General features: G+C 38.8%; 2 protein-coding genes and 1 non-coding gene across 10 annotated transcripts; all 3 read right to left on the reverse strand.

Annotated features, from left to right (window-relative positions):
- Positions 1-2,039: 2,039 nt before the first annotated feature.
- Positions 2,040-2,513, reverse strand: LOC109133771 (uncharacterized). The gene has a single exon (XM_019247561.1). It carries the CDS (start codon positions 2,511-2,513, stop codon positions 2,040-2,042), a length of 474 nt encoding a protein of 157 aa, XP_019103106.1.
- An 8,963-nt stretch (positions 2,514-11,476) lies between these two features.
- LOC104884291 (hypothetical protein) lies at positions 11,477-44,066 on the reverse strand. Of its 8 annotated transcripts, XM_019247563.3 has the most exons (12): positions 43,637-44,062; positions 42,053-42,169; positions 39,221-39,321; positions 38,952-39,023; positions 38,502-38,583; positions 38,316-38,396; positions 32,474-32,560; positions 21,382-21,420; positions 20,764-20,829; positions 12,800-12,949; positions 12,078-12,206; positions 11,477-11,952 (listed from the first exon to the last, which is right to left on the reverse strand). In XM_019247563.3, exons 1-12 carry the CDS (start codon positions 43,862-43,864, stop codon positions 11,935-11,937), a joined length of 1,170 nt encoding a protein of 389 aa, XP_019103108.1. In that variant the 5' UTR covers positions 43,865-44,062; the 3' UTR covers positions 11,477-11,934. The 8 variants fall into 8 exon arrangements, with proteins under 8 accessions (XP_019103108.1, XP_019103109.1, XP_048493809.1 ...); XM_019247564.3 differs by lacking the exon at positions 42,053-42,169 and having other exon boundaries at positions 43,637-44,064; XM_048637852.2 differs by lacking the exon at positions 38,952-39,023 and having other exon boundaries at positions 39,242-39,321; positions 43,637-44,063.
- Positions 44,067-49,281: 5,215 nt separating this feature from the next.
- On the reverse strand, positions 49,282-49,388 carry LOC125494213 (small nucleolar RNA R71). The gene has a single exon (XR_007270582.2). It is a non-coding gene; the product is annotated as a small nucleolar RNA R71 (small nucleolar RNA).
- Positions 49,389-72,089: the final 22,701 nt, after the last annotated feature.

A 72,089-nucleotide genomic window follows, 5' to 3' on the forward strand; every position in this document is an offset into this window, starting at 1 on the left:
AAGTGTAGACCACAGAAAATGGTGATCTCCCTATGGCCGAATGCACAACACTGTTGTAAGCAAACTCACCTGAGGAAAGCCAAATCCCACTGTTTGGTTTATCTCCACAGACACTACGAATCATATTCCCAACGTCCTGTTAGTGACTTCAGTCTGCCATCTGTTGTGGATGAGCTGTTGAGCTTCTGTTTAGCGTCGTCCCAAACATTTTCCACAGAGTTATCCAAAAATGGCTAAGAAATTTGGTGTCCCTATCCGAAGTGATAGAGGTAGGAACACCATGAAGTCTGACCACCTCCCGAAAGAAAAGGTTAGCCACATTCGAAGCATCAGCTGTCTTTTTACATGCAATGAAATGAGACATCTTCGAAAATCGATCAACTACCACAAAAACTGAATCCACTCCTCGTTGAGTACGAGGCAATCCCAACACAAAATCCATGGCCAGATCTTGCCAAATATCATCAGGAACAGGCAAAGGCATATAAAGACCAGTGTTTTGAGACTGACCTTTGGAGACTTGACACACATAACAGCGACGAACTAAGGTGCCAGCATCCCTTCTCAAGTGACGCCAATAAAACCTCTCTTCTAAATCGGCAATAGTCTTGTCTCGTCCCAAATGTCCCCCAAGGCCACCCCATGAAGATCTCTGATCAACTTCTCTCGTAAGGATGAACAAGGAATGCACAACTGATCACCTCTAAAAAGGTAGCCCTCGCGAATGTGGAAGTCTGCACTAGGCTGCCCTTTGCTACACTTGGCCCATAACTCCTTAAACTCAGCATCATCCTCATACAACTCCTTCAAGCATTCAAAACCCACGATCTCTTGAGCTAACGTGATGAGTAAGGAAGCTCTCGTACTCAATGCATCTGCCACCTCATTCTGCACACAAGATTTATGCTGTATGATGAAAGGGATTTTTTGCAGAAAACTCACCCACCGAGCATGCATTTTGTTGATCACTTTCTGGCTGTGAAGGAACTTTAGGGCCTGATGATCAGTGAAAAGAATAAACTCCCTCTGCACCAGACAGTGCTCCCACTGACGCAGTGCCCTAAACACCGCATAGAACTCCTGATCATACGTACTCCATTTCTGCCTTGCATCACTCAATTTTTCAATGAAAAAGGCCACATGCCTCTTCTCCTGAGACATAACTGCTCCAATACCTACCCCAGTGGCATCACATTCACACTTGAAACACCTTATCAAAATCAGGAAGTGCTAGGACCGGGGTCCGGGGCACTACATAGTTTGGCCTTAATCAAAGAAAAACTCCTATCCTGCTCATCTCCCCACTGGAACTTCCCTTTGTTCAGACACTCAGTTATCGGTGCGGTTATAGTACTGAAATCCCTGATGAATCTCCTGTAGAAAGTTGCTAGGCCATGAAAACTACGAACTTCAGTCACTTATGTGGGTGTAGGCCAATCTCAAATTGCCCTCACCTTCTCTTCATCCACCTGAATTCCTTCGGCAACCACAACAAACCCTAAGAAGAGTAATTTGCTGGTACAGAAAATGCACTTCTTCAGATTAATGTACAACTTATTCTCTTGCAAAACCTGCAGCACCTGAGCCACATGCTCCAGGTGATCTTTCTTGTTCTTGCTGTAAATCAGAATATCATCAAAATAAACTACAAAAGAACCAGTAAAAGGACGAAGGACTTGGTTCGTCAAGCGCATGAAAGTGCTGGGCGCGTTCGACAAACCAAATGGCATGACCAACCACTCATACAACCCCTCCTTACTCTTGAAAGCTGTTTTCCACTCATCTCCCGACCGAATACGAATCTGATGATACCCACTTCGTAGATCCATCTTCGAAAACACCTTAGATCCTGACAATTCATCAAGCATGTCTTCCAATCGAGGGATAAGGAAGCGATACTTGATAGTTATCTTATTAATGGCCCTACTGTCAACACACATCCGCCACTGATTTCCTTTCTTGGGGACCAAAAGGACAAGAACTGCACATGGACTCATACTCTCCCGAATGAACCCTTTCTGCAACAAGTTCTCAATCTGCTATCTCAAAATTTCATTTTCTTTGGGACTCATACGATAGTGGGGAAGGTTTGATAGGCTACAACCAGGAATCAAATCAATGTGGTGTTGTATGTCACGCATGGGTGGTAATTCCTTCGGTAACTCATCAACAATTAACTCTTTGAAACCCTCTAATATCTCTGATACTTCAACAAGAATGGGGTTTTCTTCCTTCTCAGCACCTAACAACCCCTTAAATACTATTAGGCAGAAAAATTCAGTTTCTTTCAAAGCATCATCAAGTTCCTTATCATTGTAAGTCATTACTAAGAAACTGGTTTTCTTCCCCCTCGCCTTATCATCAAAATTCAAAACAGGAGCCATGGCAATTTTATGGGATCCCCAAGTAAACATCATCATATTATCCCTTCCCCGATAAGTAATATCATTATCAAACTGCCAGGGCCTACCAATTGAAATATGACAAACATCCATATCAAGCACATCACACATTATGAAGCATATGCATGTGACCTGATCTCGAAAGTAATCATAAGTTTGTTTAATTTCTGGGTTTGGTTAATATTGAGGATTATTAAGATCTTTAAAGCCTCAATTTGTTCTAATCCAGGTGGTAATGAGAAAGAACAAGCACGGTTTTTCCTAAAACACTTCTTAAGCACCTTAATTAGGCTAATCTTTTGCTAATCCCCCTTTAAGAAAGATTAATTAATACTAATGATATCCTAATCATCATTAGGTATTGTTAATCAAGTTTAGTTGGTGATTAATTAGGTTAATTAGTTAAGCTAATCATGTTTAAAGCTAAGCTGTTTTGTTCTTCCTATGATCCGATTCTTCTAAGGCATTGAGGGAGCTCATTTTTCTGAAAACCCAAGGCCACCTCATGCTTAGAGTGACCTCATGGATGACTAGAAAGGCCATATGATCTTCACATGGGGCTTACAAGTTGTAGCAAATAAGAAAGGAAAGCTTGAAGGTGAAGGATGCTGAACCGCAACTCTAGGCGTTGGAACTAGTGCTACTTGTTCTGCTTTGGGCAGCCACTTTTCGTCATCATATTTGGGCGTGTGACCTATGGTTGGAAAGATCTTCAAGTGTAGGGAATCCTACAATTGGTTTCATGACAAAGTTCGCATCCAATCAAAAGTTATAGCCAAAGGAATGGAGAAAGGTCTTTCTGTCCGAGATTCCAGCAGCTTAATCATCTTTTAGGATATTTTTAATATATTTGTACTTCTTATTTTTCTGTTTTTTTTGGATATGTTGTACTATAAATAGTTTAATAGCAGAGTGTAAAATTTAAGCCTTGTTGAATGAAAATTGAGAGAGTTATCTCTTTTAGAAAACAGTTGTGTTTTCTGCCCAAAACCGGGAAGGTTTTGTTTATCTTCTAAATCTTTGATTGTATGCTCATCTTTCATTTAATTGAGGGCTAAAATTCAAAGTAGGTTGAATAATAAGTTGTTTCACCTTACTATTACCTTTGTTTGGTGGTTATTTTTGGTTGTGGAAGTGGTAGTTGTTCGTTCATTCGAACCGGTTTGATACAATTGTTCTATCCTTTGTTCTTTTCTACTTCGAATGCTCTTGTGTGCTAAATCTTTATGTATCATTTCGTATCAGAGCCAGGTTGTTTAAGAGCATTCAAATCATACTATAAACATCCTAAACTAATTCCCTAAACCTAAACACAAAGCCTTAAACACAAAACTGCCGGAAAACTACCAGAAACTTAACTCTAAAGTTTGAGGCTATATCTGATTCATTTCTTTGAGTTTTTAGATGTATGATAAGTTATTTTGGGGGTTCAGGAAGTGATTTTTATGATGGTAAATTTTGAGGCTCATCGGAGTTGATTTGCTATTAATCTGGGTTGGTTTTTCTTAAGAGGTCCAAAACTGACGATTTTTTTTTTTTTTGAGTTGTTCTAGTTCTTAAGCCATGGGTGCCTTATACCAGAACCATGAAAACACTCTAATTCCTAAATTTGATGGTTCACTTTGTCCATCCAAATTTCAAAAATGGCTTCACCAAGTTGATAAAGTTTATGAATGGTATGATCTTTCCGATTATGCTTTGATTGAACTAATCAAATTTTCTCTTAGAAAACATGCTTTAGAATGTGGGAAGACTTAAAGGCCAAGAGAAGAAGAGATGGAAAACAGAAGATACGCATTTGGAGTAAGTTGAGAAGCGAACTCGTGAAGGAGTTTTTATCATGTTCTTATCAAAGGGGTTGTAAATGTAATTCACGTGGGAGAGAAAAACTCGATCTTTGTGCTCAACAACTTCAAAAGTGTATTTGTCAATTTCAAGCGATAAAAGAAGATTTCCATCAACTTCAACAACCTTTTAGAGGCATTGAATTTGAAGTTACTAAAGAAATCATCCCAAATGAAGAAACAACAATGGAGGCCAAATTCATAGTGGAAGAAAAAGAGGAAGTGGTCTCTTGTGAAACGAAGGAAGCCACAATGATAGTGGAACTAGTAGAAGCACAACAACTCAAAAGTAAGAATTGAAAGAAGATTTCAAAGTTCCTATAATATTGTTTGAAAATTCTTGTTTTGCAGGTTTACCAAGGAAAGTTAAAAAATTTGATACAATTTTTGAACCTCTTCCAAGTTGGTTAATCCACACTTTTGGGGTTGAAGAACATATTGAAGATGAATGGAGACAAGAAGAAGAGATTGTTAGTGAAAGTTCAAGCTTTCGATGTCCAAAAAGCACTTACAAGATTCGAGGACGAATAATTTTTCAAGAAGGGGAGAATGAAGCATATGCATGTGACCTGATCTCGAAATTAATCATAAGTTTGTTTAATTTCTGGGTTTGGTTAATATTGAGGATTATTATGCTATGTTTGGATAGCAAGATTTCATTTCAAATCCTGGATTTGGATGAAATCTATTGTTTGGATAGCATGTGATTTGAAATTATGGAATTTGTCCAAATTCTTATTAAAAGCCTATATTAGTAGAATTTGAAATTCAAGCTATTACCTTGTCATTTGAAATTCTCTCCTCATACATATCCCAACTCCATAAGTAAACCCACACTTTCTAATATTTATTTCTCTCTCCTTTAGTAAACACACACTTTTTCTCTCTCCTCCATTAAACCTCTATTTCTTTATCCTCTATCAAACCCTCTTTACAAAACAGTGATTAGGAATTGAATTACAAACTTTAAATTTCAGATTTCAATTCCATTATTTGAAATGAAATACAAGTTTCCAAACACTACATTAAGATCTTTAAAGGCTCAATTGGTTCTAATCCAGGTGGTAATGAGAAAGAACAAGGACGGTTTTTCCTAAAACACTTCTTAAGCACCTTAATTAGGCTAATCTTTTGCTAATTCCCCTTTAAGCAAGATTAATTAATACTAATGATATCCTAATCATCATTAGGTATTGTTAATCAAGTTTAGTTGGTGATTAATTAGCTTAATTAGGTTAATTAGTTAAGCTAATCATGTTTAAAGCTAAGCTGTTTTGTTCTTCCTATGATCCGATTCTTCTAAGGCATTAAGGGAGCTCCTTTTTTTTATAATCCAAGGCCACCTCATGCTTAGCGTGGCCTCATGGATGACTAGCAAGGGCATATGATCTTCACATGGGGCTTACAAGTTGTAGCAAATAAGAAAGGAGAGCTTGAAGGTGAAGGATGCTGAACCGCAGCTCTAGGCGTTGGAAATGCTGCTACTTGTTCTGCTTTGGGCAGCCACTTTCCGTCATCATATTTGGGCGTGTGATCTATGGTTGGAAAGATCTTCATGTGTAGGAAACCCTCCAATTGGTTTCATGACAAAATTCGCATCCAATCAAAAGTTATAGCCAAAGGAATGGAGAAAGGTCTTTCTGTCCGAGATTCCAGCAGCTTAATCATCTTTTAGGATATTTTTAATATATTTGTACTTCTTATTTTTCTGTTATTTTTGGATATGTTGTACTATAAATAGTTTACTAGTAGAGTGTAAAATTTAAGCCTTGTTAAATGAAAATTGAGAGAGTTATCTCTTTTAGAAAACAACTGTTTTGAGGAACAACAACTCCAAAGCTTGTTGTTCCTCAAAGAAATCTGATGTGAAGTGTTTTAAGTGTCATGGTTATGGTCATTATCAAGCTCAACGCCCAAATAAAAGGGTAATGACTCTACTTGACATAAAAAACATTGAAGAATCACTTGAATATGAAGAAAACAAAGAAGATCCAAGTACACGAGCCTCCATTAAAGAAAGCATAGAATGCCTCCTTGATAAAGCATCTGCAACAATGTTAGAAACTCTAGTTTTATATTTTGAAACAAAATCAAAGGACTGAAGGAATTCCACCCATTTTGCATGTCTTGAATTGAGCTTATGTTGGCCATTGATCTATCCTTTGCTCTTTTCCAATTCGAATGCTCTTGTGAACTAAGTGTTTATGTATCATTTGGTACACAAGAGCATAAAAAACAATGCTCAAATACCAAATGATGCATAAAGATTTAGTACACAAGAGCATTCGAATTGGGAAAGAACAAAGATTAGAACAATGTATCAAACCGGTTCGAATAATTCGAACAACCACCACTTTCCACAAGCCAATGAACCACCAATCAAGACTAAACTATAACAATGAGCTTCTAGTTTAAGTCTACTTTGAGTTTTAATCACCAATTCAACGATTAGATGATCAAAGATACAAAGATTTAGAAGATAAACAAAACCATCCCGGTTTTGGGCAGAAAACACAACTGTTTTCTAAAAGAGATAACTCTCTTAATTTTCATTCAACAAGGCTTAAATGTTCACCTTGAGTCACTTCTCCAACCTTAAGTTCTTCTTCATCTTCGGCCTCCTCTTCGATTTCATCTTCTTTGTTTTCTTCATATTCAAGTGATTCTTCAATGTTTTTTATGCCAAGTAGAGTCATTACCCTTTTATTTGGGCATTGAACTTGATAATGACCATAACCATGACACTTAAAACCCTTCACATCAGATTTCTTTGAGGATTCTTCAACCACTTTCTTCCCTTTGTCCAAGACTTTCGAACTATCCCCTTTTGGAGTGTAAAGAGATGTATAAGGTTGCTTCACATTCGAACCTCCCTTAGTGTAGGAAGTTCCTCTCACAAATGTCTTCTTCTTCTTCTCCTTTAGATGTTTCTCCACTTTTAAGGCAAGCTTGAAGAGTTCATCCAAGGTAGAATAAGGTTGCAACTCCACCTTCCTTCGAATGTCTTTATCCAATCCTCCTAAGAAACGTGACATAGTTTGCTCCTCCCTCTCTTGAACATCTAGTTTCATCAACAATTTTTCATATTCATGAATATAATGTTCAACCCCTTTATGATCTTGAGTTAAATCAGAAAGTTGGTTATATAAATCAATCAAGAGTATAAGTGGAAGGTAAAAACTTCTCTTTCATTTTCTTCTTGAGTTTTATCCAACTCTTGATTTTAGGCTTATGATTCCTTGTTCTAGCTAATACAACATTCTCCCACCAAAGGGATGCATACCCCTTTAGCTTAGCTTCAGCAACTTTGAAAGCCTTAGCATCATCATACTCCTTAAGTTCAAAAATTCGATCACACCTTGAAACCCACTCCAAATAGACATCTGGATTAAGGTTTCCATCAAACTCATGAATTTCTAACTTAATGTCCCTAAAATCATCAATTTTTCGTGGCCTTGTCCTAGTCCCTGAAGTCTCATAGACAACTTCCTCACTACTATCATAAGCCACACCTTCATCCTCCACATTTTCTCTCATCACTTGTCCTCTTAACCCAACATCTCTCAGAACTGTCATCATGTTAGCCATTTGCTGAGATAAGGTGGTTATTTGATTTTCTACTCTAACCAACCTTGCTTCATTCATGTTCATACCTCTTCTAAACTAATTTTCTTCACCTCCACTCATGGTTAATGCAACCACAATGAATTCAACCACAAATTGATGATTTTAGGGACATAAGTTAGAAATTCCTGAGTTTGATGGGAACCTTAATCCAGATGTCTATTTGGAGTGGGCTTCAAGGTGTGATCAAATTTTTGAACTTAAGGAGTATGATGATGCTAAGGCTTTCAAAGTTGCTGTAGCTAAGCTAAAGGGGTATGCATCCCTTTGGTGGGAGAATGTTGTATTAGATAGAACAAGGAAACATAAGCCTAAAATCAAGAGTTGGATAAAACTCAAGAAGAAAATGAAAGAGAAGTCTAAAATAAGTTTGTTTAATTTCTGGGTCTGGTTAATGTTGAGGATTATTAAGATCTTTAAAGGCTCAATTTGTTCTAATCCAGGTGGTAATGAGAAAGAACAAGCACGGTTTTTCCTAAAACACTTCTTAAGCACCTTAATTAGGCTAATTTTTTGCTAATCCCCCTTTAAGCAAGATTAATTAATACTAATGATATCCTAATCATCATTAGGTATTGTTATTCAAGTTTAGTTGGTGATTAATTAGCTTAATTAGGTTAATTAGTTAAGCTAATCATGTTTAAAGCTAAGCTGTTTTGTTCTTCCTATGATCCGATTCTTCTAAGGCATTAAGGGAGCTCATTTTTCTAAAAATCCAAGGCCACCTCATGCTTAGAGTGACCTCATGGATGACTAGCAAGGCCATATGATCTTCACATGGGGCTTACAAGTTGTAGCAAATAAGAAAGGAGAGCTTGAAGGTGAAGGATGCTGAACCGCAACTCTTGGCGTTGGAACTAGTGCTACTTGTTCTGCTTTGGGCAGCCACTTTTCGTCATCATATTTGGGCGTGTGACCTATGGTTGGAAAGATCTTCAAGTGTAGGAAACCTTACAATTGGTTTAATGACAAAATTCGCATCCAATCAAAAGTTATAGCCATAGGAATGGAGAAAGGTCTTTCTGTCCGAGATTCCAGCAGCTTAATCATCTTTTAGGATATTTTTAATATATTTGTACTTCTTATTTTTCTGTTATTTTTGGATATGTTGTACTATAAATAGTTTACTAGTAGAGTGTAAAAACTAAGACTTTTTGAATGAAAATTGAGAGAGTTATCTCTTTTAGAAAACAGTTGTGTTTTCTGCCCAAAATCGGGAAGGTTTTGTTTATCTTCTAAATCTTTGATTGTATGCTCGTCTTTCATTGAATTGAGAGCTAAACTTCAAAGTAGGTTGAATAATAAGTTTCACCTTATTATTACCTTTGTTTGGTGGTTATTTTGGTTGTGGAAGTGGTGGTTGTTCGTTCATTCGAACCGGTTTGATACAATTGTTCTATCCTTTGTTCTTTTCTACTTCGAATGCTCTTGTGTGCTAAATCTTTATGTATCACATTACCTCTTCCTTGTAGTGTTTCCCTATGGAGATGGGAACTCTGCAAGTCATCGTCACCCGAACTTGAGACCCCTTGCTGACCCAGCCCAGGGCGTATGGTTTCTCATGTGGTGTTGTGGGTAGCTTCAAATACTCTACTAGCTTCTGGGACACCAGGTTCTCCGTGCTACCATTATCCACAATCAAGTTACAAACCTTGTTCTTAATAGAATAATGAGTTTTAAATAGGTTCTTGCGCTGGTCCTCCTCCCTAGAGGTTAACAGGACCCTTTGCAGCACAAAGTTAACTCGATCATCAGACTCCTCCTCAGCAAACTCCGCATCCGCATACTCATCATTCTCTCCTTCAAACTCCCCTCCATCTCCTTCTCCTTCTAAGAAAGCAGTGACTCTCCGAGCTGGGTAAACAATGGATCGATGACCCTTACCGTTACAACGATAGCAAGTGTCCCCACTAGGTTTCGCATATGGATTATTTTGCTTCTGGACAGGGACCCTTCCTTATGGTGCACTACTAGGGTCGACTTTTGGTGCAGACCCAGTCTCCTTATATATTGCACTCTTCTCCTTCTCGCTGTTAAACTCAAAGTTACTCTGGGGTGAGTATCTTTTGAATGGAGAGAAATTCCTAGGGGATTTCTCTATTTGCTCTGCTTTTAACGCCAAACTAGATGCCTCAGCCACAGTTCACACAGTTTGCAATCCCATTTTCTCTTGCAGTGAATTCTTCAACCCACTTACATAACGAGCCACCTTCTAGTTTTCAGATTCCCCTAAGTCATTGCGCTCTGAAAAATGCAGGAACTCCGTCGTATATTCCGTCACACTCCTCTTTCCCTGAACACATTCTATATACATCTTATATAGAATCTGCTCATAATCTTCTGGTAAAAACCGCTCCAACATCAACTGCTTCATGCGTCGCCATGTCTTAACTCGCCCCTTCCTTTGTCTCTGCCTCTGCATAACCAACTTGTCCCACCACACGGCAGCAGTACTCTTCAACATAACCGCCACCATATTAACATGTTTATTTTAAGGAACCTCCATAACTTCAAAGAATCTATCGACATCAATCTGCCAGTCAAGAAATTCCTCCACTCCCATAGTTCCATAAAACAACGGAATATCTGCTTTTACTCGATAATCATGTTTAAAAGAATTATTACTTTCCTCGCTACGTTCTTCAAAAACTTTTTCTTCTTTTTCAAAACTCGAACTATCTGCCACTACAGTTTGTTTGCCTCTCCCCTGTGGAGTTCTATTCTGTTCTCCCCTCCAGTCTCCTCCTTGTTTGATATTATTCTGCATGTTGTTCATTTGCGTAGTCAACACAGTCATTTGCTCGATCAGTGCAGTAAGGGCCGTGGTAAAAGTCGTGATAACCCCTTCAAGATCTGCCCTGTCACTGGTTCTCCCATGGTCTTCAAGATACGAAAAGAGACAGGAGAAGGCCTGCTCTGATACCACTTGACGCAGTCGAAAAATATGGAGAAAATCAAGCGCTAATCTCGATCAAGAACAGACAGATTTACAAGCAATAAATCTGTAAAAACTCCGAAATCCACCAAAAAATAGTAGGAACTCTGTGATATTATTAAAAGTCAAAAACTGCCTCCAAATAATGACCTAATAATGTTTAAATACTTAACACAAAAACCTGATACGAAATTAAGGAAATAATAAAATCCGAAAATAATTAAAATGTTAATTTCGGACCTTAAATGAACTCGGATGGCTTAAAAAGCCTATAGATCACGGCTACGCCGTGTGTTTGACTCGTTGGCCCGTCCGCTTCCAAAAAAGTATCATAATAAGCAATCGGACTCCGTAAGCCCGATTAGTAGAAATCATTTCAGCCTCTTTTGTCGAACTTCGTTATCGAACTTATCCGCCAACCTTCCTACGTCATACAAGCTATATATGAACTAAGAAAATGAATCTCCTTCTCAATAAATTAACTAAGAAAGTAAGAATTGTAATTTATATGGATAACAACTTTATTATGTCATTAAAAATAGTCTCAAAAATAACCCCCAAAATAAGAGTTTATAAGAAAATAAAACGGAGGTACTTCAAATTTCTCACCAAATGATAGACAAATATGATTCCGACAAAATATACAAAAGAATGAAAGATACAGTCGAAAGTACTTAATAAGAAATACTTTATTTTAATGGAGGACATATTTCAAAATTCTAACCTGACGATATACTCCAAAAAAAATTCTACCACATCGAAAACAATTTGTGCAATTCGTGGGAAATGAGACTATAACATGGAGACTTTGAGGTAAACCATACTTTTCAGATAACAATACCGAGACAGGAAGTAAGCACTGATACAAACTATTATAAAAGGTCAATCTCTTACTAAAAACAAGAAAAAAAAAGGAGATACATGTATGGAGGAAGAAAGACAAGTAAACTATGATTTTCACACAAATGTTCCTATGAAGTACGACTTCCAGAATACTGCTTTGTCTCCCCAAAGGGAAATGAATTGATGAAGGGCGCCCTGGGGGGGGGGGGGGGGGTTGTTATTGACATGCTGGCATATACACAGAACAGGTGTGCTGCTGAAAAAGCATGCTTTTTCATCTTTCTGGCTACGTACCTAGCACAGACTATTTGAGAACAAAGGGCAAATTAGAAAACAGGCATCACAAAAGTAAACACTATATAGAAGAAACTCCAAAGAATTATGCATACAGCCCCTCAGCATATATATATTACACAATTGTTCACTTACCAAATTAAGTATACGACTGGCAGCAGGCCGAGTGAACTTTCTTGCAAAGAGGAAGCAGGGTGATGGTTTACCCTTGCTACTGCACCATTCTCTTCGATTTTCGGTTTCATAGAAGATGTTATCTATTTCCTGCAGTTGTCTTGTATGTTTTAAAGATCTTAACGAAAAGTTTAACAGATACAATTACAGAAATTATTAATCGGTGAACAAAGAACAATGATACGGTTTCCAACATGGCCAAGTATGATTTCATATTGTCACGCACACGGCAAATCTAAGTGAAGTTTCCTACATCTTAATCACTGTATGTAGATACTCAATACTTTCCAATCAAAGGTAGAAGGCAAGAGCTACCAGGCTCACAAAACTAATGTTGCAGATGTCAGACCTACCCATAAACCACATTTTAGCACTTTATAGAGTAGTCAGGCATGTATATGGACCAGCAGGCACTCTATTAAGCATTTCAGGTGAAGCACACGACCACCGTAATACCTCTCAATATAATGTGGTGTCATGAGAACTCTGAATAAGACTTTGGAGCATCCTACTGTAAGTGAAACAAAGAACTCAACACAACATGAGTGAATCTTGAAACTGGCATGCAATCTCATCCTCGTAACATGTTACTCTAGCATCTTTAACAAATGGTTATAGAGAAAACAGACTTCATATGAGTAAGCAATACACAAAAGAGTAAGCAGATATGGAGTAAGCATTACCTTAATAGAGTGAATCAGCTGAGAGGTTGCATCTGAAAATTTGTAAGTTACTGGATGCCATCCACGTCTTTCATTGTCTTTAGAGACTGAAAGATCCCAAGCAGTATGTGTCAACGATCTTCTCGTAATCTCTTTTTCAAGCCCTTCTTGCTGAGTTTTATGAATCAGATTGTCAAAAATTAAACCCATGAAATTGATGCTAAAATTTTAGGTATGAAATGTACATGTCTAACAACGCAATAAACAGCTAAATATAGTCTTTATCATGTTACTTTGAAATTTCAGTAATTCCTTTTCAGAAAAATAAACATACTCAGCGATCCCTAGCCACCCTTAATAAAGTTTGTAAATTGGAAGCAATATTACTAGGTAATGCACATACAATCACCACAGTGAGCAAACCATTCCTCAACTAATCTCATAACAAATTTTGTGCAGTAACCATATGATTTGGACTTTCCTCATACCTCTGTTTTATTCAAGTCTCCGACAAAATCTCACCCTTTCCCTGAAAAAAATAAATAAAAAGAATCCAGCACTTCATCGCAATCCAACCCTTCCCCAAAGTTAGCACGAGCATTGGTCGATTTCAGCCACCACCATCACCATTAACTTATGACCATCACCGCGATCTACTGATGGGGTCACTAATGCAGGAACACGTTGAAGTCCTTCCTCTTTGAAGCGTCCTAGTTTTGTTAGGACTTCTAGTAGAGTTTCAGGCATGTTAAAATTGAACATATCATAGACTTTAAATATTTTTAGCTCTTTAGTGAACGGTCCAAATTATAATGGAACTCCTAGAGTAATAAGAAATCTAATCTTGTTACAAGTCTAATCTTGTTAAAACTCTAATCTTGTTAGAATTCTAACATTGTTAGAAGTCTATTTTTGTTAGAAATTTAGTCGTTTTATAGATCTTTTGCTTACAATGTTTTACTTTCTTTTGGAAGAAATATTGTACTTGTTTTAAAAGTAGGTACGATTTTTATTTTTAGGAGTTTGATTGCTTGTTATAGTTGGATTACAACTCTAACAGGCGTGTGGATTAGGAGATTAAATTTTGGTTTGTTTTCTTAGTTACACGTGGATTAGTATTCTCTTAGCTTAGAATTGTATTCTTTATCTAAAGCTATCTTGTTAATTAATAACATCTGATTATTGGTCTTGCGAACGTTAATTCGTTTTTAGAGATTAACTAAACCACATAAATAGAGTCTTATGGGATTAGTTTTCAAAACCCATTTACACTAAATTACTTATTATTTAATTATTTAATTTTCTTTAGGTTCGTATTTTTATCCCTTCCAATCATTCTAATTCAAGAATGAACTCAAATAATTATTTTTTAAAACAACAACAATATATCCCTCTTTTGGACGTTTTTGAGGGATTTATTTGATCCTACTGAAAAAAATTCAAACTTGCACTAAAAAACCTCTGATACCAAATAATATTTATCCAAATGGATACTAGCTTAGATCCTCACATTCTTCATTAACTAAGAGTTTTAATCCAAATTACAAGAATTCACTCACCTCTGGTTAGAATTACGAAAATTTAAGATTGATCAAATTAGCTTGAGTCACTAACACAATTAATTTAATTCAAATCACCTTACTTGTGGGCTTTAAAAAAAATACTATGGTTTTTCATGCTTGAGTTGCACTCACACAAACAAAGAAAAAAACTTAAAAACTCACACATCACATCTCAAAGTTGCAGTAGCAAAATACTTTATAAATAGCCTAAGAAAAATGTAGCAATACACTTCTTAAATAGCCTAAGAAAAATGTCGATCAAATCCTAAAGACTTTAAGAAATAAAAATAAAATCTAATAAACTTCCTAATACAAGTAGACTAAGAAAAGGAAACAAAACCTTTCGTAAACCATGTAGAAATATAAACAAATGACCATGCATTTGCAGCACACCACCCTAGTACAACTAGACACCTCATCACCGTGGGTGGGAGACCATTCCTACCTGATTTTCTGTACTGGAAATTCTCCTAATGATTGTAGGTCAGAGGGGGAAAAGGGAATGTAGTATAAATAAGAGCTGGACCAGTTGAGTAGGGTATCCAGAAAATTATCTCCTTAATATTGTAGTAGTTGTAGTAGGAGAGACTCACCTCTCGAATGTGAGCAGTTGTATGCCATTGTTGATCTTTTGATCCAGTTAATACAACATATCCTTACTGTTTTTGCCTTAATCATTTACTATTTACCTTATTGTGAAGTTTAGAAGGCTGGTTTACAGCAGTTGGTATCAGAGCAAGGTGATCGGTCATGGCTCCGACGCAACTACAGAAGGTGGAGCAGCTGGAACAAGATTTCGCTGGGCTACACGCTACTTTAAACGAGGTGATGCTGAACCAGCAGACCATGGGAGAGAAGTTGTCTGAAGAGATGGCTCAGATGGGTCAGCGCTGGGAAGGTAGCGTGGACCGAGACAGGGAAAACCACGACATAGCGTTGAATCTGATGAGAGAGGAGCAACGAAGATTTATGGCTGAGATGAGGGAGGTTTTCACAAACAATCGAAATCCTAATCAGGATTCGTCGGCCACCCACAGTGTCCAGCAACCACCACCATTTCAACCACCACATCACACCCCACCATTCTCCCCGCAACCCGGCTTTCCGCCACATCCACCACCCCATCATCACTACAACCATCCCACACCACCACCGAATCAGCCGCCCTTCCGACCACCACACTTTAACCCCCCCTTCAACCCAGACATAATGAAGAAATGTTTGTTCACCCACCCCCACAGATCCCGAACACCCCAGCAGCCACCGTGGGCAACTGATGTTTTAAAAAGCTCGACCTACCCTTGTTTGACGGAACGAACCCCGACGGGTGGATTCTCCGAGCTGAGAGATACTTTCGTTTTTACCGGTTGGAGGAGGCGGAGAAGGTGGAGGCCGCGGTGGTGGCCCTGGAGGGCGACGCCTTGCTTTGGTTTCAGTGGGAGAACGGGAGGAGAGAGATTACGAGATGGGAAGAACTGAAGGGGCTGGTGCTCCGGCAGTTTAGGCCGGCGGCGGCAGGGAGTTTGTATGAGCAATGGCTCGCCCATGAGCAGACGGGGGGCGTAGTGGAGTATCGGAGAAAATTCATCGAACTGTTGGCTCCTCTAGAGGGGATACCGGACGAAGTGGCTAAGGGCCAATTTATGAACAAACTGAGTGGTGATATTAGGGCTGAAGTGAGCCTCTTAAACCCGTCCACTTTAGACATGGCCATGGAGATGGCGATAAAGGCTGAAGATAAATTAAAATGGGCCGGCCCAAGAAGGATGGGGCCAACCCAAAACCGCACTCTGACCCATAACTCACCTCAACAAACTTTTCCTAAACACAACCCTAGCCCTTACAACTCTTACCCAAGTGGATCTAACTCATTCCAACGCTCAACTGCGTCTTCTCAACCTCACACTTCCAGAAACTTCAACCTCACCCATAACCTAACCAGCCGTGGAGGAGGAGAAATTCGAAGGCTGAGTGAACAAGAAGTACAGCAGAAGAGAGAGAAAGGCTTGTGCTTTAAGTGTGATGATAAGTGAAGCGTCGGGCATAAATGTCGCCGGCGGGAGCTGAGTGTGTTGGTTAGCGCGCAGGAAGGTAAGGAAGAAACGGCGGTTCCATTGGGGGACACGGAGGTGGAAGGTGAGGAGGGGGAAAACACCGAAAACCAGCCGGAAATCTCCTTGAATTCGGTTTTAGGGATCACTACCCCCAAAACCTTGAAGATGAGAGGTAGCATTCAGGGACAAGAAGTAGTGGTCATGATCGACCCGGGAGCTACTTACAATTTCTTGTCCAAGGCAACCATCCAGAAGCTGAACCTACCCATTACCCCCACCAAGGAGTTTGGAGTGATGTTGGGAACGGGCGAGGCCATTCAAGGTCAAGGTGAGTGTAAATCAGTTCTTTTAAAATTACAAGGCATAGAAATTATTGAAGATTACTTGCCTCTTGAATTGGGAAATTCTGATTTGATCTTGGGGATACAATGGTTGGAGAAGTTGGGTACAATGACCAACAATTGGAAAACACAAACCTTGAAATTCAACATAGGATCGGAGTTGATCACTCTAAAGGGGGACCCCTCGTTGGGACGGACCTTAATTTCATTGAAGAACATGGTGCGAACCTTGGTAAGGGAGGGAGGGGGATATTTGGTGGAGTTGAATCTATTGGAACGTGAAAAAAACCCCAAACAGCCTGATATCCCCAGTTTTTTAAGGCACATTATACACCATCAGGGGGTCTTTGAGTTGCCCAGTGGGCTGCCTCCTGCCTCCATACAGAGGGCACGAACACGCCATTTTGTTAAAAGAGGGCTGTGACCCGATAAGTGTTCGGCCCTACAGATATCCTCAGGTCCAGGAGAATGAAATTGAAAACCTCATTGACGACATGCTGCAAGCGGGCTTGATTCGACCCTCCAATAGCCCATTCTCAAGCCCAGTGCTTCTAGTAAAAAAAAAGGATGGGAGCTGGCGTTATTGTGTGGATTATAGAGCTCTAAACAAATCTACCGTCCCCCATAAATACCCCATTCCCATCATAGATGAGTTGTTGGATGAACTTAGAGGAGCCACTGTGTTTTCCAAGCTGGATTTGAAGTCGGGATACCACCAAATCAGAATGAAACCTGGGGATGAACCAAAAACTGCATTTCGGACACATCAAGGTCACTATGAATTCATGGTGATGCCCTTTGGCCTCACCAATGCTCCTGCCACCTTCCAGTCACTTATGAATGATGTGTTCAAACCCTATCTCAGAAAATTCGTGTTGGTTTTTTTTTATGACATCCTAATCTACAGTCCCACTCCCGAAACTCACAAAAAACACCTTGCCATTGTCTTGCAAACCCTAGCCCACCATCACCTCTATGCCAACCTCCAAAAATGCGATTTTGGGCGTGCTGAAATTGCATACCTAGGCCATGTAATCACAGCAGCAGGAGTGGCTGTTAATCAAGACAAAATCAAGGCCATGACTCTATGGCCCCTTCCACAGAACCTTAAGGAATTGCGAGGGTTCCTTGGGCTCACGGGCTATTACAGGAAGTTTGTGGCAGGATACGCCAAAATCGCTAACCCCCTCACACAACTCCTCAAAAAAGACAACTTCCATTGGAACCCCGAAGCCACTCAGGCCTTTGAAAGATTAAAAACTGCCATGACCTCTGTCCCCATTCTTGCACTACCTGATTTTTCCAAGACTTTCACAGTTGAAACGGATGCTTGCAGCTATGGGTTAGGGGCTGTTCTCAGCCAAGATAACCACCCTATCGCATTCTATAGCCAAACATTGGGGCCAAGGGCACGGCTCAAGTCTATCTATGAGAAAGAGCTCATGGCTATAGTATTGTCGGTGTTGAAATGGAGGCATTACTTGTTGGGCAGGAGGTTCACCATTAAAACGGACCAACAAATTCTCAAGTTTTTAATGGAGCAAAGAGAAATTGGGCCGGAATATCAACGGTGGGTCAGTAAGTTAATGGGTTTCACCTTCGACATTAGCTACAAATGTGGTCTCACCAATACCGTAGCGGATGCCCTTTCCCACAGCCCAGTTATGGAGTGCAATGAGTTGAGTACCACTTGCAGGTTTGCGTGGGATCAATGGCTTCCCCAAATTCAGCAAGATAGCTTTGTGAAACAGATCTCCCAAGACATCTTAGAAGGAAACCCCATTCCCAAGGGTTACACGCTGCAACATGGGCAGCTTTTGTACAAGGGCAGGTTGGTGCTACCTAAAAATAGTCCCTTAATATCCCTTCTGTTGCGGGAATACCATGACAGCCCTACAGGGGGGCATTCGGGTGATTTGAAGACGTACCAAAGATTAGCAGCTGAATTGTATTGGCCGGGAATGAGGAGGGAAATATGGAAGTATGTTCAGTCTTGCAGCATCTGCCAACGCAACAAACACTCTTCTCTAAGTCCAGGAGGACTTCTTCAGCCCCTACTTATACCCAATCAAGTGTGGGAGGACATAAGTATGGATTTTGTGGAGGGTTTACCTACATCTCAGGGGAAGGACACGGTATTGGTAGTCGTAGACAGACTCACCAAGTACGCACATTTCATCAGCCTTAAACACCCCTTTACAGCCCCCATGATAGCCGAAGTGTTTACCAAAGAGATCATCAAGTTGCATGGCACCCCTGGCCCTACCACTATTGTCTCGGATAGAGACAAGGTTTTCCTGAGTTTGTTTTGGAAGGACATTTTCAGAATGCAAGGTACCTCTCTTCACTATAGCACAGCTTACCATCCCCAATCAGACGGCCAAACGGAAGTGGTTAACAAATGCTTGGAGTCCTATTTGAGATGCTTTGTTAATGGTAAACCGAGAACTTGGAACAAGTGGCTTCACTGGGCTGAGTATTGGTACAATACCAAGCTTCACTCAGCCACCTCTTGTACCCCTTTCAAGGCCTTGTATGGAAGGGACCCCCCACATCTCACTAAGTACACCCAGAACCATACCTCACAGTGGAGGAGCAGCTGATAGAGAGGGATGCTACTTTGGATGATCTGAAGGCACATTTGTTAAGATCTCAACACAAAATGAAATTGTATGAAGATGGGAAGAGAAGGGAGATTCACTTAGAAGTAGGCGACTGGGTTTACTTGAAGTTGCAACCTTACAGACAAAGCTCCCTGGCTAGGAGGACTAATGACAAGCTGTCAGCCAGGTATTATGGACCACTCGAGATTTTGCAGGTGGGAAAGGTCGCGTATAAATTGCAGCTTCCTGAAGAAAGTCGCATACATCCGGTGTTTCACGTGTCCCAATTGAAGCTGGCCATTGGTAACAGAGTTGCAAACCCCATTATTCCACCTCAACTTTCACCTGAATTAGTGATGGAAATAGAACCTGAAGCTGTGCTAGACATCAGGTCAAACTCACCTCATCTCTCCAACCCTACTGAAGTATTAATTAAGTGGAAGCATCTACCTATTTATGAGGCAACATGGGAGGAGTTCACAGCTATCTCCAACAGATTTCCCACCTTCCACCTTGAGGACAAGGTGGCTCGTTGGGGGCGGGGTAATGCAGCACACCACCCTAGTACAACTAGACACCTCATCACCTACAAAAGGAGGGGCAAAAAGGGGTAGTGCGCCAGATACAAACAAATGAAGAGTGACCTGGGCAGGGCAAGCCAGATGGCACCTTAGTAGAGGAGCTGAGCAAAGTAGTGGGTGGGAGACCATTCCTACCTGATTTTCTGTACTGGAAATTCTCCTAATGATTGTAGGTCAGAGGGGGAAAAGGGAATGTAGTATAAATAAGAGCTGGACCAGTTGAGTAGGGTATCCAGAAAATTATCTCCTTAATATTGTAGTAGAGCTGTAGTAGGAGAGACTCACCTCTCGAATGTGAGCAGTTGTATGCCATTGTTGATCTTTTGATCCAGTTAATACAACATATCCTTACTGTTTTTGCCTTAATCATTTACTATTTACCTTATTGTGAAGTTTAGAAGGCTGGTTTACAGCAGCATTGTAGAAAGTACATGCACAACTCTTGTACTCTTTTTTCATGTAGGATCAGCAAACCATATGGGAAAACCCAAAGAAAGGCCTCACAAGTCACACCTATAAATTTGCTTACTACATAACATACAAAGGCTAACTGAGAAAAAAGCCCACTTAATATACAATTGACTTGATAAAATTACTAACAAATCTTTTACTATTTAAACCCGAGAATGAAAATTATGCTGCCACTAATCACGCATCATATCAAAATTAGTACCCTCTAATATTTTAGCATGACTCGACGCAATTATGAATTGTAGATACGTTTTAGGAACTTGTTACCCTAAATGTACACAATGAAATTCAAAGGAGTGCCTTTTCTTCTGAATATCATAAATTCTGCTAGACAATCCACTGCTCCAACTTTTTTGTAATATGAGCAACTTACAGCAAGTAATGTTTGGATATAATGTTCATCTGGTATGCAGTTGTGCTCCTTGGATGTATCAACTGGCTGCAATACATAATTTAAAGCTTAATATCAACAAAATTCAATGATCTTAAAAGACTGATTGTCACAAGTCTATACAAAGGGAGCACTACTGATTTGGCATGAAATTCATTGATTCTTAGTATTCACGTTTTTAGGGTGTAACTAAAATCAATAAACGTCAACTACTTGGTCGTGAAGATGCATTGCCATGGAAATTCACAAGAGAAATCTAATGTCAGAAACACATCACCAGATAATTAAACTCCTTGTACCAAATGAGTCGTAAAAGCACTAGTTCATGATCAAGTCTAGTCCTAGCAGACAACCAGTAGCATGAAGTGTTTATTGAGGATGAAATTTAGGTTACAACTTACAATTCTATAATTGACAAGATAAAGAAAAAGACAGCATGCACAAAAATGTACAGCTCCCTACTTACACTAATAGAGACACAACGCACTCGTCCACAACAAGGGGTTAGAGAGAATATACACAGAGAGCACGAAGCAAACACAAACACAAAGTCAGACTAACAAAGAGAAGAGGGCACATGGAGACAAAAAGTGCTCTTACAAAGGGTTGATCCCGCCAAAATTCTGGGAGTGACTTTCTCTGCACCATCAAGAGGAAACATTTGTAAGAGCCACAAACTTAGTTTGGAAGAAACAAGACACCAGACCACCTCTTCCCAAAACAAAATAATGGCAATAAGGAGAAACTGGCAAGAAATTTCATCCTAGCAATCACTATTTAGAAATCACTACCCTAACGCCTCACTGGAACAAAGTCATCAGTATCGTCCAATGTGAATACTTGTGGTAATGCCTTTTAATATCTTGATTAAATGATCTTAACTTATAGAATTACTAATTCTCCTTCAAAGCCTCTAGATAAAATTCTAACTCAAAGCGATAAAGTTTATACCTAGATGCAACAGGCAAGAGCATTGAGCCGACTCAAAATTTATAATTTAAACAAGCCTTCCAACCTTTCGGTGTGGTGTATCTTATCTAATAGACATTGGTGGGAAAAATTCTAGATTATCACTTGTGGATTACATAACATTGTATTGCTTACATAATGGCAGAAAAGTATTCAAAGAACAAATAGAAAGAACATTACCGAGTCTATGATTGATTTTATGGATTTATAAAGCCCAAATGCTGATTATTTTTGGCATGTCTTGAATATAAGAAAAAAGATAAAAGTTGGTCAATAACTTTAATTTGGGTTCATGATTTCCACTCAAGAATCGATGATGGATGACATGACTTCATTTAATATTGCAAGCTTAATCACATGAATTGTGTGGTGAGTTGATTTTAAGGCACCATTAACAATTTTATTCATGGACTTAGTGCACGGAGAGGCAATCAGATCATTGGATTTTGTAGATTTTTGTGGTTCCCAAGAGTGTCTTAGAGAAAAAAAAATCAATTATTAGAAGTTCTAAAACATTCGAAAATCTTTTTCCATCTTTCCTTTCTTCTATTTTTAGAAGTAAAAAAATTGTATTCACATATACTAAATTTCTAATACAGCGACGTAGACAGAGAATTATGATTTTATAAATATTAAAAGTGCACTTTGCAACTTGTTGTTTGTGTTAAACGAGTGAAGTTGAGGCCCTTTAACATATAATCTTTCTAGCAACAGATAAATGGTAGGCCTAGTTAAAGCTAAAACACGCATTTTCCTTTACTCTTAGCGGTATGTCCTTCAGATATAGTAAAATAATCCCTAATATCATAGTTTTGAATCCTATGGTTCATCCTTTGCAAATACGACTTTAATTTGTAGCTCATTATGTTTAATGTTACAAATATATAATGATACTAGAAATCAAAAACCAATTATCTGCTTCTACATATGCATCACATATTATCATGGGCTACTTTAAGCGATGAATGTGATAAGTTGTAATAGAGTGCGCTTTCAGCATTAATTATGTAGGTCCACTAGCAAATGCTATAGACAACCAATGAGCTTTCACCATTAATTACCTGTTTAATCTTCCATTGAGTGATCACATAACTTGCAAATGCTATAGATAACTAGTGACAATGTAGCATAATTTTTCAATGGAACTATAAACATGCTCATTGGACATGCCATATCAATCACAAAACTCCACTGGAGCTAACTAGCCAATGAAAAGGATCTTCGATGTGATTGGCAATGAAGAGAAGATCTGAAATATTTCATACTTCTTACTTTATTGTTCATCATAGGTAGTGAGAAGATCTTTACCATAGTTAGTAGATTGTGAGGCCTCAAACTATTGAAGGATGAGTCTATGATGATGTTTGTTTATTATTGTTTGGCCCTCATAAAGAAAGTGAACTAATATAAAATTGCTGGAAAGTTGCTATGGACTGACGATAGATTGTGTAACGATTGATATGGGACACAGGGAGTACATTTGTACATCTCCCATTTATCAAAGCATGGATTATGCACTATGGTGCACAATGCTCATTGTGCACCCAAAAAGAACATACCATTTATAAAAAGGATTAATTGATGGGAATAATCCACCTTTGCCTGTTCTTCTTGGATTGGTCCCAACTTTTGATAATCCAGCAATAATTCCACCTTTATATAGAATCTGCTCAGAGTGGGCCTTTGCAACCTCTATAACCTGTTTGACCGGTTAAAAATTGTTGATTTATTTTTAAAGTTGTTAATTTACTTTTGAAAATTGCCGAGCCCACCACCCCACCCCCCCCCCCCCCCCCCCCCCCCCCCCCCCACTGCTGCAACCCACCCACCCCCCATCATAGCCCAAACCCTTTTCCACCTCCACCCTAACACCACCCAACGTTTCCCCTACTGCCCACCTCCCAACCCCACCTTATTGTAGCAACCGAAACTCCATCCACCCATCAAGCCCTCTCATTATCCCTCTCCCGACCACACAAAGCCACCCCTCAACCTCTCTTTCTGCATCTTTCTGGAAGGTTTTCTAGTTTTTCCAGCGCCGTCCCCGACCCCACAGCTATTCCGATCTCCATCGTCACAGTTGAGAAGAACAACGGCAAACTCGCCATATGCGCAACTTAATACTCCCCTGGAGAAACCGCTTCGATCTCCATCGATAAATCTGTCTGCAATATCATCTTGTATTTCACTACATTTGCCAGTTGCCACGATTACCAATGTGGTGCTCTTCATTAAGTGGTGGTGATTGGGACTTCCTCCACCACTGCAAAATCCGATCGCCATTCTTCGACCAGCACAAGATTTGCGTCCCCTAGAGTCATCTGGAAAGAGAACTCCAGATCTACCACCTCGAGCACCAGCAGCGAAGACGCTCGGTCCTCCACTGGAGCCACTGCATGCAGCAGCTCCCTTCTCAAATAAAACCACTGCCTTGAAGCCCTCAAAAGAACTGTTGCGCTCCTCAACGGACCTGCCAGTATTCGAATTTAGGCTCACGGGAACTTCATCCTTTTGGTTGTTACCTATGCATCCATTTTTCAGCACACCACTCGAGCAACCAGATTCACTCGATATATAGATAATTTCAGTGCTTCATCCTCTTCTTGAATCTGCTCCTCCATGAGCTCCTCCTTCTTCAGCTCCTCTTTAATCAATTCAATTTCACATTTCATTTGAGCCAAAGCCTTATCAATGATACGACCTATGTCCTCGCATAACCTTGTTGACAACCTCTTTGTGATCTCATCGAAGTTCTTTTTGAGCTCTTCCATGTCCAGAATCAGACTTCCAGCAACTTCCATGGTAGTTTTTTTTTTTTTTTTTTTGCTAACAAATCGAAAACTCAGCAATTAATCTTCCTCAATGAACTGCTCTGATACCATTTGTGATGAACAAAATACTTAGACAATATAATTAAGGAAGAAGATGATGATATTTGATTAATGGAAATCCAAATTACGGAAAATAAAAGGATAATTGCCAAGTTTTCGAGTGACTTGGTCACACTCCCAAAACTGACCTCTAAAATAAAATTCTCCAATATTTTCTTCATGTCCTCTCCTAACACTAATTCCTTCTATTTATAGAGCTATTTACTTGCTTACTCCTCAAGCTAACCTAATTATATTGTACTACCCATTTTACCCCTCCACTAAACCAATCAATTACACACCCATGCCTCATACCTCCCGTGACCGCACAAAGCCACCCACCCATTCTTGACACCACCAGCCTTCCTCCGACACTCAACGCATCCCCCACCCCTAGCTTGATACCTCACTCAGCCCCCATCTAGTTTCCTAGTTTCCTGACAACAACACCATCCCACGACACCTCACGATGCCCCACCGCCACCCGTTTTTGTTCTTAAATTTCTTATGGCTTTTGCAATTCTTTATTAGTGGGGACGGGTCTGCGTGGGGGATGTGATGGTGGAAATGTGGGGAAGAAGATGCAATCGGAGGTAGCGGTGTTATGTGAGGAAGGGCTGAGAAAGGGCGGTAGGGGCAGGGAGGGGGTTGGGCTACGGTGGGGAGATAAGTGGCTAGATAAGTGGCTGCTAGGGAGGGGTGAGGGTGAGGGTGAGGGTGAGGCTGGGGTGGGGGGTTGGCTGGTTTGGTGAGGTTTATAGATTTTTTTTTTTTAAGTAATGATAATTTTTATAATTAGAATGAGAGTTTAATTATGAAATTAGGTTTAAAATGTACTTAAGTAGCTGTTAATTATGTTATTAGGATAGTTTACCTAGATTTGAAGGTTACTAACAGGTAAAGACCCATTTTGAGTAGATCCTCTCGAAAGGTGGGATTATTGTTGGATTATTAAAAGTTAGGACTAATATGGGAAGACCGGGCAAAGGTGAGATTATTCCCATCAATTTTTCCTTACATAAACGAACACGAACTTTTTCAACAACTTTTCTATTTAAAAAAAACACATGGCTTAAAATTAAAGAACATGTAAATCTATATTTATAAAAGAACACAGGTTATAATGAAAAGAACGTATAGTACATGAACATGTGTGCATAAGGTAAAAGAATATATACCTTTCAAATTTAAATTTGAAAAAGGAATCTTTGCAAAAAATGTTTTTTAAAGGTAAAAGAAGTTGCAAGATTTAAGGAAACAAATAACAATTTTTTTAAAATTATAAACTTTAAAAATGATAAAACGGCGTAGTTTAGAAAAGGGTACACCATCCTCTACATGCACTTGGGTGCATGTTCCTACTTGCGCCCACTTATAGATGTTAAAATCAAACACTACATAGTCATTTTCAGTAAATTCTCCGTTCTATATATCTATTATTCCACATTTTATGAGGACCACTTGTCTTTAGCATGTCTCTACTTTATTCATAGCCTTATATGTGTCCAAAGGGTATGTAGTTATTAATAAAGAGCCCAGGAAGTATGATTTGTTAGCATTAGAGCATATCTTATTGGCAATACATTGTTTTTTGTATTTGCTTTCAAGGTTTAATCGATTATATAATCCTACGACATTACTTTCATTCAAATAAGGAAACAAGTATTTGTATGATATTCGGAAAGATGATTATTTTTAACCTGTTTGAAATTTTGACATGGAGAAAACAGATATAAGTAACGAGCTTTGCCCCATTAAAACAATTTTGTTTAACATCATCTTTGTGCGACAAGTTTGACGATTGGATTGATGAGATCTCACATTCAATGATGAGAAGCTACAAGTTTCAGCATGGACCATGGACATTATTGTGAAAGTGACAACAAATGGGACGTTGAATATTGTGGTCAATGCTGGAAATTGCATGCTTATTATAACCCACCTTGAGGACAAAGTGGATGTTTGGACAGCCTGTAATGTAATGAACTGGCCCCTTGGGGAGGGGCACTCTAAATTTTACTTTGTAATTCTATTAGGATTTAGCTTATGCAAAAAGGCAAATGAGTTAGTTAGGGAAAAGATGCTACCAAAAAAAATTACAGAACGGGGAAGCATTCTAAATATAGTGAAAGTTGTAATATAGTTTCTTTTGATTTGATTGAGAAGAAGCCTCCTGAAAGCTTGCATTTATCACAAGTTGCCATAATTTTCTAGATTATTAATTCTAATCTCCTTCCTCTTTCTTTACTTTTTGCTCAGCTATGTCAGTCCATGACACATTTGGGATTGTACATGAAGGAATTATGTCCTCAATAGTCAACTCTAGTACAATTACTAAATATAACATGGATTATATTATGGAGATAATAAATTCATTGAATTGGGTCGTCTATACGTCTTGCTAGAGAATGCTATAGAACTTCAGGTTTAGTAAATAATAAACCCGAAGCCCAATTACATGGATCAACAAAAAAAAGACCTAGAGCCCATGAAGGACTCTAGGGATGGCCGGCCAAAGAGAAGGAAAATGAGAGGATTCCTAATCTAATTTGTTCCTATAATTAGGAATTAGAAAATAAAACAGTGAGTTTCTCTTATTATTTTTCTCTCTCTCATCTTTTCTCTCTTCAAAACTACGTAATATTAACTCCAAGAAAAAAGAGCCCTTCTTCCTTCCAACCAGCATTGGTGGAGTAATCGATCTAGATTGGTGGACCAAGTAGAGGAATCACAGTTGCGGTTCCATCTCCGGATCTCGACAAGCTTTCTGGAAATCACGCTTCAAAGATTAATTCTAAAACTATTATGTGATCCTTGATTGTATATGCATGAGATCCTGTTTTAAGTGTTTATGAATATGATTCATAAAATTCCGCTTATAGTACTTAAAATCCTCAAGTGGTATCAATTTTAATCTCTTGCATATAGATTTTTGGTCATAATATTTAGATTTATTGTGATGTGTATGGCTAATTTTAATTTGATTAAGAGGAGGAAATGAATTATGGATTGACTAATTAATTTAAATTGATTAAATGGAGATTTCATTGCTTATTTTTTCATTATAAAGTGGCCGAAAATTTTGAATTCTCAACCCTATTTTTCGAAATTTACAATTCTGAATTTTAAATCTCTAAATTACGAATACTATATTCATATTATTAATCTAATTTTCAAATTAAAAAATTGTTTATGTACGAAATTAATTCATGTGAAAAACATTTTATATGAATTAGAGATTAATTTATGTGAATAACCCTAAAAATTAATAAAGATGGAGATTTTATTTTAATTTTCTGAAATAGGCATAAAAGAGTTTATGTTTAATTTAATTAAGATTACTAAATTAATTTTGCAAAAGGTTGTAACTTTAATTTCCTTCAAACAAAATTTAAAAAAATTGAAGGAGGGGGAAGAGGAGCAACCACGGTTGGTGGCAGAACCACCGGCAGGTGGGCATGGCTGCTCTAGTGGTATGCCGAAAGTAATCGGCGAGGGACGGTGGCTGCAGCAGCCACGTGTGCGACGCACGACGTGCGCTGCAGCAAGCGTACTGCTAGCTGGCGCTGGCAGCCTCTTACAGGCGTCGCCTCGCAGAAGAGGGTGCAGGCGAGATTCTGATGGAGGGGACCTGAATGGGTTACCGGAGTTCTAGCTGTTCGTGCTTTTGGGAGTGCTGCCGTGGAAGGCACCCTTTGTGTTGCTTTTATGGTTCCACGTTTTTTAAAGTAATAAAAAAAATTCTTTTTCGAGAAACTAGCCGCGTAAACTAGCAGGAACAAAATTTTATTTTCTTTTGATTTTTTTTTCAAAAATAGAATTTTGAGAAGATTAAGTAAATTCCAATTAAGTTAATTATGTTAATTTTGACTGGGTCATAAATTAATTCCATAATTTGATTCTTTAATCTAATTAAAATTTAATAGGCTAGATTTTCTAGGATAGAATCTTTTAGGTGGTTAGGAATAACTTAAATATTTTATCTTCTTGCTTTAATTAAGAATATTTGATATTTTGATTATTAGCAAGTATAATATGTGATATTATTATGTGGCTTTTTATATTTGATGTAACGGTTTTTTCACCAAATATCTCTCACAAATTAAAAAAATTCACAATATATCCTCAATGTTTCAAAAATGCACCATATACCCCTAGACTTTTCGAAAACGTTCACCAAATACCTTTTTTGTAACGGCCGTTAACTCATCGTTACCTTTATTTTCCATTTTGCCACTACTAAGCCCTAGCCCTAACCCTAAAATCCCTAACCCTAATATAAACTCTAATCCTTAACCCTAATCTAACCCACCCCACCCAACCCAACTCCCCACCCCTCCTCCTCCCCTCCCATCCACCCCAACATAGCCCCCTCCCTCTCCGCTACATCCACCCCAGACCCCCACCTCCACCCTCGAATTCTGCGCCAGTCCCCACCCCCACCTCCACCCTCTCAGCTCTCGCCCATTTTCGCGGCAAGCCCGTCCCCTCGAATTCTACGCCAGTCCCCACCCCTTCCCCTCCTCGATTTCTGTCGCTAACCCCCTACCCTCCCCCTCGATTTTCACAACAAACAACATCTTTCACCGGAGATTTCAGTCGCAATTAACGAAATATCCGCAGCAAATTTGGGCGCGCAAGATCTCTGGTGGAGCTTGAGTTGCGAGAGGACGGGAGAGATTCAAGGCTGGTAAGGGGAGGGGATTCACGGCGGAAATCGAGGGGAAGGGAGGGGGATAGTGTGGGGGTTGTGGTGGCAGGGGGTTGGGGATGCGGCAGTAGGAGAGGGGATGGGGGCTGGGCTCGGTTATAGGAGAGGGAAGTGGGGGAGGGGGTGGGGGTGGGGGTTGGGCTAGGGTGGGGTGGAGTTGAGGGAAAAAGGTGGGTTAGGAGTACATTAGGGTTAGAGACTAAATATTAGGGTTAGATTTTAGGGTTAGGGTTAAATTGTGGCAAAATTGTAAATAATGCAAACGGTGAGATAACGGCAGTTACGAAAAGGGTATTTGGTGAACTTTTTCGAAAAGTCAAGGGTATATGGTGCATTTTTGAAACATTGAGGCTATATTGTGAATTTGTTAAAGGTCAGGGGTATTTGGTGAAAAAACCCTTGATATAATTGCTATGAATAACTAGTATGGCCCAAATTTTAAGTTAGAAAATATGATTTGCGTATCGTGATGTATTCTTGTAATTTAAATACGATATGCGTATCGTTAAGTATTTTTGTAATTTATTTAATTTAAATATCGGTTTTTTCACCAACTACCCCGACTTTTCAAAAAAAATCACGTGGTACCGTCCAACTTTTCAAAATACACTGGGTACCCCTAAGTTTAATAATAATTCACGTGGTACCCTCAAATACCCTTAATGACTAACAAGGTTAACCGTCGTTAGTCATTAACTCTAATTTTCTGTTTTAAACCCTTATTAACCCTAATCAACACCTACCTCTAACCCTAACCCACCACCCTACCACCCCCTCCCTCACTATCCCACCACCCCTGCTATCCCCCCCCCCCACCTAACAACCCTCCCCCACCCCCGCAGCCCCCCACCCCCGCTACCCCCCTCCCCCACCCCCACAGCTCGATTTCTCCTTCCCCAACGCTCCTTCCTTCGCGCCTCCCTCCCCTACCTCGTCGTCCTTGCTGCTGCGGCGCCTCCTGATTTTGGGTTTCACGTGGTTGTGGGCTCAATTTCGATTTTTGACGAGGGAGGGGAGGGAAAATCGAGCTGAGGGTTGGGGGGCTGCGGTGGTGGTGGGGGGATGGCAGGGGTGGTAAGAGGGTGGGGGGATGGCAGGGGTGGTAGGGTGGTGGGTTAGGGTTAGGATTAGGGTTAGGGTTGTAGGCTTAATTAGGGTTTTAAACAAAAAATTAGGGTTAATGACTAGCGGCGGTTAATGCCGTTAGTCATTAAGGGTATTTAAGAGATAGTTAAGCACGCGATGTTTACCAATCTAAACAAGAATTATAAAGTGTTATAATTAGTAAAAGAGTTTACTTACCTTAAGAATGTAACGTTAAGATAAGGCCTCCGTTTGTTACATGTTGATAGGATCTTGTATTCATTTATTCAAATGGGACATTAAAATTGAATAGGTGATCAACCTAAAACCTTTTGCATGTTTTAGGTTATTTTATCAACATAAAATTGAACTTTGTTTTTGTTTTGTGTCTGTAGATACTATGTCTAATAATAATAACAACAACTCCGTTTCCAACATTCGTCCTAGTGAAAATTCATTAATTAGGAAAGGACCCTAAGGGTCGAGAGGATGTCTTAGAAACCCCACTTCCTGTGATTACTGATGAATCGACTGAAGCAAACAACATCGTGCTAAGCAGGCCAATGATAGGTCTATGCCAATCATTTGCTTGATGATAGCAACCATGGAGCCGGACCTCTAAAAGAGGTTTGAAACAAGGATAGGGAGATACTAGAATGTCACATGAAGCCGGGTGAAGTTGTTGGCCCCCATGTTTTCGAAAAGATTTCGCTATGATGAGTCTTTTCAAAAACATGGAACGACTTGGATTCCCTTATACGGTTAAGTTCGCTACTAACATCATTTTCCATTCAGTTCAGGATGACCTTCAACATAAATGAGTCCGAAAAGACTTTGCAAGAGCTGCATGGGTTCTTGGTCAATGCTGAGGGGAAGATCTGTAAGGAACCAAAGAAAGAGGTTTTTGATGGTTCAGAAGGGAAAGGGTTTCAAGAAGAAATGGGCAAGAAAGAAGGACAAAGGCAAGCAAGTTGTCGTTGTTGCTGAAAATCCCAAGCCAACCGCGAAGCCAAAGGTCGCCGCGGAAAGCAAGTGCTTCCAGTGTCACAAGATAGGACACTGGAAGACGAACTGCCCTCTATACTTGGATGAAAAGAAGTCTGGGGATTCTACTTCAAGTATATTTGTTATTAAAATTAATTCGACTTTTACTTCTTTATGGATATTGGATACCTTCACATAGTTAATATGTGCACGGACTAAAAAGAAGTCGGAAGCTGGCAAAGGGCGAGGTAAAGTTGCGCGTTGGAAATGGAGCACGGGTTGCTCCACTTGTCATAGGAAGTTATAGCCTGCATTTGCCATCTGGCTTGTTTTAAAATCTCAATAATTGTTATTTTGTTCTTTCACTAACTAAGAACATAATTTCTGTTTCTGTTTTGGATTATGAAAAGTTATATTTTGAAATTAAGAACAATTGTTGTTCCATTTCCTACAATAATATGTTTTATGCCAGTGCTAAATTGATAAATGGCTTATATGTGCTTGATAGGTCACTACAAGTCAATAACATAGATAACAAGAAACCAAAATCAAATGATTCAAACCTAACCTACATTTAGCATTGTCGAATTGGTCATATAAACCAAAAACGTATCCAAAAGTTACAACAGGATGGTATTCTTCCATCATTTGATTTCGAATCATTTGATCTATGTGAATCATGTTTAATGGGTAAGATGGCAAAGTCATCGTTTACTAGTAAGTGTGAAAAGGCTAGTGAGCTCTTGGGCCTCATACATAGAGATGTTTGTGGTCTTATGAGCACAAAGGCAAGGGAAGGGTTTAATTATTTCATTACCTTCATTGACGATTGGAGTATATATGGATATGTCTACTTAATGAAACATAAGTCAGAATCTTTTGACAAATTCAAAGAGTTCCAAAATGAAGTACAAAATCAATTTGGTAAGATGATAAAAGCACTGCGATTCGATCATGGTGGCGAGTATTTGAGCCATGAATTTGATGATCATTTAAAGGATTGAGGAATTCTTTCACAATTAACTCCACCAGAAACACCGCAGTTAAATGGTGTATCTCAAAAGAGGAATCAAACCTTACTAGATATGATGCGATCAAATGATGAGTCTTGTTGATCTTCCGATTTCTTTTTGGGGATATGCTCTCGAAACAGCTGCACACACTGAATAGAAGCCCGTCAAAGGCTGTAGAAAAGACTTCATATGAGTTATGAAATGGAAAAACTCCAAACATGTCTTTTCTTAAGATATGGGGATGTGAGGTATATGTAAAGCGATTACTACTAGACAAACTTGCACCCAAGATAAATGTCCTTTTGTGGGATACCCAAAAGAGACAAGGGGTTATTACTTATATAATTGTCAAGAGAACAAAGTGTTTGTTGCTCGTGATGGTGTCTTTCTTGAAAAGGAATTTGTTTCTAGAAAGACAAGTGGGAGTAAAATAATACTCGAAGAAATTCGAGATGAGCAACAACTAGATGTAGTTCACACCATGTTAGAGACGGTCCGACAAGACGAAAGTCAAGTTCAGGAGATGACGTATTCAACGCGTGAACCTCCTACAGTCCCACTTGAATCTAATTCAAGCGAAAATCTTTAAGAAGTTGAAGAAAACATTTCTCTTGATGATCAGGCCTCGCGTAGGTCAAGTACAACCACTGATTCCAAACAAGAGGTTGGTTGATTTTCTGTTAACTTGAGAATTCATAACCTACTACCTACAAACAAGCTTTGACGAAATGGCTTAAGACCATGAAGTTCGAGTTAGACTCCATGTCTAAGAATAAAGTTTTCACTTCCACTCCTAAAGTCAGGTCTTCCTTCCCCCACATAACCAGATTTTGTCTTCTAATCATGTTCTGTTTCAGGATCCGCGAGGGACTCCTAAAGTGCAACTCAGTATCGACTTGCGTGATGGGGTTAACCATATCAAGTGGGTGTTCAAATTGAAAACAGATAAAGATGGAAACGTCTGTCTACAAAGCAAGACTAGTTGAAAAATGATTCAGACAAATCTATGGTATAGACTATGATGAGACCTTTTCTCCAGTAGCAAAGCTTAACTCGATTCAGCTACTTTTAGCGACTGCTGCATTTTACGATTACAAAATTTGCAGATGGGTGTCAAAACCGCATTCTTGAATGGGTTCTTGAATGGGAATGTTTACATGAGGGTTTTGAGGATCTAGAAAATCCTAAAAGAGTTCGCAAGCTTCAAAGATCTATCTATGGGTAGAAGTAGGCATCTCGAAGCTGGAATCTTCGGTTTGATGAGGCAATCAAACAATTTGGTTTCCTCAAAAGCGAAGAAGAATCTTGTGTTTACAAGAAGTTTAGTGGGAACAACTTAGTCTTCTTGGTCTTGTATGTAAATGACATACTAATCATGGGAAATGACATACCAATGCTTGAGTATGTCAAGGAATGGTTGAAAAGTTGTTTATTTATGAAGGACCTTGGAGAAGCTGAGTACATACTGGGAATAAAATCCATAGAGATAGGTCTCGAAGGATGATTGGGCTAAGTCAAGAAACTTATATTGATAAGGTTCTTCAAGGTTCAACATGGAAAACTCGAAGAGAGGTTTCGTTCCCATGTCACATGGCATATCGCTTAGCAAGAGTCAGTGCCCGACTGAGCCTGATGAGTTAAAGCGAATGAGTAGCATTCCTTATGCTTCGGCTATAGGGTCTATCATGTATGCCATGATAAGTACTCGACCTGATGTTGCATATGCCTTGAGCATGTGTAGCAGGTTCCAAGCAAATCCAGGAGAAGCACACTGGATTGCTAAGAGCATCCTTAAGTACTTGAGGAGGACTAAAGGCATGTTCTTAGTATATGGGGACAAAGTGAGTTGGTTGTTGAAGGTTACACGGATGCAAGCTTCCAAACCGACAGAGATGACTACCGCTTCTCAGGGTAGTCTTTTTCTAAATGGAGGAGCAGTGAGCTGGAAGAGCTCAAAGCAAAGCACTGTAGCAGACTCTACGACAGAATCAGAATATTTAGCAGCAGTTGAAGCAGCTAAGGAAGCAGTTTGGATAAAGAAGTTCTTGACAAGTGGATATCATACCTATGCTGTGAAGGAATTAGTTGTTTGTGACAACAATGGTGCTATTCGCAAGCAAAGAGCAAGATCACATAACAAGTCCAAACATGTAATGAGGAAGTTGACAGGAAGGATTGGATTTCAAGATCTGCAAAGTTCACACGGATGAGAATGTAGCTGATCCGCCAACTAAACACTACCTCAACCCAAGCATGAGTGTCACACTAAGGCTATAGACGTGAAGCAAATGATGGAGTGACTTTAGATTGTACTAGGTTTAGAGAAACTTATTACAATGTAGAGACATGGTTTTGCTAGTTTATGTTTATGAGAAATAATTTTTTTTGTCTTATTTAATTTTGGTTTGTTATTAAATAAAATATCCAAAATATATCTTGAATTCAATGGTTTTGTCAAATATGTAATTTGATGAAGAAACACCATAAGTGAACATAATTCATAGAATATTAGAGTTCCCAATCTAAGTCATTAAATTGGACATAAATGACTCATTAAAGGATTAACATATAAGATTGATTGATAGCGTCGTTTCATGGGCTATAGGAACATGGAGATGTTTAGTCAATCATATGGATATGTATAATTGATACATGATCGAACAGACCTACTTAGAAGTTTCTATAACTTCGTAATTATATTAGTGGACTCCTAAGACATGAGTGGAACACTACTTAACCTAATGATTGGTATAACTTTGATGTTGTCAAACGTCATGCCATGAAAAGGAACTATAAAAGCAGCATTCGGGTTGTGCTAAAAGTTGAGTGGGAGTTTTTGTTGCCACAAGATTGAAAAGTCCTCCTATATGAGATGGGATGGGTGTCTTCGCCCCATTGAGAGTGAAAATTGAAAAATGCATGGCCGTGCTCAAATGGATTATATGATGATCATTTATTTGTCAATACGAACTCAGATTTCAAAGATTAACTTGAAGATTAGTATGGATGACATAGAAATATGGTCATACTATCGAATTAGACACGACTTAAGGAATTTGAATACTGCACACTCGTCTCGGACAAGTGGGAGATTGAAGCAATTATGTCCTTAACTCTAGTGCAATTACTAAATATAACATGGACCATATTATGGAGATAATAAATTCATTGAATTGGGGTCTATACGTCTTGCTAGAGAATGTTATAGAACTTTAGGTTTAGTAAATAATAAACTCGAAACTCAATTAGATGGTTCCTACAAGGTCACACTTGCACAATCTAGATTAACAAAAGAAAGACCTAGAGCCCATGAAGGACTCTAGGGGTGGCCAACCAAAGAGAAAAAAAAGGAGAGGATTCCTAACCTAATTTGTTCCTATAATTAGGTGGGGAATTAGAAAATAACACTGAGTTTCTCTTATTATTTTCTCTCTCTCCTCTTTTCTCTCTCTTCAAAAGTTACGTAATATTAACTCCAAGAAAATAAGAGCCCCTCTTCCTTCCAACTAGCATTGGTGGAGTGATTGATCTGGAGTGGTGGACCAAGTAGAGGAATCACAATTGCGGTTCTATCTCCGAATCTCGACGAACTTCGTGGAAACCATGCTTCAAAGGTTAATTCTAAAACTATTATGTGATCCTTGATTGTACATGCATGAGATCCTGTTTTAAGTGCTTATAAATATGATTCATGAAATTCCGCTTATAACTTAAAATCCTTCAATACACGCCTTCTCGGGATTGAGAAAAATATGGTGTAAGATAGGGAAATGAGAGTGAAAACCTATATTGATGACACAACTTGACTCTATTTATCCCCTTTGAATGTTTTGACTCTAATCCTTGTACTTTGTGGACTTTTCTTGATGTGAGTTAGAAGTAGTCGTTATATAGAGTTCTAGTTCTGTTAGGATTCTATGTAAATTAGGAGTTTTATTTTAATTAAGTATTTAAGTGATAAAGGAATCCTATTATACTTAGGAGTCTAATTCCTTATCAAAGTCTAAATAGGAGTCTTATTTTACTAATTATATTAGGAATAGGCGTGTGATAAGTATAGGATATTATTTATCTTGATCCTTAAGATAAAGATAGATAAGTTTATTAGTTGTTATCTTTAAGCTTTACTAGTTATAATAGGTTTAGGAAAACTTGTACTATATATATAGGTTTTCGGCCATAATAAAAGTTAGAGAGTAATTTTGAGTTAATTCGTGTGAATTAAAGTTTCAGGAGAGAATCCACAAAGTTTCAGGAGTGAATCCACAAAACCCCTAGTTGAACTTTGAGTCGAAATACGCCTAAGTTCTTCATATCTTGGTAACTAATTGAGTTATTGCGACGAAATACGCCAGTATACTCAAGGTTACATTAAATAAAAACATAAAAATCCAATCTTTCATAAATAAAGCCACTAAACTACATCAAGAGCCCTAACCAAGTGAATTCTTCCATAAAGAATCACATCATTTCTCCCTAAAGGTCCAAGCATTACACAATATAAAAGTTACTTTGTACACCGCTATTCATGACAAAAGGAGACCTGAATGAGTAATCAATTCCTGAATGATTAGGAAGTTGAATATTATTTGAATAATAAAGGGAATTTTCATTCGATAACCCTTGTTTTGGACAATTCTACATGGTAGAAAATCTATTTCCGCATTCCATGCGGTATCGTATACTATTAAAAAAAAAATTTACTATATGACCTTTACCTAATCTTTCCCACTTAAGACATGATTTCCACTTTTCAACTTAACTGCATACACTTGATAATTGATTACCATAACTAAAAAGTAATTAATGAGTTTAACCACCATCATGTCTACAAAGCTTATTATCATGTTGAAAGGAATAAAAAGAATATGTGGTTTAAAAGGCCCCATATAGTGGAGTTATGCAATCTAATGTACAAGAAGAATATAGGGGTACCATGTATAATTATGAAAACGGATTTTCAACAAAATACCCCCAATTAATTTTCTTTTTCACCAAATACCCTCCAACCTTCCCAAATTCACCATATACCTCTTAATTTCTTTAAAATTCACCACGTGCTCTTAATGACTAAAGACTATTAACTTTTTTGGCCATTGATCCTTAATTTCGTTACTAAATCCTAATTAACCCCTAATGGATCCATTTACCTTAATTGACGACTATTAGAACACTTTCTATCTAGGTTGCACAGAGACGGATATGGATACGGATAAGGGTGCGGATTCAGGTGCGGGGACAGAAAACGACACGATTTTGAAATTTTAGGAATGGGTACAAGTACATGGCCTAGAAGAAGTACCCATGCTACATTGCTTTCCGTAGCCCATTCTCTCTTCTCTCTCTTCCTCCATAACTCTCTTCATTCTTTTTTGGTCATAAGTGGTGTTCTAATAGAGGTTTATTAGGATAAATGACTCAAGTAGGGCTAATTAGGGTTTAGTAACAAAATGAGGGATTAATGAATAAAAATGTTGATTGTCATTACTCATTAGTCATTAAGGGCGTATGGTCAACTTTTAGGAAATTGAAAGGTATATGGTGAGTTTTCAAAGGTTGAAGGGTATTTGGTGAATTGAAGAATTACTCTGGGGCATTTGCTGAAAAACTTGTTATATAAAAGATGCATTTAGTTGCTAAAATATTCATCGCCAAAAGTTAACTGGGGGAGATTGAACATTTTACATATGTTCAATTAGCTAATTTAACACAAACAATGTAGACGGTTGTTCAAATCAGATATGGAGGATTCTCAGCTATATCCGAGTAATTCTTATGGCCCAAAAGCCTAGTTAGTAACAGAAAACATTGCATATGAGGAAGAACATGTTTGAAAGCATAATGAATGTCACTTTCATGCTAAAGTTGGAAAGAATTTTTCAAAATGCTGGCAGTAGTATTTACCTTGCAGTGCTGCTGAAATACCGGAAAAACAGTTTCGTCCTTTACTACAGTCTCCGCGTGTTTCCTGTTCAGCACAACCCACTATCCCCACGCAGCCAAAAAAAATTGGAAAACGAAAATTATACGACAAATAGACATAGCTAACATAAATATTATACACCCATAATTAGTTCCTAATGCTGATACCTGAGAGCCTTTACGCCAATTGTTAACAGGAACAACAGGATGCATCTTTGGATTGTAGCGTCCCTCCTTTGTGTCAGCAAAACTACTCACAGAATTAGAAGCTACAACCAGTCAATAGAAATTCCAAGATTCATATGGCAAGCGAGTAACTTATCAAAACAAAATAAATAACTAATATGAGATCATAGCATGAAAAGCCTTGAAGCGCAAATAATTCTAGCTTTAAGTCTCTTTGCAGGTTCACCAAAAAAAAAAAGTCTCTTTGCAGAAAGATTCCAAAATAAAAAAACAGACATCTAGTAATTGTGACACAAGCAAAATATTTGCATAAGTAATTTAAAGACAATCCTATTTAGTAGTTCCGAAATAAATATTTAGTAATGGTGACACAAACAAAATATTTTAATTTAAACTCAAAATGCATTCCAAAAATGGACCTACAGATCTTACCTGTCAACAAAACTGGTAGGTGTTGACATGATATAATCATATGTATAGCTAAAGTTGTATAGAGGTATACAGCTGAAATAAGATCAGATAGCTGAAATATTGTTAGAAAGAGATAACTACACATTAACGCTTATAAATCATCTATCACAAATATTCCACAATATCCATCTAGCATGGCCACTGCTAATAACTCTTGCTTAGTGCAAAAACATCAATACAGATACATGCACAGGATAGTACAAATGATTCTTGAATGGATCAATGCTCACCTATCGGACAGGAAAACAAACCGTTCATTGGTATGATCAACAAGTGCTTTTTGAAGCAAAATCCGTTCTGCCTGAATCATGCTAGCCTCTCCCCAATCAATCTGGAGAGGTAAAGTACAATACCAGACCAAAAGATTCAATGATAAGAACCACTATAAGATATTGTAGTCTATTTCACTCTTACCACTTATCAAAATGAATTGCAAATGGAGAACAACACAAAGCAATAAACAAATAAACCAAAATTGAGAAGCAAGCAAAATCTAGGATCTCCATAAGAGGAGAGTGAACAAGGGACTTCAGAAAAGAGAATAGCAATAAATAATATTATAGTCGGCCATGGGGAGAAGAAAATTTTCTTTGGGCTACTTTTTTTTGCGTAAAGTACATCCAAAGCGAGTAACTTTAATATGGTGATATGAATACTAAACCAAATAGCTTAATAATCAAGTATGAACAAGAATCTTTAAGAAAAAACTCCAAGAATTCGAACAAATCAATGTGAATAGTCGAACTAGGGATATTTCTTGACTCAAGATCACTCCTGAAACTTGAATACAAGAATCTAAACACTCTTAAAAATACTTCTAAATATAAGATGTTTAACACTAAGAACTTAACACTCTTGAAAAGTTATTAATGGTTTGATTAGTTAGCTCACAAGCAAACAATCAAGAAGTATGTAAAACCAAACGAAAACTATCTGTTATTGATTGAAATACACGTCCCTTATATAGGGTACATAACCGACTAAAGATAAGCATAAAACTAGGATACGAATTAACAATAAGATAAGAACTAAGCTAATCCTATCCTATAACTAATCACACGCCTAAAGATAACCATGTACATCACTTGTTTATCCTATCTAACTATAAAATCTATCTACTAGATATATATATAGATAATAACATAGCAATTCTAACAGAACTAGGAATCTTATGTAGCAAGTAAGAAGTAATCCTAACACAACTAGGACTCCTCTTTACTCCATTCCCATGCCACTTTACATGTTCCATGTCACCGCACATGCCAAGACTTGATTCCTACTCTTGAGTTCAAACCCTAGAGTGTCCATGACATGGATCAAAAACTCGTCCGTTCCGTTACAGAACGGCCATTCTGTAACGGATTTCAGACCCACCGTTCCGAGAAACACCGTTATAACGCCGGGAGTTAAAATTCACACGAAACTCGCCGCGACGCCGTTCTGTAACGGTGGAACGCCGTTCTGTAACGGGTTTTATATAAGAACGCCCGTTATATTTGAAAAAAAGATAAAGGAAGAAAAAGTTAAAGAGAAAAGAGGCTCATGATCATTAGATCTAACTTAAACTGAAAGTTTAAATCTTACCTGATCATTAAATCTCAATTTCCATCAAAACCCCTCAATTAATTTCTTTGAAATACTTCTTTTAAACCCTAAATTAGATCCCACCTTCATAGAAACCCTAATATGCGTGACACAAGGGATGCAATTGACAGCCACTACGTCGTCTGTCAAGGCAGAATATGCCGGCAAGAGATGGTCCGTCGGCTCTGGCACCATATCTGCCGGTGAGACATGTAAGTTTGCTGAGAAACTCATATATCGTTCTTTTCTCCTTCTCTCTCTCTCTTTTATCTTTTTCTGTTTTATTACTCCATAGGCTGTACTAGTTGGTCAAACAGAAGAGATGCAGTCTATGGTTATCACGTGCATGACTTTTCTCTTTTTTCCCTTTTCTTTTATAAAACCTTTTTTTTTCACAGTAATTTCTTTTACAACTGTAATTTTCTAGAACCTTATTTTTCTCCTCCATCTATTCAAGAATTCAACGCTTGTCCATTTTCCCAGATCTTTTAAATTATTTTTCTCCTCCATATGTAAAAACAAAGGTTTTGTTTTAAAAAAGAAAGCATTATCCAGTTTACTTATCGATTAATAAGCCTTGTCAATAACAAAACTACAAACAGCAAATTGAATAAAAAAAATAAGTTTAAAATATATTTTTAAATATCCCAAACAGTGTTTATAATACTATTAGACACAACATAAAGTGAAAAAACATAAAACAAAATGAAATTGCCACTTAAGTGAATTTTTCCAAAAAATTCACGCCGCGACGGCCGCGAAACGTTCTATTTGGCCGTTACGGGCCGTTCCCGCGAAAACGTGACCGTTACCGCGAACGCGACCGCGACCGCATTTTTTTTCCCTGGTCCATGATCAAGTCAATAGGCTCATGGATAGCAAGTGCCTTTGCATCACTATCATATGGCTACAAGCAGGGCAAAACTTGAAGAAAAGGATGCAGGTGAAGATATTAAAATAGCTGGGGGTAAAACCAAGTATTAGTAATTGGGGACCAGTACTTATCTTAGAAAAAGAAATATAATTAGAATGTACTGTAGTACTAGTACATAAACCTGAGGGCCTGTCGCCTACCTGTCTCTTTACAGCATTCTTATTAGAGGTGACATAAAACTTCTAATATTGACAAGTGTTTCTCCATGTCTGTGTGTATGCAGAATAGGAACTCTGCATAAAAGTACAATTTACAGTTTCCTGTGGAGTTATGCTCATGGTGGCTGCCTAGATAAAAAAATTCTTTTTCTCTCCCAGTCTCTAGACACCAGGCCACAGCGAAGGCAATTAAATTTGCACCTACTACTATTCCATCCAGTTTATCCATGGGACTATACTCTTGTCGACAGAGATTAAATTAAAATCTGTAGATTACGAATATCACCAATCAACTAAGCTTCTATATTTGTCAATATTCTAATAATATGTTCACCACAAAAGTTCTTGCAGGATACTAACTTGGGAATCACAAAGATAGATGCTACCTGTACACTGCCATTAACTTGACGATTCAAAAAATATGGGGACTTTGTCGTTGCCTTGCTGAACAAGAACCCAGGTCTTGAGTGAACAAAGACTGTAAACCTGTTGTTATTGTCTGCCTGAAGAATGATAGCCATTACAAACACAAAAACAGGACCAACATAATCTTCTTTTCTCAAGTAGAACAAGATACTCTACACATAATATCATATTTATCTTGACATTCTGATGTCCAGAGAGTGCAAAGTAATTAGCTGGATGTTCAGTCCAACATAGACTCACACAGAAACATTCAAAAGTACACATGTATTTCACATCAGTTTTGAAATTTACGCAAAAAGAAAAGACAATTATCCCCTCAAAGAAAAAGAAGGCAATCAAATTCACCCTAACAGAGCTCATCTAAATTATACATGTCCTCTTTTGCCATTGGTGGACATGACAAGGCTTAAAAACTAAACTCTGTGTAATGGACACAACTGGGCAGCTTCCGAAATTCACATCAGGTCTAGGCTTCAGAAAAAACCTTTCATTTACAATTAACAATGTTAAGTAGCACACATGAGGTGACCTGAACGACTCCTTCAAAACAAAGCCTGATCAAATCAGAATAAAAAAGAAAGCCACCAGCACCACCACCAAACAAAAATCCAGCCAAGCCAAGGTGTTAAGATCTGCTGAGGTCAAAATTCAGCATAGCGTACCACGAACTTCGGATAGGGAGACAGGATGTTTCTATAAAATACTCATATTCCTAGCATGGAAAAAATTCTTCTTATATGCACAGAGCAAGAAAAGCTATGATTTCAAGTGAAATGGTACATGGAACATAGGACGGTAGGAGCATATCCCACTGTCACCTAATTCCTAAACATCCCGAAAACTGCGATCCAGAAAATAAATGAGCAAGTGGTATACTTTGGGCCAAGTCAACAAATAAGGTAGCAAATTGCAGTCGCCTTCTCATTTTCGACCCACAAGTTAGATAACACTGGCCTATCCATTCGCAAATTAATGTAAACATAATGGCAGCTTCAAGTATATACTCTACAGCTTTTAATTCTGTTCAGCTATCCTTTTCCATTGTTATTTTGCTTCAAGTATATGCCTTCATCCGCACAGCGTAAAACCCCAAAATTGAATTCTGGTTTTATTGTTTGGGAGATTTTAGGATTCAGTTTTTGGGTAATTTGAGGAAGAAGTGATACAGATAAAACGAAGTAAAATAGAAATTAAGGGCCGGTTCCGGATCAATTTCAGTTTCCAGTAGAATTTATGAATGTAAAATTCATATTATAAGGGGTATAATAAACTTAGAAATAGTCTTGTATTAAACATGTCAAATTAGGAAAATTGGAAACTACATTCTCTTGTTTCCATATTTTTGTTTTTAGTCTGGATACAAAAAGAAAACGATAATACATCAGATCCACAATGTTTTGAACTCTGAAACAAATTCACTCATAATTACACCACCAAAAATGCAATAAATTATCATACAAGTAAATAGAATAAATGAACATCGTGATCATTAACTTACAAGTGAAATGGAAATGAAAAACAAAGCAGCTAAGAAAGAAACTCACTTGGAAGAAAACATCCCAAACGAAATCGAGAGGAAGACGATTGCGTGCTATGAAGAGGAAAGCAATCTTAGGCTTTTGAGCAAAAAGAATAGGCAAATTCATGGTGGGGGGGTTACTTTCAAGAAGTAGAATAAAGCTCCCAACGCAAAGACATAGTAGAAGCATAAATAACAGTCTCGACTTCCATTTCTGCTGAGACCTGTTTTGGAAACTCGTCCTTCGCTTCATCTGTTTCAGATTTACTTTACTCCCCCAGTTCCAGAGGAGAGTACAGAAGTCTAACTAAGGCTGAGTTTTCATCACGAGATTTTGATGTTTGTTTGTTTTGTTTTGTTTGTTTATTACTCTACCAAATTTTGGAGTTCAAATCACAACATAACGAGTGTTGTTGTTGTTGGCTGATGCCTGATGTTACTTTACGCCAACATAGACACATAGTAGATTCAAGATTGGTTTTAGTAGTTGCCAAAAATAAAACGAAGGTGCCAGATGGAAATTGGAATGGCTCATGTGTACTATTTTGACGTTGATTGTTGGAAACTAGTTTAAAATGCGTGTAAAAACGCGCAGAATGTTAATTGTTTAAGTTCATTTAAAAAAAATTAAATAATATGAATGCAACATACCTAAAAGAAAAAGTCACATATAATTATAAAAAACACGGTAATCGAATAACATGCAACAAAATCGACGGTAAAATAATTGTAAGTGACTATATGAGCACATTGAAAGAAAAACTAAGCATATAAATTGAAAGTTTTCATAATACTTATTACTAGGGGTGTTCATGGTTGGTTAACCATCCCGAAACAATATTTCGGTTCGGTAACCGAAAGTTTTGGTTCGCTCTTTTTGCGAATCGCAACCGTAAACGTTAGACCGGTTACCGCCTAAACGGTTAACCGGTTTTTCCAGTACCGTTTTTCGGTTAACCAATAACTGTTATTTAGTTATACTATTATGTTTTACTTAATGTACATATATATTTTCAGTTTTTTGTGCATATATTTTAATATTATATATACTCTAATATAAAATGCATTATAGTGGACAATAAATCAATTGGAAAACATAACCAACACTAAGAATTCACTTCATTTCCTAATTATAGTGTTTATATTAGTACTAGATTTTTCAAATAATTACATACTTCCTCTTATTCTTGTAACTTAGCAACAAATATTAGAATTAATGTAATTGTTTGAAAATGTTTCACAACAATTAAACAGAGAAAAAAATATTTTGGTTAACCTTTCACTCAAAAATCATAACTGCAACCGTACCGTTTAACCGCTTATTTTATCGGTTATATCGTTAAAACTTTTTTTGTTGGTACAGTAACCACCCATTTAGACCGATTTTTCGGTATTTCGGTACGGTATTTCGGTTTCGGATATTATGAACACCCCTACTTATTACACATTCTGAAACATTTATACATTACATTTGTGGTAACATTTGAGTTCTCACACTCTTTATCACAAATTAAAATCTTCAAAACCTTTTTGCTTGTAACTCTTTATATAACAACATAGAATTGTTCGTGGCTAAATACTGGTCGAGCAAGATAAAACATACAACCAATAGAAACTGCCTTCTCTGGAATTTTATGGAAACTTTGTTGCGTCTGATGGCATGTAAGTGTCATTCTAGAAATGAAAACCTTGTCCCCCCACATTACTGCCGAACACAACAACCGTCTCAATTATGAGATTGCCAAGATGCTTGATGACTAACCTGGTACCATTACATAGCTCACAAGTCTAGTCCATATTCCTTAGGAGCATCATCGTTCCCCCTACCTTCAATCTAATGTTATGATTTGACAATCCCCCGCACTTGATCGTAAATTCAGTAGAATACATGTCATGAACTCCGAAATTCTCTTCCTCAACGGAAATTGCATCTGGACTCAGATAACTTCTTTTTTTCACATGTCAAGCAGGATAATAGATGTTCATTAACCATGTTGGCAATATCATTAGTTGGAGCAGGAATAGCTCTTTGCTGAAAATATTTTGCTTCCCATATGTGATTCTCTAGGTCAGGATATGTACTCTCGACTATTGCAGAAGTAGGGTCATCTCCTCCATCTATCAATGATGTCTCATAAGGAATTTATACATCGGCTTCACCATCATTCAGCTCACCTACTTTGTCGTCTCCAATGTTCAAAATCCATTATAAGAACTCCCTAATCTCATGCACACTTGAGCTATCGAAACATATTCTCAAGCGCATATTATGTGTTAACCTTAGCAAAAGAAAAAAAATCCCATAAGTAAGAATTGTTGATTGTTGAGAACACAATATCTTGTTTGGTTCCTTTGGGAACAACATGCAATATCTGTCTTAAATCACCGACGAACACAACAACCTTTCCATCAAATGGAATATGTTGATTTGTTGTATTCATGCATTACATAACATCACTTAAACTTCTATCTAGAGCTTCAAGCTAAGGCAATATTTATGCATCATAGGAGTCGCATTCCAAAAGATCAGTTTTGTCCTTACAAGGAGGGTTATAAGGTCTTATCCTGATCTAATTGTTGAACACATTAAGTTCTCAGTAACATTTAAGGGAAATTCAAATCTAGAATGGAATGTTCTTCCGTGTGGAAGCAACAAAGAGGTAATCCCACTTAACGCAGCTGGCAAGATAATTTCCCCTTTACGCGGTAATGCATCACATAGTAATTTCCATATGTACGTCTTATCAATTCCTCCATAACCATATACAAAGAAGATGCATCATTCACCTCTTGATACATTAGTGATTTCATTATAAATTGCATGTTATTCAACAGTCAATCCCGAATAAAGTTCTTTAAATTCATTGTCTAACTGCTCTCTGTCATAATATAGCTCATCAATTATGAGCTTATTTTAACCATATGAGATCATCAAATCATCTAGAAATGGCATTTCGGTGATTTAAGGAGGGTGCTACCATTACTTTGTAGCTTAACTTCAATGTCAGCAAGAGCTAAGTTTTGTAATTGTCTATCTTTTAGGCGCACTTGTTGAGTTCCCTGTTTTGAGTTTTGAGTGATGACAAACCACATTGAACTATTATATTGCATGCATGTTTCTGTTTACATGTTTAGGTGCTAAAGTACGAGTTCAATGGATAGAAAAACGAAGCTTGTGAAGCCAAGTCTTGAAGAATTGCATGAAGACCAAGATCATGTTGTAGCATTTAGGTCTTAGATGCAATGTAAGTGGTATAAAGGTGTTGATGCACTATAAAGGTTTGAAACTAGAGAGATAAGTTAGTTGTGGATGACAAGAAACCTCGGTTACTTGTCATACACAACTACAAGTAAACTTGGTTGACTGGAACAGTCTGGAAACAGCTCTAAACCAGTCCTCTAGGGTTTATTTCATACATTCGTATTTTAGGAAAGTTTTCTTTCCGCGCAAAATTGTTTTTCAAAATACACGGATGCATGGTTTGTTGTGTGAGCAAGATTTCTTAAGTACGGTAAGTGTGTTATATGATACGATATTATGGTTTTATATAGAGTTTTCTCCCCTATTTATGTGCTAAAAGTTATGGTTATGGTGCTCTTAGGAGCCATTTGGTACTAACTCTCTCCATCTAGTTGTGGTTTGCTGTTTTGTATTGGATTATAGGTTTTGGGGAGCTATTACCAACTTTACATGATTGCACATTGGATTAGAGAGGTTAGACACTGAGTTTCAAGATCCCGAGGATGCTTTCCGGGACTTTGAGCAAAGGAAGAACAAGGAACGCGCATAACCTGACCGGCCCGATAGGATCGGGCGGCCCAGCCCGATCGGGCGAAGAACACAAGTTCCAAGTTTATGCTGCGGGCCCGATCAGGCGTCAGACGCCAGTCGTGATTCGGTGTCTCACCCGATCGGGCGACCTGGCCCGACGTCGGGCGCCCCTGCCACTTGCTGCTACCTACCATGTTATCAGACCGCCCGATGTCATCAGGCAGGTAAGCCCGATCTCATCGGGCGTCTGGGGATTTTGGCTTTTTCCTCCGCTTTGGAGCCCGATTCCATCGGGCATTTTGGCCCGATCGGGCGACTGACGACATGCGGTTTTTTAATGAATACGAGCCCTTCTTTCGAGACTTTTTGGCTATTGTTTTAGGGCTTGTATAAATAGAAAAATCAGAATTATTAGATCATCTTGGTTTTTATTATTAGTTTTCTCTAGAGAGTGTTTCAAGAACCTTAATTTAGTGCTTTGTGATTTCAATTCAAGATCAAACCTTTTGCTTATTCATAGTTCAATATAATTCGGTAATCTTTCTTCATTATTTCTTTGTTATTTCTTCCATTGTTAATTAGATTATTTTCTTAGTTATTTGCCATGTTTCAAAGTATGAGTTTTTATATGACTTTGTTATTGTTTTCATGATTATGAGTGAGTAGTCTATATCTAGAATTGTGGAGATCTATGTATGCAATGAGAGATTGATAGATTAGTTTGATTACTTGTATTTCAACTGTTTCCTTTGATTGATTCTTCATGCTAGATTATAAGTTAGGCCTGATTTTATTTCTATTGTTGCAATACTGAATCTACTTCGAGAGGAGAGATACCGTATAGGCTTTCAATTATTAGGCAAAGTGACCCTTGACTATGCGAGAGCGGCGGTGATCTTTGAGGGAGGTAATGTTCGAGAGAAATTACATGTGCCCTAGACAGTTGACTTACTAGGGGTTATTATTTATCCCTGATTTCCTGAATTGTATGCATAGTGATCCATGATTCTAGTACTTTATTAATATATTTACACATTCATATTTAGTTCTGCTATCTGCTTAGTTTAGTAACACAACCATTCATTCGATTTCGTTAGTGTAATATTAGAGTTCAGATACGATAATATAACTTCTCCCTATGGATTCGATCCTGACTTCCCTGACTACTAGTTAGTGGACCTTAGGTTATTTTTTATTAGGTGATACGACTTTTGCCTATCAAATTTTGACGCCGTTGCCGGGGAGACGGTTTATTTTATTTTGTCTGAATTATAGTATTAAACTAACCTCTACTCTGAAGAACACTTGTTCTTTGGAGCATCTCACGTTTGTTTTAGTGTTTTTGGTGTATGAGCAGGAAATTGAAATCCCCAAATCTCATCCCGTTCGATCCGAGATTGAAAAGACCGCTCGTAGACTCAGAAAGAAAACTAACAAGCTAAGCTGTCTGCAGGGACACCCTCCCAAAAGACACCATCTCCACCATCTCTCCACACCACAGAAACCCCACCTCACCTATTACTGTCAACATGGGTGAGAATGTTACTCGAACCTTCAGAGACTATGCAACCATCTCCTGATAACGTGCCTACTGGGGTACGGATGCCCACTATTGCTGCTACAAATTTTGAGATCAAGTCTCATGTTTAATATGGTTCAGAACAATCAGTTCGCTGGGTTACCATCTGAAGACCCAAATCAGCACTGCAGAGATTTTTACAGTGTTGTGCTACTCAGAAGCAAGCTGGTGTTACTCCTGATGAGATGAAACTCCTTCTATTTGGTTTCTCTTGCGCGATAAAGCTTTGTTCTGGTATAAAAGCTGCCTTCCACCATCACCACCTGGCCAGAACTTTCCAAGATTTTCTATCAAGTGGTACCCTTACCAGAAAACTGCAGATATGAGACATGCCATAGTTACTTTCACCCAAGATCCTGGTGAATCTCTATATGAAGCTTGGGAGCGGTTCAAGGATCTGCAGCGTCTATGTCCTCATCATGGGTTGGACCAGTGGTACTTGTGTCAGATTTTCTACACTAGAGTTGATGCAGATACACGACGGGTAATTGATGGAGCATCTGGTGGGTTCTTCATGGATAAAGCAATTGAGGAAGGGTATGAACTTTTGGAGAAGCTAGCATCTAATCAAGCCTCTACCATTCGTTCCTCTTTGAAAAAGGGGGTAAACATGATGTTGAAGCCATTTTCTACTGTCTGGGCAACTAGCTACTCTAACTCAGAAAATTGACTCCCTGAAGTTAGGTAATGATTCCTCCCATATGAGTGTTAATGCGATGGCTAGTGCTTCTAACTATAATGTGCATATGTGATGCTTGTGGAATATCTGGGCACAACTCTCAAGAGTGTCCTGCGCTGGGAAATAACTGTGAGGCGTCAATGCTTTCCAATCACAACCTAGGAACCAATTCAACCCTATTCCAACACCTAAATCCTGGGTTAAGACACATCCAACCTCTCATATAGGAGTACTAATGTGTTGAACCCTCAACCTCAACAACCATATCCACCTCAACAACAGGGTCAACAATACCAACCTTCACAACAAGCTCCACCTGGTTTTCAGAGAAATCAAGCACCTCCACAGCCTGCTCCTCCTGCTGACCCAGCCATGACAGAGTTGAAGAATATGATGTTCCAGATGCAGAAGGGGTTCAATGCTTTTCAAGCTGACACAAAAGCTCAACTGGAAAATTTGGGCACGCATAACAAGATGTTGGAGACTCAACTAGCTCAGTTGGCTAGTTCTTCTGCTAGTAGGCCACCTGGGGCCTTACCTTCACAATCAATGCAACCAAGGGACACTGCCAAGCCATCACTCTTAGGAGTGGAACACTTATGATGGTCCCCCAATGCCTAAGGATGGTCCGGTTGAGCAGAAAAAAATGCAGACATAACTGAAACTTCGTCAGCTCCTGAGGCTACCACCAACACAAATGCAGAGAAGCAGATAGTCCTGAAAAATCCTCCACCACTCCTGCGATCAAGGTTCCATTCCCACTCGTCTATCAAGAATAAGCTGGATCACCAACTTGGTAAGTTTATGGAGGTAGTGAAAAATCTTCAGGTAACTGTTCCATTTACTGAACTCATTACTCAAGTACCTGCATATGCTAAATTTTTGAAGGAAATTTTGACTAGGAAAAGAGCTTTAATGCAGTAGAAACTGTTGCCTTTACTGAAGAATGTAGTGCTCTTTTGCAAAATCAATCCCCCTAAATTGAAAGATCCGGGGAGTTTCTCCATCCCTTGTAATATTGGCACCATATTTATTGACAAAGCCTTATGTGATCTAGGTGCTAGTGTTAGTGTTATGCCCCTTACTGTTTGTAAAAAGCTTGACATGGGAGATTTAAAATGTACCAACATTACTCTTCAAATGGCTGACCGTTCTGTTAAATACCCCCTAGGTATCTTAGAGGACGTTCCTGTGAGGGTAGGTAAATTTTACATTCCTGTGGATTTTGTTGTGCTTGACATGGAAGAGGATACTCAAATCCCAATCATTTTAGGGAGACCATTCCTTCATACTGCTGGAGCTGTCATAGATGTAAAAAATGGGAAATTAACTTTGACTGTGGGGGATGATAAGGTAACTTTTAGTTTGACCAATGCTTTGAAAAGTCCCATGCTAGAGGAAGCCTGTTACAGAATAGATGTCATTGATGTGCTGGTTAATGATGACATGCCTCAATCCCTTATGCGGGATCCACTGGAGGCTTTGCTTTGTTTTACTCTTCCACAGGTGATGATATTATCCGGACTACTGAAGTGGATGCTTGGGAAGCAGCTTTTACCTGTGTCGAGCTTGATGGTACTACCACTCATGAGGATGAACGGTTAGTATGTGCTACTCCACCGGTAGAGGTAAAGAAACCTGAACTGAAACCCCTTCCCCCTTCTCTGCGTATGCTTTTCTGGATGATTCTGAAAATTGCCCTGTGATTGTTAGTGCTGCATTAAATGATGGTCAAATGTCTCAACTTTTGTCTGTTTTGCGACAACATAAAAAGGCATTGGATATATATTGATGATTTGAAAGGCATAAGCCCTGACTTTTGCATGCATAAAATTCATCTTGAGGATGATCATCGTCCTAGTATACAAGGTCAGCGTCGTTTGAACCCGAATATGCAGGAAGTTGTCAAAAAGAGGTTATGAAATTGCTTGATGCTGGGATTATCTATCCTATTTCTGATTCTAAGTGGGTGAGTCCAGTTCAAGTGGTTCCTAAAAAGGGCGGTACTACTGTAGTTAAAAATGAGAAAAATGAATTAATTGCTACAAGAGTAGTTACTGGGTGGCGTATGTGCATTGATTATAGGAAATTAAATGTTGCCACTAAGAAAGACCATTTTCCCCTTCCCTTCATTGATCAGATGTTGGAACGTCTAGCTTGTCATTCTCATTTTGTTATCTAGATGGCTATTCTGGTTTTTCCAAATCCCTATCCACCCAGATGACCAGGAGAAGACCACCTTTACATGTCCTTATGGTACCTTTGCTATAGAAGGATGCCCTTTGGCCTATGTAATGCCCCTGCTACTTTCCAACGTTGTATGATGGCCATATTTTCTGAATTTATTGAGTCCATCATGGAAGTATTTATGGATGACTTTAGTGTGTATGGCATTGATTTTGATGCATGTTTGCTGAATTTGACTAAAGTACTGAAAAGATGTGAGGATGTCCACCTTGTCTTGAACTGGGAGAAGTGCCACTTCATGGTTACTGAAGGAGTGGTACTTGGTCATATTATTTCTGAACGAGGCATCCAGGTGGACAAAGCAAAAATTCAAGTGATTGAGCAATTACCCCCTCCTGTGAATGTTAAGGGTGTTAGAGGTTTTCTTGGTCATGCGGGATTTTATCGCCGCTTTATCAAGGACTTCTCTAAAATTGCTAAACCACTTACTCAGTTGCTCCTCAAGGATGCCCCGTTCCTGTTTACTGATGAGTGTCTAGTGTCTTTTAACAGGATCAAGCAAGCTCTGATTACTGCTCCTATCATCCGATCTCCAGATTGGACCCTCCCATTTGAGATTATGTGTGATGCCAGTGATTATGCTGTGGGAGCTGTCCTTGGTCAGAGAAAAGACAACATCCTCCATGCCATCTACTATGCTAGCAAGACACTCGATGAAGCTCAAGTTTAATTATGACACACAGAGAAAGAGCTGCTAGCTGTGTTCTATGCCTTGGACAAGTTCAGGACCTATCTGCTTGGGTCTAAAGTCATTGTCTACACTGATCATGCTGCATTGAAGTACCTTCTGCCAAAAAGGAGGCCAAGCCTCGACTCATTCGGTGGATTTTGCTGCTCCAAGAATTCGACTTGGAGATCAGAGATAAAAAGGGTGCAGAAAATGTAGTGCTGACCATTTGTCCCGATTGCAGTATGAAGATATGGAAGAAGGTCTTCCCATTGACGACTCCTTTCCTGATGATAAGCTCCTGGCAGTCACTTCTGTTACCCCTGGTATGCGGACTTCGCCAACTTTTGTGTGAGTGGACAAACCCCTCCAGAGCTGAGCTACCAGCAGAGAAAGAAATTTCTCCATGATGCCAAACAATTTTGGGATGACCCTTGCTTTACAAGCTCTGTGCTGACACATCTATAGGCGATGTATCCCAGAGTGGGAGGTGCATGACATTCTGAAGCACTCTCACTCCCTTCCATGTGGAGGCCATGCTGGGCCTCCAAAACAGTAGCAAAGGTACTTCAATCTGGTTTTTATTGGCCAACACTTTTTCATGATGCTAGTACTTTTGTTAAGTCTTGTGATGCATGCCAACGAACAGGAAATATTTCCCGTAGACATGAGATGCCCCAAACCCCATCCAGAAGTTGAACTATTTGATGTGTGGGGTATTGATTTTATGGGTCCTTTTCCCTCTTCCTCAGGCAACAATTTCATACTTGTTGCTGTTGACTATGTCTCTAAGTGGGTAGAAGCTATTGCATCACCGACCAATGACTCTAAGGTTGTCATGAAAATGTTCAAAAAGATTATCTTTCCACGGTTTGGGGTACCAAGAGTTGTCATTAGTGATGGGGGATCCCACTTTCACAAAAGAACCTTTGAAGCCCTACTCAAAAAGTATGGTGTCTACCATAGGACTGGCCTAGCATACCACCCTCAGACAAGTGGGCAAGTAGAAGTGTCTAACCGGAAAATAAAGTCTATTTTGGAGAAAGTGGTAGCTAAATCGAGAAAAGATTGGAGTGATAAGTTAGATGACACCTTATGGGCTTATAGAACTGCTTTTAAGACCCCTATTGGTACCACCCCTTATCGACTAGTCTATGGAAAAGCATGCCACCTACCTGTCGAACTAGAGTATAAGGCTTTTTGGGCGTTAAAGAGTTGAACCTTGATGCTAAATTAGCAGGAGAAAAGCGTTTATTGCAGATAATGAGCTTGATGAACTTAGACTTAAATGCTTATGATAGTTCGCGTCTCTACAAAGAGCGCACTAAGAGATGGCATGATAAGAAAATTCTGAGTAGGGAGTTCAATATTGGTGACAAGGTTTTATTGTACAACTCTAGACTAAAGCTTTTCCTGGTAAGTTGAAATCTAGGTGGTCTGGTCCTTTTTCTGTCACTAACACTAACAAGTTTGGTTCTATTGAGGTGATGAATGCAACAGGTGAGAAAGTTCAAAGTTAATGGACAACGTCTGAAGTTGTACTATACCGGAATCCCTGTTGGATCTGTGGAGGAGTTATACCTTCAACCCCCATCCCCTTCTGTTTGAGGGATGAAGCATTATGGTCGTGCGGGACCTTTATAAACCAGCGCTGATCGGGAGGCAACCTGACTTCTTTCCTTTTCTTTTCTTTCGTAGTTTTTTTTCTAGATTTTTATTTTTACTTTGCTAATTTTTAGTTTGGTGAGAGAGTGAGAGGGTACTGATATCCTCTTCAGGTTACATGTGTGCAGGAGATGCTCCAACTGGAAAATTCATAAAAATACGAGCATGCTTACTGGGCATCGCCCGAGGCCATCGGGCGAGGCTGCCCGATCGGGCGCGCAACGGAAACATGAATCGCATAAAAAAGGCAATCGCCCGATCGGGCGAAGTTTCGTCAACTCAATTTACGACAAAATTCAGGATTGGAGAGCCGATCGGTCGGGCGACTACTCCCGATCGGGCCCGCAACGAACTTAAGTTTTAGAGAACTTACGGACAGACGCCCGATGGTGTCGGGCATCCTCGCCCGATTGGGACCGCAACCGAATTGGCTGAACTTTAAAGAAAAAAATCACGCCCGATGGCGTCGGGCAAGTCACGCCCGATCGGGCTCGGGTTCCGGATGACCAAATTAAAGGGGTTTTCCCCCTTCTTTTCACTCACTTCCTCTCACACTTTCTCTCTCCTCCAAACCCTAACCCCCAAATTCTCTCATCTTCTTCTCCAAACCCCCTTTCCACCATTGAAGACCCTCACTCATATCTTCAAATTCTCACAAATTTTTCTCTCACATCACTTTCTACTCATCTCCCACTCCACTTTCTTCACTTTTCTCTCACTCTATCTCTCACCTCCATCTTCCTTTTCATCTTTTCCACCATTAAAGTGAGGATTTGAGTGATACAAGTTTTCCCCTCTTTTCCCCATTAGAGAGTGAGTTGAAGGTTTGAAATTTTTGCACATTCAAGAACCATGTTCACAAGGCGACGAAAAAGCACAACGGGCACACAACAACAACCACCACCACCACCACCACCGGAAATTCCCCGAGATGACACCTTCCCGGAGGTCATCTTCTCCACGGAGGAACAAAGAGACCGCTTTCAGCGCCTCAAGGGGCGCGAGGTAAGTCCTACAACGTTCCTTGACATTGAATTTTTGGATAAATTGGGAACTGCTAATGAATTTATGCTATGTTTGGATAACAAGATTTCATTTCAAATCCCGGATTTGGATGAAATCTATTGTTTGGATGGCATGGAATTTGAAATTATGGAATTTGTCCAAATTCTTATCAAAAGCCTATATTAGTAGAATTTAAAATTCAAGCTATTACCTTGTTATTTGAAATTCTCTCCTCATACATATCCCAACTTTATGAGTATATCTATATCCCAACTTCACTCATTCTCTTTCTAATATCTATTTCTCTCTCCTTTAGTTAACCCAGTGCCCACACTTTTTATCTCTCCTCTACTAAACCTCTATTTCTCTCTCCTCTATCAAACCCCCTTTACAAAACAATGATTAGGAATTGAAATACAAACTTTAAATTCCAGATTTCAAATCCATTATTTGAAATGAAATACAAGTTTCCAAACACTACCTTAGAGAATTTATGAAAATAATTGGTATGGAATCCCTTTTTACCGTTCATGTCAACACCTACCCCGTGCTTGTATATGAGTTTTACAGTAGCTTAAAAGTGACCCACCCTCGCTCGGGACCAACTTCGCATGTTTCCTATCGGCTCTTAAATCGGGACTTCACCCTCACCCTCCCGGAGTTTGCTCGCATACTCCGTGTCCTCAACCGGGGGGGAGATTGGGCACCCCCTGACTATCATCACAGGGACATTTACTATATATGCCATTACAGGGGTCGAAACTGATTTTACCCTGCAACATTGTCATGCGCGGTACATCCACTAACCCATTTTTAAAATTTGGGTTCGTTTTATGTCCAAGACTTTGTTTGGGAGGGTTGAAGGTCAGGTCATTCGGCGGGATGAGCTTAATCTGATTGGTAATTATATGCACTAGGGTACCCCGCGCCGTTTTTACTATAATATCCCACATCATGTTGCGCTCCAAATGGAGCGTATTGCCACCACATACCCTAAGCGGCGCGCCGATGGGACGTTTTCCTCTTGTCCCATCGTGAACGGGGGGCTAGTCACTCTTTTTGCTAGGGCCATTCCCGACTTTGACGAGACTCGTTATCAGCCGACCTTAGGACCTACCTTATTGGACTATGCCTATTTCACTCGCCTTCATTGGTTAGACCGGGGTGGGGATACATACCAGTGGCAAGTTAACGGAATGCCTTCCGTCGAACTGCCCAACCCTTTGGCAATAATCAAACCTGCCCAACCCTTTGACTTTCCTACTACCGTCGTCCACCCCATGTTGAGGACATCCCCTCATCTTCTGATGCTCCCCCTCCCCCATATTCTACTGCTCCCCCTTCCTTTGATTTTCAGGAGATGATGGCCCTGCTTCAGCGTATGGATACTAGCATTGCAGCCAACACAGCGACCATCCAGGGCATCAGCCAGCAGGTTGATGCCAATGGTGTACTTCTTCAGAATCTCAGTTAGCGGGTCGATACATTAGCCAATGATCAGCACCTGGCTTTGTATTCGATGTACGACGAGAACTGCCGCCTTCATCGCATTGCTGAGCATGATGCACATCCCTCTTGGTATACTTGGAACCCGAGCTACAGTCAGCCCGACGGTGAGGTGGATGGAGATGAGGCTAGTGAGGATATGCACATGGATGACTGATATCCATGTCTCTCCTTCCCCTTGTTGCAATGAGGTCATTGCCACGTTCAGCTTGGGGGAGGACTTCTGTAAGTACTACTCTCACTATTATTGCTTTTTAGATAGATTAGTTTTACTGTGTTCTTAGGCTAGTTAAGTTAGTTAATTAGTTAATTGTTTTTTTTTTCTTTTTCATAAAAAACAAAAAACAACAAAAAAAACGAAATATTGCTGAAAAAATACCAAAAATACGAGTTGAACATGAATAGTCTAATTGCTTCCCTCTGCCCCAAACTTTGCCTTGAAAAATGCTTTAACTCATTATACTAAATAGTCGGGCATTCGTGATTGGGATGTTGTGTGATCTTTGATTGCCTTGGTCTTGAGTAGATTTTGATGATAAAACACCTACTTTAACTGCATGCTTGAACTGGTTACATTGTAAGGATTCATTCGAGCCTTCGGATGCATATTTACGTCCGAATTATCCTTTTGTGTTAGTTCCTCATATCATTCTTATCTTGACTTTGGCATTGTACTCGTCGATTTCTGATGACTTTGGACATTGTGTTGTGATAGAGGCGTTCAATTGTTTGATTTTTGGCCTCAGAATTTTTAAAAGACTCATTTCCCTCCTAGCCCCGCTGAGCCTAATGACTTTTTGGATCTATATCAAGCCACATTACATGCCTTGAGCCTTTTCAATGTTTATTGTCCCAAGCCTAGCTTGGGGGAGCATTTGTTAGGTTAGTACTATATTGTGTGGTTGATTTTGCGGGTTGATTGGAAATAATATGCCCATGTTGACATGAGGTGAAGTGAATAAGAGAAAAGAAAACAAAAAGAAGAAAAAAAAATAACACATGAAAAGAATCAAGAAGTCACGAGTCATGAAAAGAAAAAAAGAGTAAAAATCAGAACAATACATTTTGCTAAAAATTATCAAGGAGACAATTATTGGTTGGTTCGAAGAATCTAAAGTTGGTCATTATTTTGGGCATGTGATTGAGACCATGGAAGTTGTTTTTACCACACCTAGTTCTACTAGTGTTGATTGCTCCCCTTTTCTGGGCTTTTCAACCACATTCCCCAAATAATTCCCATACCTTTACCCGAGCCCCATTACAACCCTCAGAAAGACCTTTTGAGCACTTGTTTGAATGTTTATTGGAATGATACGGAGTCAATGTGCCAAAGTTGAAGTTTAAGTTTGTTATTCGAGTCGACTTGATTAGGATGAGCGATATTTTACCTTTTCTAATTAACACATGAGAGTGTGAGAGGGAAGGGATATTATGGTTGGGTTGGTGAGTGTTCGGGCATACTTTATGCTCGCCACAAAAATTGAGAGGAGTGACACCCTCGTGAGTCCCTTTTCAAGATGTGCAAGTTATGTATGGCTGCTATTTCGGACAATTTGCTTAAGTGATTGGTAGTCAAAAGTGATCTGATCAACTGAACTTGAACTTTGCTTGCTTGAAGGTTTTTGACGTCAAAATGTTTGAGTTTCATACTTTGAGGGGTGAAGCAGATTCTATTCATATTCATGTTGTGCTTTCTTAGGGACAAGCAAAGGTTTAGCTTGGGGGAGTTTGATATTATGGTTTTATATAGAGTTTTCTCCCCTATTTATGTGCTAAAAGTTATGGTTATGGTGCTCTTAGGAGCCATTTGGTACTAACTCTCTCCATCTAGTTGTGGTTTGCTGTTTTGTATTGGATTGTAGGTTTTGGGGAGCTATTAACTACTTTACATGATTGCACATTGGATTAGAGAGGTTAGACACTAAGTTTCAAGATACTGAGGATGCTTTCCGGGACTTTGAGCAAAGGAAGAACAAGGAACGCGCATAACCTGACCGGCCCGATAGGATCGGGCGGCCCAGCCCGATCGAGCAAAGAACACAAGTTCCAAGTTTATGCTGCAGGCCCGATCGGGCGTCAGACGCCAGTCGTGAATCGGTTTCTCACCCGATCGGGCGACCTGGCCCGACGTCGGGCGCCCCTGCCACCTGCTGCTACCTACCATGTTATCAGACCGCCCGATGTCATCGGGCAGGTAAGCCCGATCTCATCGGGCGTCTGGGGATTTTGGCTTTTTCCTCCGCTTTGGAGCCCGATTCCATCGGGCATTTTGGGCCCGATCGGGCGACTGACGACATGCGGTTTTTTAATGAATACATACGGGCCCTTCTTTCGAGACTTTTTGGCTATTGTTTTAGGGCTTGTATAAATAGAAAAATCAGAATTATTAGATCATCTTGGTTTTTATTATTAGTTTTCTCTAGAGAGTGTTTCAAGAACCTTAATTTAGTGCTTTGTGATTTCAATTCAAGATCAAACCTTTTGCTTATTCATAGTTCAATATAATTCGGTAATCTTTCTTCATTATTTCTTTGTTATTTCTTCCATTGTTAATTAGATTATTTTCTTAGTTATTTGCCATGTTTCAAAGTATGAGTTTTTATATGACTTTTGTTATTGTTTTCATGATTATGAGTGAGTAGTCCTACATCTAGAATTGAGGAGATCTGTGTATGCAATGAGAGATTGATAGATTAGTTTGATTACCTTGTATTTCAACTGTTTCCTTTGATTGATTCTTCATGCTAGAATTATAGGTTAGGCCTGATTTGTATTTCTATTGTTGCAATACTGAATCTACTTCGAGAGGAGAGATACCGTATAGGCTTTCAATCATTAGGCAAAGTGACCCTTGACTATGCGAGAGCGGCTAGGTGATCTTTGAGGGAGGTAATGTTCGAGAGAAATTACATGTGCCCTAGACAGTTGACTTACTAGGTGGTTATTATTTATCCCTGATTTCCTGAATTGTATGCATAGTGATCCATGATTCTAGTACTTTATTAATATATTTACACCTTCATATTTTGTTCTGCTATCTGCTTAGTTTAGTAACACAACCATTCATCCGATTTCGTTAGTGTAATATTAGAGTTCAGATACGATAATATAACTTCTCCCTGTGGATTCGATCCTGACTTCCCTGACTACTAGTTAGTGGACCTTAGGTTATTTTTTATTAGGTGATACGACTTTAGCCTATCATGATCTTATACTGATTTTATTTATTATCAAATAAAATCAGTGAGTATATTTTCCTTGGAATAATTTCCATACTTCCGAGGAAAATATGCTCTCATAATATCATGTAACATTTACTTACCAAAGGCTTATTTAAGGAGTTCTGCTAGCACACAAACAGGTAAGCTTTTGCACGCATATTTTCAGGATACTCTAAGCAAAAGCATTCTCTCTCTCAAGCTCTCAAACCTAGCATAAATCCTAATACCACAATAAGGACTAAAACTACTCTTATTCTAAGCGTATTCAGGCTGTTTGTTTTTGAGAGAAAAATTGGTTGTATTTGACCATTTTGTGAGTTCAGTTTGCCGGGGAAGTTGATCGGGGATCAACTTCATTTGGACCATCATAGTTGCTGGTTGGGTCGAACTTCCATAGGTGGAAGTTGGGGAATCATCTTGTGCATAGGTGCATAAGTGATTGAGTGTATTTCTTTTGTTATTCTGAGTTTATTAATAAAAGACTGAGTGAGTGGAGGACGTAGACTTATTAGAAGTTGAACCTCGTTAAATCCTTGTGTTGTTTATTCATTGCTTTTATTTCCGCTGCTAGAGAACTGTTCTTTTACTGTTCTTACTATAATCGAAAAATTTACAACATTAGGACGAACACTCAATTCACCTCCCCTCTTGAGTGTCACTTGCACTTACAGCATTGTCCGCCAAACCCTACCAAAGGTTGGTCGATGGGCGTGAGATCTGTTTCTCTGTATTTCAGTTTTCTTACACAATCCATGGTGATGATGTTTGCGGAGCTTCCACTGTTGATCAGCACTCGACCCACTCGCAGATTGGAAATCTTCATCTCAACGACCAAGAGGTCGTCGTGCGGGGTCTGAATTGGCCGATGACTTTCTTTGAAGGTCATCGTTGGGCATGTGGCCGAGGAAGCAACATGGGTCCCGTTTTTCAGGGTGTAGAGGTTTTTCTTCCGAGAGCGGTTGGTCAAGCCGTCCGAATCGTATCCTCCTACGATGACATTCATGTACCCAGCTGTCTCATCTCTCTGGAACTGCTTTTCTTTCCGAGGTTCAACCTTCTTTTCATTCGGATCCTTCAGATATGAATTCAATTTTCCTTCATCGTCTAGTTTATCTAGCGCTCTTTTTAGCTCTCGGCAGTCACGGGTTGTGTGACCGCAGTCCTGGTGATACTCGCACCATAACCTTTTGTCCCTCTTGTTGACAGACGTCCGAATGGGGTTAGGCTTTGGTAGGGTGTAGTACTCCTTGATGTCAAGGTAAATCTTCTATTCTATTTAAGTTGTATCAAGGATCGTGTCCATTGTCTTCCAGCCGGGGCTTCTTGTCTCTTTTTTTTCCAGGGACATCCTTGGGTTGTCCGCTTGAGGAGCGTAATCGTGCTTTGTTTTGTTGGAACTGGGTTCCTTATATGTATTACAGATATCGGAGGCTTGAATGAACTTTTGGGCAAGGTTCATGGCTTTCGAGAATGTGGAGGCCTCACTCTCTGCGAGCTTCAGTTTGAATATGCCAGAAGGATATAACCCGAGATGAGCGCAGTGAATGCGACATTGTCTTGGAGGTCGGAGACCTTTAGGGATTCTTCATTGAAGCTTTTGATATAATCTGCTAAGTCTTCTTCTCTTCGCTGCCTAATGAACATGAGGTGGATACTTTTTTTGCGGTGTCTTCGACCATCTATGAAGTTTTGCTTGAATGCCGTCTCGAGAGCTGCGAAGTTTGAGATGCTTCCGGGGGGAGGTTCCGTGAACCAAGTTAAAGCTAGCCCCTTCACGGTAGTAGGGAAGAACTTACACCATGCAGCCTCACCGCCTGTCTACACACTCATTTGTGCTTTGAACACTACTGGAAGATCGATAGGATCAGTGGTCCCGCCATAGTGTTCAATTGGTGGGCGTTAACCTTCCGCGGAGTGGGATCCCTCATGATGTTTTCATTGAAAGGAGTGACGAAACCCAGGTTGCCCATTTGAGCCTCGGACTCACGGCTGGGCTTGGAACTGATGGATGCCTGCTCGTTCTCTGATCTCAACGATCTCTCTTTTGCTGTCGAGGTTCCCTCTATTCCCGGTTAGGGATTGGGGGGCCTCTCCTGCATTACACTGTGCTTGTTTCTCGTTCAGGAGTTCGCGGGCGTCATGCCTGCCTTTTCTTAAGTAGAGTTCGTTGATCACATGCCTCGCGTCACCTTTGCTGGGACAAGCTCGAGCTGACCTTTCAGGAGATCGTGGTGAATTTTGTGGATCGAGGGCTATGACCTAAGGTGGGTGGAAGTGCCCTGCTCAAGGTTGCCTCAAGACCAGTCGAGGTATGGGAGGAAGGGGTGGCCTGTTCGAGGTGCCCTCTCCTCCTGTTTGGAAGTTCAGTATAAGGGCCCTGAGACTACGCTCGAGGTTGTCACTGAGACGATCCGCCAGTTGCTGAGTGACTGGGTTAGGGTTGGTTTGTACATATCGAGGGGGCTCCATCTGAGGTCAAACCGTCTTCTATCGAGGTCCCCCAGGGTTGATTGCACTGGTTGCCTCTCGAGGGTGGACCTCTTCAAGGACATAAGCTTGCCGAGGGTTCCCTACCGTTTCATCGGCCACCTCGTGGGACGGTGTCCTCGAGTGACGGGATGGGACGGGGGACCTCTGTCGTCTTTGGTTTCTCCGAGTGATGGTCGAGACTTTTAGTTCCATAGTCCCCACTGACGGCGCCAACCTATTTCGGGTAAAAACTTGTATTATGGGAGATAGATCGAGATTATGGTTAATGGTGGTCGAATGCTCGAAGACCGCCAAGAGACCTGCATAAAGCGAGAGTTAGACTACCCCGGGGGTGAATCCGGGATTGCCCTCTGAAGATCAAGTCATTTGGTGTATATTAATTGGGATGTGTGAAGTAGTTTGACTTGAATTTAGTACCTCAATAAATGGGGATATGTTCCCTATTTATGGGCGTTGAAATGTGTGAAAATGTCCCTGCTAGGTTGGCATGGGATCCGAAGTGTGTGGGACCCACTGAGGGCTTGCCATGCTGGCAGAGGGCTTTGGAACATGGGAGGGCCACTAAAGGCTTGATGGGCCCAGATAGAAATCATCACAGATTTTGAAGAGTTACCTCTTCTGCTACCGCAACCAGAAGTTGATCTACATTTGCTGAGCCATACATGCAGTTGGTACTTATGTTCTATGGCCACGTTCATTGGTGCGATTTTCAGATGAGGTACAATGACTGACATATATATATATATATATATATAATATATATATATATATATATATATATATATGTTAGTTAGTTAGTAATATCTTTACATTTAACTAATTACTAGGTTTCCGGAAAGGTGGTGTCACATGACAGGAGGTCAAAGAAGGCCGGTTCACCTGATAAGAAGGTGAAAGAAAATATTTCATGTGCAAAGAACCCACTTATCCTCGATCTACAGGTGTTGCGAGGCCTCACTATTCCATGCTTTTGGTTGCATGAGTGCACTAGCAATTTACCCGACGATAGTGTAATAGAGGTTGTTTTGGAGGAGCCACAATTCCACTACATTAAGGAGTCATCGACCTTCATTTCTAACGTTGATATCAAAGAATTCTTATGTGGGGAAGAGTTATGTGTTTCCATGATACAAACTTTCATGAGATAATACATAATAAGTATATGTTTAACTAGTTTTCAATTAACTTCCACAATAAGTAAGTTTACTAGTGAGCAATATCATTTCTCAAGTTATTATACAATGAATTGATTGGATCAAGTGGCCCAAATATGTTTGGTTGGTTATGTCCAAACATATTACAAGATGACAATTGCTTGAAAAAAAAGTCGAAGTGAAAGATTACATTGAAATGAGTTTCAAAGCATAATCTCGTTTAGGAGTTCATATCATCCTTGTCCTGTATTTTGAAAGGTATGTTTGACAAACCCGTTTTACTTCTATTTATTTGATAATTAAGTTCTAATTATTCTATGATTAATAGTATATTTCCTTGTTGTTGTATGAACACTTGTTGCAATATGTTTGTCAACTAACCAAGTGTACCATTTCGATTCATTGCGGCGAAAACCACCACAGTCCTTACTACTCAAATCATTGTTAAATAGGCAGCCTAATCGAAACTAGATATATATGAATGCCTTTGGATGCATGTTTTGGTGAAATTTAAAGTGTCCACAACAAGATGATGGAATTGCATGTGGTTATTACGTGATGAGGTTCATATTCGATATCGTCAACCATTGCACTAAAATTGATGATCTTCAAACCGTATGTAACTTTGAGTATATATATTATGTTAGTTTAGATTAGATCGACGGGTAGTAGTTAATTGCTTTAGAAACCAAAGTACCAAATATTCGCAAAAAAGGTCATTTAAGGCCTATTTTGGCCTTTTCACGTCCAATTATTAGATTTTGAGTAATTTAACCCCAAATTATTTTTGAACATGATAATCTGAGGTATACTATAGCTAATGTGTAGCTTTTTAGACTTGCATTGTTTTTGGTCGAATTTCGGGAACGAAAACATGATTTTAGGCCTATTTTAGCCAATCCACGTCCAATTTGTATTTCTCGAGTCATTTAACTCCAAATTCTTGTTGAACATGATAATATGAGGTATAATATAACTACTGTATAGATTTTTAGGCTTTCATTAGTTGTTGGTCGAATTTTGGGAACGTAATTGTGATTCTAGGCCTATTTTGGCCTTTTTGCATCCAAGTATTAGATTTTGAGTCATTTAACTCCAATTGGTTTATGAATATGACTATATACGGTATAATATAACTAGTGTGTAGATTTTTCACCTTCAATTTATTGTTGGCTGAATTTCTGGAGGGTATATGTAATTTTTAGAACTTTAGACTATGTTAAATGATTGAATTCTTATAGTATGTGTTTTATTCCTTGGTTGTTTTGCATGGTTTATATGAATAGAAGTTTGAAGGGTTTCACAATGGAGGAGTACATGAAGTCCGGGATTGTAACACCCCGATAATTCTCTCTTTTCCAGAAATATATTTTCAATATAGAACTTAGAGAATCATCAAAGCATTATCGCCGGTGTGATAACCACTAGTGGAAAAAACCTTATATGTAACTTAGTAACAGATGCGGTTTTTGTAACACCGCATCCGAAAAGCAACCAAAAATTAGAGGGAAAATTTGGCAAAAAAACTGATACGTCCTCGAAAGACTGCATCAGATTAAAAAAAATCCGTTGCGGTTTTCTTTAATCTGATGCCGTTTACAGACCGCATCAGATTTTAGCCTTATTAAATCCTAAAAAAACCCCACGTCCCAGATCGAGGCCCAATTATTTCTAACCCCAACCCAGCCCCTCCCTAATAATCGCAACTCCAATTCTCTCTCCTCTCTTTCTACTGATGACGACTTTCTCTTTCCTCCCTACTCCCTTCTCCCTACTGAACCACCACCACCATTTGCGTCCACCACGAACCACATCTTCGTCGCTTCACTACTTTCTCCTTCTTCATCGTTTCACTACCCATCGCTTCACGAACCACCATCGCCACCGCATCGCACGACAAGACAAAAACGAAGAGCAAGACGAAGAGACGAAGAGACGAAGATGATGAATGTAATTTCGCATGTAATTTAGGATTTAGATTTCTTCTTTTGTTTGATTTATTTATTTATTTTTGATTTTTCAGTTGTAATTTATATTGTTCACCCAGATTTCCATGCCACTCAGGCTCACCTCCAGACATCGGAAAATCATGCATTACATAAGGATAGAGGGAGTTAACGTCGTAGTACTTCATACGAAAGATGGTTAGAGCCACTGAAGAAAGAGTTACCTTGCATTCTATAACATTTTTAATAATAGTTTAATATAGTTTTGCTCAACATTTTTCGATTAATATATTTTTTTTATTTTTCAGGTCAAATCTGAAATTTTATTCTTTCATTACATAATTTATATAATTATAGATTCATCATTAAAACAGTTGATTGAAGTTACTAATCATAATTAGTACTAAAATAAAACATAAAAATATAATCTTTAATCAGAACTTGAGGAGAAAGAAAAGAATTAAACTAACAAAACAAAGAGAATAAGGAAGAAGAGGGCGTAGGTAAGACAACAACAGCGGCGCAGCAAAGGTCGGCGATGGTTGTGATTATTATGGTGGTGTGGTGAAATTTCTTGGTGAAGAAGAAAGTGTTTCGTGAAGAAAAAGAAAGAAAGAAGGAAGAGAAAAAGAAAAACGTAAAGAAGGAGAGATGAATAGAGTCGCCGGTTGAAGTGAGGGAGGAGAGAGAAAGTTTGTATGGGTAAAATAATTGGGTTCAAGGTATTTATATGTAAGCTTTCCTTTTGGGCTTAGGAAAAGGCAATTTGGGTTTCAATAGAGTTTTATGATGAATATGATTGATGATTTAAAACTCCTAACATCAATAGAAATCCTTTTCATAGTCCATTTAGAATTTGGATTTCTCAAGTCCATTTAAACTTCTTTTCCGAATCCAATTAGTATTTCAAACATTTTTCAAAGCATGCCTTAACAAAAATATTTTGACTTCCTTAAATCCTTAAAATAATTCTTTTGACTTTCAAAATAGTCAACCTTTTAAATAAATCATTTTAAACTAAATTATGTTTAAATATAAATATATATATATGCTAAAATATATTTATAAAATCCATAAATTTATAGGGGATCACAGTCTACTCCTCTTATAAGAAGTTTCGTCACGAAACTTGACACGAAAAACTCACACATTTTCAAAAGTTAACTCATCTTTCATTTGAGAAATATTGTGCCACTCATGTACACACTTTTACCAACTTAAAAACAATTGTGTTACTAATGACCACGTTTTCTTATGTCGAGAATCTATTTATTTTGCACCAATATGTGCAAATCGCCAAAAAAGCATAAAAATGCATAAAAATATCAAAAAAATAGCCAAAAAGCGCAAAATTCTATCGCATTCTATCCCCCTTAAAGAAAATGAGTTATGCCCTCATAACTCACCTCAAGGAACAAGTCTAGATATTACTTCTTCATTTTATCTTCGGCTTCCCACGTTGCCTCTTCAAACTCGTGGTTACACCAAAGTACTTTCACGATATGAACGTCCTTATTGCGTGTACTACGGACTTTCCTGTCAAGAACCTTAACAGGTACTTCCTCATTTGTGAGGCTACTATCGATCTGGATCCTCTCAGGCTCCAAAACATGACGCTCATTGGGGATATATCGCTTGAGTTGGGAAATATGGAACACATCATGCATATTCTCAAACTCCATTGGCAATGCCAACCTATAGGCTACTTTCCCAATTCGCTCCAAAATTTCATATGGGCCTACATATTTAGCACTTAACTTGCCCTTTTCCCCAAATCTCATGACGCCCTTAGTTGGTGATACTTTCAAAAACACTTTATCACCTATTGCAAACTCATCCTCGCGTCGTTTCAAGTCGGCATAACTCTTTTGCCAATCTTGAGCAGCTTGAATTCTAACGTGGATCAGTTTGACATTCCTGACAGTTTCCTCAATAAATTATGTCCCCAATATTATATTTTCACTAAAATCATTCCAGCATATAGGACTTCTACACTTTTGTCCATATAAGGCCTTGAAAGGTGTCATCTTAATGCTCGCATGATAGCTATTGTTGTAAGAAAATTCCATCAGGTCTAATTAGTCATCCAAACTACCTTGGAAATCAATAGCACACGCTCTCAACATATCTCACCACAAGTCTAATGTACGTCTTTGCAAGTTGCTTCTTTTTCCATATCTCCTTATTAGGTATGAATACGGCGGATTTTGTCAATCTATCCAGAATAACCCAAAGAGTATCATTACAACTCTTCGTCCTATAGATACCATTAAGGTTTTTGTACAACTTTTCACCCCCAGGGTGCACAGAATATGGAGTGTTATTCCCCTCATCCATAAGACGTCTCTTAAGGTCATTACATTTTTGTGTTACACACCACCTGCTCTTAAACCTCAAACGTCCGTAATCATGGATCTTAAAGTCGGTTTCCTTACCTTGCTTCATTTTCTCCTTAATCTTATCTAGGTGATCATCCCCAATTTAACCCTCTTTGGTCTCGTCGAAAACTGACAACCCCAAAGATAAAGCGCTCAGTTTTGCCTTACTTTCCCCAAACTCTAAAATTTCTAGGCTCAGCCTTTGCATATCTCGACACAACTCCTCAGGAACTATCAAGGCACTCACACTATGACTCAACTTTCTACTCAAGGCATCGGCAACAACATTTGCTTTCCCCTCATGATACTGGATGTCTAGATCATAATCCTTAATCAACTCCAACCATTTCCTTTGCCTCATATTTAGGTCTTTTTGGGTGAAAATGTACTTCAAGTTCTTATGGTCGATAAATATCTTACAAGTTTCCCCATGGAGGTAATGTCTCCAAATTTTCAGTGCAAATACTATGGCAGCTAACTCTAGATCGTGGGTAGGGTAATTAGTCTCATAAGGTTTGAACTAACGCGACGCATACACAATTATCTTCCCATTCTATTGTAACACACATCCCAAACCATTCTTCGGAGCATCACTATACACCTCCAATCCCTCATTCACACCAGGCAGGGTCAAAATAGGCGTGGAGGTTAAACCTTCCTTCTAAATCTGAAATGCTTGTTCACACTTTTCACTCCACTCAAATTTTGAATCTTTCTTCAGCAAGTTGGTCATGGGTCTCGCTATCTTTGAGAAATCTCTAACAAATCTTCTATAATAGCCAGCTAGACCTAGGAAACTTTTGATATCTAACACATTATTATTTGGAGTTGGCCACTCACTTATAGCTTGAATCTTAGCAGGATCTACATGTACTTCTTCCTTAGACACATAATAATATAAGAAACACATGATTCAAACATGATGCAACTAAATAAATATATTAATTACCCCATGTGAATTAATAAATAAAGTTCCGCCCAACGAACATGCTTGCATCAATATTCCATAAAAATATGATATCCAACTCATAATCAAATCTTATAGTCAACATGTTCGCACACAAGCATAAAACATGTAAAGTCCAATCATAATAGAAATCATATATGAACTTACAAAGTTCCTATACATGATACTAAAACTTTTTCTTCCTAAAATCATGATACTAAATCACATAACACATAGGTATGTACGTACCTTGTGTAAACAAATTGGTGACCACCTTTAACGCTTTAAAAATCGCCTACTAAGTAATCTCCGCCTAAAACCACAAATAGAATTTAAGGCCAATACTCAAAAGAAAGTTTGTGTGGGTAAAGTAATTGGGTTCAAGGTATTTATATGTAGGCTTTCCTTTTGGGCTTAGGAAAAGGTAATTTGGGTTTCAATAGAGTTTTATGATGAATAGGATTGATGGTTTAAAACTCCTAACATCAAAATAAATCTTTTTCCTAGTCCATTTAGAATTGGGTTCCTCAAGTCCATTAAAACTTTTTTTCCAAATCCAATTAGTATTTCAAACATTTTTCAAAGCATGCCTTAACTAAAATATTTGACTTCCTTAAATCTTTAAAATAATTCTTTTTACTTTCAAAATAGTTAACCTTTTAAATAAATAAATCATTTTAAACCAAATTGTGTTTAAATATAAATATATAAAATATATATATATATATATATATATATATATATATTTATATATGCTAAAATATATTTATAAAATCCATAAATTTACGGGGGATTACAGGGATAAGTTGGCGACTTACCTTTGTGACGAATGCTTATGAACATTTTGGGAGGATTATTTTGCGATATTATTTTTCCTGATATATGTACACTTTATTAATTCTATGTACACTTTATACATTATTTCAATATATTCTAAAGTTATTTACGATTTTTTTTTTAATTTATTGCATTTGGTTATATTTATTTTGGAGGGAGGTGTTGGGTGGGGGAGGGGGCTGCCACGAGGGGTGTTGGGTGCGGGCTAAGCTAGAAGGTGGGTAGAGGGTGTGGAGGTGGGTGGGCAAAGGGGTGTGGGAGGTGGACATGGGGGTGTGGGAGGTGGTTTATGGGTAGGCAGGGGATTGTGGGAGGCGGGCAGAGGGTGGGCAAGTGATCTATGGGTGGGCATGTGGGTGGGGTAGGCGAGGTGGTCTATGGGTGGGAAGGTGATCTATGGGTGGGCAGGTGGTCTCTGGGTGGGTACGGGTGTGGGGAGTAGGGGTGTAAGTTCGGTTTTTGGTTTGGTTTTAGGTCAAAACCAAACCAAACCGAAATAAATTCGGTTTTGAAATTTCCAAACCAAATCCAAACCGAAATTCGACTCAATCCAAACCAAACCAAACCAAAATATGAAACCAAAAACCAAACCAAACCAAACCAAACCGAATTTTTTTTATCTTTCAAAATCCAAACCAAATTCTTTTCATATTCCAAAATTCAAACCAAACCGAAATGAAATTAAATCCAAACCATATGATTCTACAAAAATAACAGTGATATCAATTTCCTATTTTCGTAACTAATTTTGCACTACTAATTTACACTACTAATTTAAGAGACAATATAATGATATTTACACTACTAATTTAAGGGACAATATACTGACATTTACACTACTAAAGTACTAATAACAGTTCAAAGCATATACTGAACTAATATTTTGTATTTTCGTATCAATGAATCTGCATACGCATATCCAAACAAATTAACAATAAATTTTCATTCAATTCAGTTAGAAGTCCGAATAATTTTAGTGGATGCTAATTAAGGCATCTGCTTCTCCATTTTTTTCCCATCATCATATAAGTAAATTAAATTAGTGAACACAGATTGTTCAAGACAATGATATATTTTCGCAAAAAAAAAAGTAAAAAGATCAATGGCTGCATTTAAAGTGACAATATTTTTGTATTTTCGCAACTAATATTAGAAAAAAAACACAAAAAGAAACAGAGATTAATGATCTAATTTCGTAACTAATATTAAAAAGAATAAACAAAAAAAAATACACATATATTAAAATACCTGATCTGCAATCTTCTTCAACCTCTTCAACACTTCAACCGGCGAGAGGAAAGAGAGAAAGAGGTAGAAATGGCGTGCGCAACCGGCGAGAGGAGAGAGAGAAAGAGATTGAAATGGCGTGTGTGCCGGCGTGCCGCTGCCGCGTGGAGGTTTCTGCCGCGTGAGTCAGCCGTCAGGACTCAGGGAGAGGAGAGGAGAGGAGAGGATAGGAGAGGAGAGTGTCCTAGGGTTTACTGGTTTAGTTTAGGAGTTAGGATTCAAAACTCAAAAGTGGGTTGGGCTTGAATCTTGAGTTTAGCCGTGGGGACTGGGCCTACTGGTCCAGCTTATTTTTTCGGTTTTTTGGTTTTCCAAAACCAAAACCGATCCAAACCGAAAAAACAATTTTTTTTTTTTTTTGAATCCAAACCAAACCGAATTTCAAAAAAAAACCAAACCAAATTACTTATTCGGTTTGGTTTGGTTTGGTTTTCGGTTTTTAACCAAATAACTTACACCCCTAGTGGGGAGGTTGGTAGGTGGTGGGCTGGGGTGTGGGGGAAGTGGGCTGGGGAAGCTGGTGGCTTGTGGGTATTGTTTTAAAAATAAAAAATTTAAAAAGCGCTGCGGTTTTAGGCATAAACTGCAGCCCTTGTATATTTAAAGGGTTGCGGTTTATAAAAAAACGCATCCCTTTTGATTATGAAGGGTTGCATTTTTTATTAAACAGCAACCCTTCTAAAACTGAAGGGTTGCGGTTTTTCTCCCTAAACCACTGCCCTTCAAGTACTGAAGGGTTGCAGTTTGTTTAAAAACCAAATCCCTTCATGATGAAGGGCTACGGTTAAAAACCACAGGCCTTCCTTTTAGCTGAAGGGCTGCTACAGCAAGGGTTGCTCGCTAAAAACGCAGCCCTTAGGCTGTTTTGACCGCAGCCCTTGCATATTTTTCCACTATTGATGTAATACTTTTCCCTTGATTAAGCCACTGAATTACATAGGGTGAGGGGTGAAGGGTAGTAGTTAGGTTCAGTTTGGTTACAAGAGGCAACATTTGTGCAACTTTCACCATCCATAATCAATTAACATACCTTTCCTCCAATAGTGCATCGTGTATGGAATATGGCTTCCCTTTGCAGTTGATCCTCTTGAATGGATAA

Source organism: Beta vulgaris, chromosome 4, assembly GCF_026745355.1.
Source record: "Beta vulgaris subsp. vulgaris cultivar EL10 chromosome 4, EL10.2, whole genome shotgun sequence".
NCBI lineage: Eukaryota > Viridiplantae > Streptophyta > Magnoliopsida > Caryophyllales > Amaranthaceae > Beta > Beta vulgaris.

Excerpts from the sequence above, each read along its gene's own strand:
- LOC104884291 (XM_019247563.3), bottom strand. The coding sequence starts at position 43,864 with ATGAAGCGAAGGACGAGTTTCCAAAACAGGTCTCAGCAGAAATGGAAG. Across the intron at positions 39,024-39,220 it reads TTTGTTTTCCTGTCCGATAG|CTGTATACCTCTATACAACT; the intron begins GTGAGCATTGAT and ends ATCTTATTTCAG. Across the intron at positions 12,207-12,799 it reads AGCTGATTCACTCTATTAAG|GAAATAGATAACATCTTCTA; the intron begins GTAATGCTTACT and ends AGACAACTGCAG.
- LOC109133771 (XM_019247561.1), bottom strand. The coding sequence starts at position 2,513 with ATGTGTGATGTGCTTGATATGGATGTTTGTCATATTTCAATTGGTAGG.